At 35.4% G+C, this 70107-nt stretch overlaps 8 protein-coding genes across 14 annotated transcripts in view; 3 read left to right on the top strand and 5 right to left on the bottom strand.

The window, feature by feature from the left end:
• The first annotated feature begins 2258 nt into the window (after positions 1-2258).
• LOC113691769 (oligouridylate-binding protein 1) lies at positions 2259-8749 on the top strand. Of its 2 annotated transcripts, none has more exons than XM_027210065.2 (12): positions 2259-2661; positions 3962-4023; positions 4350-4452; positions 5009-5085; positions 5153-5214; positions 5309-5396; positions 5485-5560; positions 5661-5691; positions 6808-6927; positions 7257-7339; positions 7893-8066; positions 8265-8749. In XM_027210065.2, the coding sequence occupies exons 1-12, from the start codon at positions 2566-2568 to the stop codon at positions 8517-8519; spliced, it is 1227 nt and encodes a 408-aa protein (XP_027065866.1). In that variant the 5' UTR covers positions 2259-2565; the 3' UTR covers positions 8520-8749. The 2 variants fall into 2 exon arrangements, with proteins under 2 accessions (XP_027065866.1, XP_027065864.1); XM_027210063.2 differs by having other exon boundaries at positions 2264-2661; positions 7254-7339.
• Positions 8750-10316: 1567 nt separating this feature from the next.
• Positions 10317-11785, bottom strand: LOC113693636 (FCS-Like Zinc finger 13). The gene is made up of 2 exons (XM_027212202.2): positions 10821-11785; positions 10317-10679 (listed from the first exon to the last, which is right to left on the bottom strand). The coding sequence occupies exons 1-2, from the start codon at positions 11420-11422 to the stop codon at positions 10514-10516; spliced, it is 768 nt and encodes a 255-aa protein (XP_027068003.1). The 5' UTR covers positions 11423-11785; the 3' UTR covers positions 10317-10513.
• A 6836-nt stretch (positions 11786-18621) lies between these two features.
• On the top strand, positions 18622-23069 carry LOC113693637 (beta-galactosidase 15). The gene is made up of 15 exons (XM_027212203.2): positions 18622-18940; positions 19044-19252; positions 19351-19417; positions 19549-19785; positions 19888-19976; positions 20083-20188; positions 20322-20409; positions 20516-20634; positions 20751-20912; positions 20998-21191; positions 21295-21398; positions 21484-21593; positions 21776-21997; positions 22106-22317; positions 22415-23069. Exons 1-15 carry the CDS (start codon positions 18761-18763, stop codon positions 22800-22802), a joined length of 2487 nt encoding a protein of 828 aa, XP_027068004.2. The 5' UTR covers positions 18622-18760; the 3' UTR covers positions 22803-23069.
• Positions 23070-23592: 523 nt separating this feature from the next.
• Positions 23593-24469, bottom strand: LOC140008463 (ethylene-responsive transcription factor ERF017-like). The gene has a single exon (XM_072052876.1). The coding sequence runs from the start codon at positions 24404-24406 to the stop codon at positions 23870-23872; it is 537 nt and encodes a 178-aa protein (XP_071908977.1). The 5' UTR covers positions 24407-24469; the 3' UTR covers positions 23593-23869.
• Positions 24470-30960: 6491 nt separating this feature from the next.
• Positions 30961-32023, bottom strand: LOC113691327 (ethylene-responsive transcription factor ERF017). The gene has a single exon (XM_027209427.2). It carries the CDS (start codon positions 31908-31910, stop codon positions 31254-31256), a length of 657 nt encoding a protein of 218 aa, XP_027065228.1. The 5' UTR covers positions 31911-32023; the 3' UTR covers positions 30961-31253.
• Positions 32024-45584: 13561 nt separating this feature from the next.
• Positions 45585-48310, top strand: LOC113691403 (20 kDa chaperonin, chloroplastic). Of its 2 annotated transcripts, none has more exons than XM_027209528.2 (6): positions 45585-45836; positions 45996-46182; positions 46840-47019; positions 47100-47255; positions 47659-47736; positions 47999-48310. In XM_027209528.2, exons 2-6 carry the CDS (start codon positions 46000-46002, stop codon positions 48170-48172), a joined length of 771 nt encoding a protein of 256 aa, XP_027065329.1. In that variant the 5' UTR covers positions 45585-45836; positions 45996-45999; the 3' UTR covers positions 48173-48310. The 2 variants fall into 2 exon arrangements, with proteins under 2 accessions (XP_027065329.1, XP_027065330.1); XM_027209529.2 differs by having other exon boundaries at positions 45673-45828.
• Positions 48311-49124: 814 nt separating this feature from the next.
• On the bottom strand, positions 49125-57724 carry LOC140004255 (auxin response factor 19-like). Of its 3 annotated transcripts, none has more exons than XR_003448695.2 (13): positions 56886-57669; positions 55313-55425; positions 55135-55230; positions 54877-54933; positions 54585-54740; positions 54402-54486; positions 54063-54153; positions 53826-53990; positions 53533-53728; positions 52623-52761; positions 50458-52184; positions 49880-50355; positions 49125-49799 (listed from the first exon to the last, which is right to left on the bottom strand). XR_003448695.2 is itself a non-coding variant. In XM_072052877.1 (13 exons), the coding sequence occupies exons 1-13, from the start codon at positions 56926-56928 to the stop codon at positions 49619-49621; spliced, it is 3240 nt and encodes a 1079-aa protein (XP_071908978.1). In that variant the 5' UTR covers positions 56929-57724; the 3' UTR covers positions 49125-49618. The 3 variants fall into 3 exon arrangements, 2 of the variants coding, with proteins under 2 accessions (XP_071908978.1, XP_071908979.1); XM_072052877.1 differs by having other exon boundaries at positions 49880-50070; positions 56886-57724; XM_072052878.1 differs by lacking the exon at positions 53826-53990 and having other exon boundaries at positions 49880-50070; positions 56886-57076.
• An 11587-nt stretch (positions 57725-69311) lies between these two features.
• The window catches only part of LOC113693987 (DEAD-box ATP-dependent RNA helicase 17), a 5857-nt gene continuing 5061 nt past the window's right edge, over positions 69312-70107 (bottom strand). For all 3 annotated transcript variants that reach the window (XM_027212806.2, XM_072052879.1, XM_072052880.1), the window contains exon 10: positions 69312-70015. In XM_027212806.2, the coding sequence (XP_027068607.1) occupies positions 69767-70015 (249 nt within the window). In that variant the 3' untranslated portion in view covers positions 69312-69766. The remainder of the gene's footprint in view (positions 70016-70107) is intronic.

Raw genomic sequence — 70107 nt, forward strand, 5'->3', positions numbered from 1 at the left:
TTTGGTGTGATTTTACGTTTATATTTATCTGTTTGAGTTATTTTATTATTTTTCATTTGTAGATATTGGACATAGAGGCAAAGATGACCAAATGAGGTGAAAAAGACGAAATTTGATCATTGAACCCAACCCCTCGATTTGAGTAATTGTTGTTTTCGATTCATTACAGAAGGATAAAATACACGTTTTGATCATTTATCTACCTATGTGCGTACATTGCTTATTTAGACAAGAGAATGATTTAGGATGCATTTTGAGCATTTGGGGTAACATGTGTAATTTTTCGAAATCGAATTTCTGCAAAAATTTGCAGAAGAAAACGCGTTTGGCTAAAAAACGCGCCATATTATCGCATTTTTAACATACCACGTTTTCAATTCTGCACTGGCACTGAAGAAAACGCCCCTTTAAAATGCGGTAGGAAGTCGTGTTTTCAACCGAGTCGCGTTTTCAAGCCTAGATCAGAAACAAAAACGCGCGTTGAATACGTGACTTGAAGTCGCGTTTTCTCACGTAATCGCGTTTTCAATGCTGTAAATTTTGTGAAGAAACGCAACTTCACAAAACGTAGCTTGAAGTCGCGTTTTAAGTCGCATTTTCGGAGCATTTTTTCTTTTGTAAGAAAAATGCAGGTTCCTTGATTCTCTTAACCAAAAGTAGGTGTGAGATTTTGTATAACTGTGAAATATGCTAAAATCTTTTAGTGAGACAATTTTTTTTTGTTTATTTTTAGAACAAAATCACCGTAAATTCTCACAAAATCTATGGTCCAACAAAGTTGCTTTAAGGTGGCAATTAAAAGTTGAAAAGCTAAAATTGATCTAAATACGATCCTAAATTTGCTCTGAGGTGACAATTAAAAGATGAAAATAAAAAATTGATCTAAATACGATCCTAAATCACGTCTAGAAAAGGGGTTATGGATAAACTTAAAAATTCATCGGATAGAACCCTAGAACACTGTAACAATGATTCATTTATTACTACAATCAATTTAGTTCATTCTCCTGATAAGTTCATTGATATAGTTTTCACGGTTGCCAGCATCGCCTTATTCAACGTAGTGATTTCTCTTCTTCTTCAAGCCATCTAAGAGGCACCTTAAGGTTGAATGGTCAGAGAAAATTCTGCTTGTTTACCTTGCCATAGCCTCTCTTGTAAATCAATTCCATAACACTCAACAAGTTGGGATATCCATAAGCAACGTAAGGCTCAACTCGGTGTAGCGTATTCAGCGTTGCCTTGTTAACCTTTAGGAATACACCATTAATCATGTCTCAAGCGCAGAATATCTAAAATCTTCTTAGTCCTTGGATGCATAGCATTCATACCTCGAATGCGAACAATGAAAAGCAACTTGGCTTCCGGATTGACAAAAATGTAATCCTAATTTTGATACAGTAAAATAGAGCACAATTTGTGGATAAAGAGGAAAAAAAATTAGGGAGGGAAGTTTATATTTAACACCTAAAAAAAATTTTGATAAAAAATTTTAAAAAATTGCTACTGTAAAGTTTTTAAAAAACTTATACAGTAAGTTTTTTCTACTATTTCTACAGTGATCTACAGTAAAGTTTTAAACAAATTTTCAAAAAACTCAGATTCCAAACGGGCCCTTATTGATGAACCCGATCTTCTTTCGTCCACATTATGGACTTAGACATGCTAACGTTGTTTGAATTGCACAATTATTTTCGTCCACTTATGAGTTGAGTGTGTTTGGATTACATATTATTTTTACCTTATTTACACACTGACTTACTTGCATAATCAACATATTTTTTAATCACTTTTCTTACATACATCATATTAAAAAAGTACTATAGTTGGTTTGTTTGAATAAAATATTATTTGAAATAATTATTGTAATATTTTTTATAATGTAATGTATGTGAAATAAGAAAGTAATTGAAAATATAAAAAAATAAATTAAAAAATATAATTATAATGTAAATAAAATATTATTTAAAATAATTTACTATTCAAATAAATTTAATATTTTTTAATAAAATTATTTTAAATAATTTACTATCCAAACACAGGGGATGTCAATTTGGAACGAGGAATCCTGTACAAGTGTAAGGGGAAGTGACACCCAGCTAAAGTTAAATTAATTCATCCGAGTAGGTCTTTTCTTTTTGGGAATAAATAATTGAGAAATTGGGTCTGCCACCAGACGTAAAAATCCAAGAGATCGAGCGGTAGACAAAACCCGATTGCCCCGCTAATCAGCTTTGAGAGATGTACCCTATTTTTATTCACCCTCCATTATAAAGATCCAAAACGAGCGTGAACGCGAGGGGGGAGCATCAGTACATCATCTCCTTCTCGCCTTCTTCTCTCTCTGTCCTTCCAGGGTTTCTTTTCTTTTCTTTTCTTTTTTTCTTTTTCTTTTTTCTTTTTTCCCTTTTCCCTTTTTATTTCCGTTTTATTTTTCCGCTTCCCCCCCCCCTTCCCATTTTTTCCCCTTTTTCAAGCCCTAATCTTCAACTCCTTACCTATTAATTTATCCGATATTTAGCTAATCTATTATATTCTCGGAAAAATAAATTAAAAAAAAGGAAGATGCAGCAGCAGAGGCTGAAGCAGCAGCAGCAGCAGCAACAACAAGCATTGATGCAGCAATCTCTCTACCACCCGGGTCTTTTAGCTCATACTCAGGTCTTTCTATTTCTCTCTTTATCTATTTTTCTTTTAATTTGAGTTTTATTTTGAAATTTTTTGCATGATTATTTATCTAGGTTTCAGTAGGGATAAAGTTAGCACCTTCAAAAACATATAGTGGAAGAATTATGTTTTTTACTCTGTTTACGTTGATGTCGAGTCGGATTTTTTTTTGTTTCGATATTATTACGTATATATGCTTAATTAGATATGTTTTCTGTTTTGTTTCGCTGAAGTCAAATTTGTTTGATATTTTGTTTTGAAGTTGTTTTTTTTTGGACGATTAATTTGTCTACAGTTTTTCTAGCTAATTGCTCTATTTTGCTTAAGAAAGATGGGGAAAAAGTTTGGAAATTAATACAGCTCTTGCTCTCTCTCTCTCTCTCTCTCAAGAAACAGTTTTCCAGAATGAATATTCAGCCATGCTCGTAGGTGCACGTGGGTTTTTTCTTCCTTAAAAAAATGGTCAAAATTGAGTTTAAAACTTAAGTTGCATCAGAGTCAATTCTACCTCCTCGTTTTATATTCTTAAACTGCGGGGATATTGAAAGTTCAGTTCTTTCCTGTAAAATTTGTTTCATTTTCAAGAGCTATTATTAGTTTATTTCTATTATTACTGTAGTAGTAGTATGGATGCACGTCTATATGCTGATTTCATGTTTGTGCTTGAAAATTTCCTGTTATAAGTGGGATTCGACGGCTGTGGAGTTTGGAGAATTTCTTGATTGAGATGAGAGGTGGAATTGGAAAAAATTATTTCCTAGCTTTCTGTAATTGTTATGTTTGCATATAGGTACCTTTATTTCAACGATGGACTGTTAGAGCTAATTTGGCATTATAAGTCTTGAGGTCAATTGGCCATCACCTTTTCAGGCATATTCACATACACGTGATTTGTGCTCTGTAGATTAGCTTGTTGAGAATATCTTTTGCTGCCCTAAATGTCTACTTTCTGTTGAAGTAGCGAAGGCTTAATCCAAGTATGAGTTAGATGAGTGGTTTTATCTGTTTTGCAATGTTTCTATGAATCCAGAATAGAGATTAGACTTGGTTCTTTATATCACCCCACTGATTACTATAGATATATTTATGTACACAAATGAGATTTTATGAAGGCAAACCTCTAATTTTTGAGTTGAAATATTGATCCTAATGAGTGGTCACCTCCTTATTATTTTCTTAATCTTTTTGGAATTAACTGTAGGTTTCTTTTATTTTGGAGTTTACCTCTCTCCCTCTCTATTTCTTTCTTTTCTTTTCTTTTTTTTGGATCTTTACATTTATCACTAATCTGCAGATAGAGCCTATATTGAGTGGAAATCTGCCTCCAAGATTTGATTCAAGTACATGCCGCAGTGTGTGAGTGCCTTGCAAAGATTTTACTTTGTTTTCTCTTTTCTTTTTGGGTAGCCTTTTTGACATTTTTTTGTTATTGCATCTCTTGGGGGTTTTCCTGTAGGAGATGAGTGCATAAATTAAAAGTTTACTTATGGTAATGCATTGGTTCATAGACAACACAAGAATGATATAAGATGTACTTAAGTTGTACTTTTGTTTTATGTTCAATAAATTCTATGGATGTAATCTGTGTGCATGTGTCTGTTTTCTGCTGTCCCGTGTCAGTTCTCAAAAAGTAAAATGCCAATATACTCCTCTTAAGTTTGTATTTCAATGAGATATTGCAGATATGTTGGGAATATCCACCCACAAGTGACAGAACCACTTCTTCAAGAGGTTTTCTCTAGTACTGGTCCTCTTGAAGGTTGCAAGCTCATCAGAAAGGAGAAGGTTTGTTTACATTGCTTCAACTTTCTTTCTTCCCCTCTGCCTGATTTTGTAAGACTGTTCCACAAATTTATGTAAGGTGCCATCAGCAGTTTACATTGCTATTAATTTATATTAAATACAACATATCATTGAAACTTTCTCAAGCTGACTATAGAAGTATGGTTGAACATTTCCAATTTAGTAAGCTGCTCTTTTAGCTATAGGAATCTTTCAAGTAATGTAAGATGAGGATGCGATGCATTTGGACCTTTTTCTCATTATAAGAAAGACCTATTGGTTTTTGAAACATACCCCTTCTTTAGAATCTGCTGTCTTCTTGTCTTGACTAAGCTACATCCAGCTCCAGAATTTTGAGCATCAACAAATTTCTTCTTGATGCTTGAGTACCAAGATTTCCTATTTGTGTCTGTAGTCGATCAGTTTATAAGGATTCAGATTTCTTTTCTTTTTTTTTTTTTTTTGGACCAAGTAGGCAAATGACTTTGAAACATCATTCCTAGAATTTCATGTCCTACTTGCTCAATGATGATGACTTTTGCTGCTCCTCTTTATGCAGTCATCCTATGGTTTTGTGGATTACTTTGACCGAAGATCAGCTGCACTTGCTATTGTGACTCTTAATGGGCGACATCTGTAAGTGTTTTACATTTTTGTGGTCTTAAATATTACAACTTTCGATATCTGACGTCGTAGTCTACAGATTTGGACAACCTATAAAAGTTAACTGGGCATATGCCAGCGCTCAGAGGGAGGACACGTCAAGTATATATATATAAACTCTCAACTGATGATGATGTGTAGTTTTTATATCTTTTTTTTTATTAATCCCATTTAATCCTATGGTCATGATTTGTAGATCACTTCAACATTTTTGTTGGCGACCTTAGTCCAGAGGTTACAGATTCCACATTGTTTGCTTGCTTTTCTGTCTATCCTAGCTGCTCGTAAGTTTCATTATTCTCTTGGTCATTCCTACTTTCTATGATTTGGGTAAGAATGAAGGTGGCTAAAATGTTTTGCACTTTTTAACAGAGATGCAAGAGTTATGTGGGATCAAAAGACTGGTCGTTCAAGAGGTTTTGGATTTGTTTCTTTCCGTAGCCAGCAGGTGCTTACATGGTCTTGTTGAATCCATTTATAGGCATTTCACATTTGTACTTTTAATTTTATCCTATCTTTATGATTTTGATATGTTTTTTCCCTCCCAGGAAGCCCAAAGTGCTATAAATGATTTGAATGGTAAGGAGATTTTCCTGCTGTTTCAAAATTGTTTGTCTCACTATGTTCTTTTGAATCTACTACCACGATAATTTAATGGAGGCTATTTGCTTCTATACCTTTCTGGCATCCCTTTATTGTTCTTGTTTGTTTGCCAACCTTCTTTTAAAATTTTCTTTATTTGGAAGGTGGATGTTAATTTGTTAAAAGCAAAGATATTTAGCCATATGAGTGAAGCATAATGTATTGGGATCTGGATTGGTGAGCAAATCGGCTTGCTGATCATTTATTGTTCTAGTTGGTCAATCTTCATGCTGGAGAAACTGATCTGAGCAGGTGTTATTCCAGTTTTCCCCAATTTTGATGGGGTCTTTAACCTCATTTTTTGTATTAACCTGGACTGCACCTGGGCAAATTTATCCGTGGACTAATTCATTCTCTTTGTTAACTGTATATAATGTATTTTGGGGGACATGTTCAATACACTGCTTATCTTTAGTTTTCTTTGTTGAAATTGTCAAGGACATGGGCTGTTGCTTGTTTGGAGTGGAAGTGCTTGTGCACGGTGGGACTAGGGTGGCTTTTGCTTTATGTAGTGCACTGCAAGAGTTGCATGTCTTACACAAACTTGTTTTGGCTTGGAACGAGAGGAGTTTGATGTTCTCTAGGGGGAAAGTTCTAAAATATCTAGTCTAGCTTGAAAATGTTTGGTGATGTTTTAGTAGATGTTTTAGTATTAAAAAAGAAACTACACTGGAAGATTGGATGCCTATTTTGAAGTGGCAGAAATGAGTACATGGAATTGGGACCAAGACTTCAAATAGTGTCAACTACTTGTAAACTTTTTTTGTTCAAAAGACTTCCTTAGGTCCCTTTCTCCTCCTCTGGAAGCGTAGTTTTGTACTTCTTCACAAAAAGTGTCTTTGTAGCCTGTAGGAGATGCTGTCTTGTGTGGGTGGCTACAACATGTTGGAGGTTGTAGGGAGATGCTTATTTACAATAGAAATTTTGTACTTATCAAGGGTTGGGAAAAGGTTAAGAAATTTTTTACTCGTGTATATATATACACACACACATTCTGGAGTTTAATATTGTCATGCTTTTGTTGGAATTGTAATTCATTCTGCAACACTGCAGGGAAGTGGCTTGGGAGCAGACAAATACGCTGCAACTGGGCAGCAAAAGGTGCTGCTAACGGTGATGACAAGCAGAGCTTAGATGCAAAAAGTGTGGTGGAACTTACAAATGGAACATCAGGTGGTTCTTAGTGCAATCTGGAATGTGATAATTTTAGGCACCTTGTTGTCCAGTTGAATTTGATTTTCTTTCACCACGTCCAAAAATCTTGCTGCTTGTTTAATTCTGATATTTGTACGCTTCTAGTTGAAGTGATTGATTCCACCTACATTTCGTAGTACTAAAGGAAAATGGTCCACAGGTGCATCTTAGCCACTGTATTTCGTGAATGCATTGGCTGTCTTCTTTTGTTCATTGCCATGCATCTATGGTTTTTAAGAGATCTTACTGAATGACAGTTCTCAATTTGAATGTATAGCTTACAAATTTATGAATTCATCATGCAGAAGATGGTCAAGAGAAGAGTGGCGAAGATGCTCCAGAAAATAATCCCCAATATACCACTGTTTATGTTGGCAATCTTGCCCCAGAAGTGAGTTTAAGCCAATTTAACAAATGCAACTTATATTTCTCTTTCATCCAATTTGTTGTCGTATATTATGAAGTGCTCCTGCCAAATCTTTGTAGACCATGGCACCAAACCATTGATGCTTCGGAGTTTACTACATACCTATGCTTCCTTTTTACGGCTCAAGACATTTTGTTATACCTTAACCCAAGTTAAGTGCGAGCCACTACTCAAAAAGAATATAGTACAGAAATCTTACAATTCTTGCTGCATGCAACCATAAATCTATCAGTTTTAACTTGCTCTTTGATGCATTGTGCCGGCTTTTATCTTTAATAGTTACTAAAACACTATTCATCAAATGTTTTTACATTTTACCTGCTACTTTTGTTGGTAATGTCGCCTTTACACACTTTTCCTTTAGTTGTTTGTCACTTAGTTTTATCTGGGTTCCATTTGTATATTTTATTGGATATGAAATATTTGGTTGAGGAGGAGTGGGTCCTAAATTCTATGGTCCTTAGGGAGATATGCTCATAGGCTTATCAGTTTTGGATTTAACATTGAGACATTGCAGGTGACATCGGTGGATCTCCATCGTCATTTCCACTCTCTTGGAGCTGGAGTGATTGAAGATGTCCGTGTTCAACGAGACAAGGGTTTTGGTTTTGTGAGATTCAGCAACCATGCCGAAGCTGCTCGTGCTATTCAGTTGGGAAATGCATGTATTCTGTTTGGCAAGCCAATCAAGGTAAGCCACTAAGCTACGAATTTCTTGCAAGTTACCAAGTGAGTGAGTTATTGTTACTTGATTTCTGCGGAGTATAAAGCATGGTCATGATGATCTATTGTCTCCAGACTCAGTCTGACAGAAAATTCTTATGCTCCTTTTTTGTGCATGTAGATTTTTTGGTGTCAAGTTATTACATATTCTTATGCTTTCTTGTAGTGCTCCTGGGGTAGCAAGCCTACTCCTCCTGGGACTAGTTCCACTCCTCTACCCCCGCCAGCTGTAGCACACATGCCAGGATTTTCAGCCACGGATCTTGCAGCCTACGAGCGACAAATTGCTTTGAGTAAAATGGCTGGTGCACAAGCTCTGATGCATCCCCAGGGTCAGAGAATTGGAGCTGCTAGCCAGGCAATCTATGATGGTGGATATCCGGGTATTGCTACGACCCAGCCACCTATATATTATCAGTAACAAACCAAAAGAAATTCCTGCAAATGATTTCTAGGCAGGTATTGAGTGTGTTGATTATACCTGGCTTGCTTTCTCTGCCTTAATCTTTTGCTTCCAGTTTGTTGGATCACCATATCTTACAGCAATGTGTACGAATATGTAGCCTGTATCTTATTTTGGGGATAATAGATTCTGTGAGACTTGTCCGTTGGGGATTTAATGATCTTATTAACTTTGGATTTTTTTCTTTAGTTGCGTATTAAATGACCATTCTTTATTTTGCCTTCGAGGCAACCTTCATGGACAATTTATCGGGCAAAAGTCAGTTTATGGACTTGGGTTCTGCTGCTCCCACCACACCATGACCTAATGGTGTGGCTGTATTTGGTGGTGGGCAGAAATTGTTGGTGATTGTACAAAAATCAAAATATAGACAATGCATATCCATTTAATGGAGTATACGCGTTGGCAGTCCACTTGTACATCCGAACTTCGATAGCGGACAAAATGCTAGTCGGTGGAAATTTTTTTTTTTTTTTTTTTTTTGCACCATTTACGTACCACTGGTTGCAAAGAAAAGAATTCAAGAGTTGAGAGACAAGTGGGCTTAATCGATCTATGCATGGCGAAGGTGATTTATAGAATTTCGTTCTCTTTTGTTACTCAATCCTAGCTAAAGCCAGATACAAGTTGTTGGTTGAGTTCAACTCCGTTAAAATGGTCGTCTTTTGCAGTCAATTCAATTGCGAGCATAACGTTACAAAAGGACATTTGCCTAAACTTCTTACATTAGAATGACAAAATAAAATAATATGAAAAAAAATTGTAGTTGAGAAAATTCAAAAGTGATTAGAAAATATTTTTGTGATGTAAATAAAATAATATCTAACCAAAAAAATGGCGTACGCACAAGACCGACCTAGTTTTGGTGGTTTGAGGTATATAAAGATCGCAACGGATCTTCTGTCTCATATTCTGTGTCACTCTCTGTCTCATTTTTTATTATATTACTATTTCTTCTACATAAATATCATGTTTTAGTTCTTTTTTATTTTCTTAAAATTCAATAATTATAAATTTTGTGTAGAAAATTATAAAATAGGACAGAGAATGTCAGATGCAGAAGATCTATAAAGACCAACAAGTCTCTGATGTCTATGCTTGGGCATTTGCAACGAACTTATAGTGAGATACTGCTAGAGCAGAAGTACTGGCAAAGTCAGCGGACCTTTCCAGTTTCCAACGGACTACGTTACTGAGAATTTCTTCAGCAGTTCTGTGGGAAGGAAGGACATAGCCACTATACTTGGTTGGTCAGTACATGACTTCATTAGACCTCACCTTTCACATACCTTTTCCCCTTGCGTTAGCAATAGGGCTCTTCGCTTATACGTGCATCTTGTACGTTTGTCCAGATAAATTCTATTTAAAAAGAAAAACTAAAGGATAATATTATTAGACTGCATCAATCACTTCTAAATTTTTGTGTCTGGATTGAATGGAAGATCAGACCAATAAGGGTTCGAAGTTCTTCTTTTTGGGAAGGGGTGAGAGTTCGAGATGTGCTAAAGATAGAGCTCATGATGGCTCCTGATGCGGAGTGGTACACATGTTCCCTAGAGGTTCAAAACCTGGGCCTCACTCAGTTTTATCATCTTGACAATAAAACAGGTTTTCGATTTGGACAAGCCTTTGCAGCTTCTTGCTTCTCCAATCTCCATATTTAAAAAAAAAAAAAAAAAAAAAAAAAAAAAAAAAAAACCCTCCAAGAAACTTGTTCTTTCACTCGAGTGACAAATTAAAGTTGAGCTGAAGATCTTTTACCATGAAACTCAAAATTCTCATAAATTGGAGGTTGAAGCTTAATATTACATGCAACCAAAATTGGAGAAAGGAAAAAGAGACCTTTCTCTAATCGGTGGTTTCTCATATGTATAAGACTCTTCCCGTATATACATGGACTAATCGTTTATGGCATGACTCTTCATGCTTGATTGAAGTGTCGTTTTGTTAGTTTAGATTGCAAAAATTCCTGGTGAAAGTATCTGGCCGTGGCCATTTTTGTAAGGTGAGCTTGAAACTTCTACTGATCTTGAAGCTTCAGAGCTACACTTTTCTTTGTGTTCATCCATCATCATGTGACTGTATCTGCACTCTGTACTACAAAATGCTTTCTCTCCCCTGCAAATCATGTAAACCGAGATATGAATAATTGATCAATAAGCAGTCAAGGATGGGGTAGGACAGCATGACCACAAGGAAGAAGCTACATAAATAAGACAGAGAACCATGATAACTGCTAAAGCGTAGCTGATGCTGTACCTGTACATGTAAATGTCTCTGCCTTGAAGCTTCTTGTGGCATAAGTTGCAAGAATCGAGAAAATCACAAGTCGGGATAGCTGGAGAATTATCAAATCTAGCAGGAGATAAGGTGAACAAGCTGGGACGGTTACTTCTCGAACCTTCCCTACCAAAATCACTTATTTGATATCCTTTGCTCCCTCCATCATAGTACACTCTGGTAAACGACTTGTTGCCTGGTCCATGACAAGTCACAAAAGTATAATCTTCCATACTATCCATCTCCGCTTCCTCAATACCTCCCTTGCGGTTAGCTCGATTGTTAAAGTTCCGAGCTGGATTAACAGGAATTGGATTGGACCGATTAATATTCCGATTGGACAAGGCCTTGGTAGCAAGATTTTCATTTGCATGATCATGAACTGACTTTTCAAGGGCAGCAACGATTCCTAATCCAACCCCACCAAGATCATAATGCTTCATGCCTCTGGGGGATTGAATCCTGAACTCCAATGGACTTCTGGGGCTAGTGGCAACATCCATTAGCCCGGCCGCCCGTTTGCCTAAAAAGAACGAATTGGTCAGGTTCCCAATCACTGGAGTAGGTCTCTTGCCTAGCATGACTAAATCTTTCTTATAATATTATAGTTTGAGAATTGGAGCTCTGGCTTCAACTCTTACGAGTTCAACAAATGCTTGTGGCTGCAAAGCTCTTTTATGGGAGCCTAGGAGCCTAGGGAGAGGGATGGCTGGCCGGGGGGGGGGGGAGATATGGGCTCCACTGCTCTTTTTTGTTCTTTTGTGGGTGGGGTGGGAAGGGTGTTAAAATAATGCTGCAAATTGTGATGTTTGATGGAGTTGTTAGACGACTAAGCCCATTGGTTTGGTTAGAAATTATAGAGAAGTGGTGATTGGAATTACATGGCAGAGAGGAAGAGGAATAATAATGATGGAGTCGCTTTTGTACAACTATTAAAAATTGATTGCTTAGCAACTTTAATGCAAATGTCACTTGTCAGTGGGCTATTTTTTAAAGGCACGTCCATCTCCAGTGATTGGGACCCAACCCCCAGGATGGACCCACACGGACCGTTGCTTGGCGCAACCAAAGATTCCGGTGAATTTCGTTGCCGGAGATCGGGACACGTTTCCGAGATCGAAAGATGGATTCAAGGCCTAATTACCCAGACCCACTAAGGAGGTTTAGTTTAGGGATTAGGAGCCCACTGATTTTATTTTAGTGCGTGTCCTTTTTATTTATTCTGTGGTTTGATGCTGGGCCCACGAGAAATTTGGGCCCCACGTGCTGTACCTGAAAGCGATTTTTGGTGGCCCCGTAATTCCTTCTTAGCAGTCAGTGATCAGTAGAATTTGAGGGCTTAGGGTTGAAAAAAGTTAAAATGATTGATTAGAAAACGTATTTGCGAGGGTAAATAAATAATATATTCTATTAAATATCACCAATCAGAAAACGTATTCGGGAGGGCACATAAATAGTATTTTATTAAAAATCGCCAGTATTATAGTAGTGTACCATCACAATGATGGTTTCCTTGATCTATCCTACCGTAATATCTTTAGTAGCTTACTTTTGGGGGAAAAATGAAAGATATTTTTCATAGTTTACCACTCAGTCCGCTATTTTGTTTTGTGATACCTTTTATTTTATACTCTTTGGTTCAGGGTTATATTATTTGCCCTCATACTATCTCATCTTTATCTTGATGACATCATATTGCCTTGTTTTAATTTCTTCTTCTATCCCATCTCATGTTCACATGTAAGGAAGTTTGGCACAATTGTGTTCTCTTTTTTCTAATCTACACAATTTTTGCTTCTCTTTTCTAAATTTACATAACTATTATTTTATTTTACTTTCATATTCTTATTTCAATTTTAATTTTGCATATTTTGGTCATTTTGAAGCTTGGGATTTTTTTTTTTGGGTTTGAAGTTTGAAATCTATTCATATTACATTGAGAGATTGATCTTTTGCATGATATAAATTCGTGAAGTTTTGTAGAAAAAAATAATACATATCAGTGACAATTTTAAATTGGTCATTTTAATGTGTAATGGAATAACTAATTGGCTTTAGAATGTAAGAGGAAATCTAGTAAAGTTAATTCATAGGCTAGGAGAAGAAATCAAGAAGAGGGTACTGTGGTCTCATCAAAAAAAAAAATGGAATAGTTTGAGTGTAAATAACATATGAAGAGTGCGAATAACATTACCCTTCGTTTATTGATGAAAAGGGGGTTAATTCCACTTTGTCCCCCCCAAACTTTGGACGATTACCCACTTCAATCCCTAAACTTCAAAATGGGACACTTAAGTCCCTAAACTGATAAATATCTCTCAATTAAGGAAAATTGTTAACAGAATCCTGAATGCCGTTGGTGGTCGAAGTGTCTCAGTTTATAAATTTAGAAATTTAAGTGTCTCATTTTATAAGTTTATGGACTTAAGTGTCCCAATTTATAAGTTTTAGGGACTTAAGTGTCCCATTTTAAAGTTTAGGGACTGAAGCGGGTAATCGTCCAAAGTTTGGGAGGCACAAAGTGGAAGTAAACCATGAAAAGGAGAAATATCTTTGTTTTTTTGGTTTCTTTTTGTTTAAATGATCAATATTTAATTTATTTTCCTTATTTGGTATAATAAAACTTCTCGTAAACTACGAACATGTACTCAACTGAGGGTTTGGGCAATAATTTCAACTTTGACCAACGAATGACATTTCCTTTTTAAGGTCACTATCGATTCCACTGCGCTATTTGATACCTTAATTGACCTATGAATCGTTATTATTATTATTTTTATAAAAAAAAAAAAAAAAACAGTAGCGTGAGCAACTTGACAAAGTCTTATTATGCTAATTAATGATCCGTGGGAGTGAAAGAAGCACAAACATAGAATTTGTGAAAACGTGTCTAATCTAAAAGCACTACACACAATTTCAGCAAGCGGCAGGCAATTGACAAGGCCATTTCAGATGTTGAGACCTTGATGTCATAAATATATTATTCGTTGCAAATTTCCAATATTCTGTTTTCCATACCACGTTACGTTAGAAACCACGGTTTTGGTTTCATTATAGCAAAAGAGTGTTTTAAACGTAGTCATGCGTGGTAAATTTTTAGAAACCGGACGAAAAAAGTGAATATATTGAATATTCGTTAGAAAAATCCTTTACATAATGAAAAGAAAAGGTATGGATCTTTGAGGGGCTTTTGCCACGTCTAATCTACTCTACTGTCGTTTTGAAACATTCATCAATGTTGTGAGTAAATGAAATCTGGTCCAGATCTTACCAGTCATCAACTGGTAAAGTTTAATCATGTCTTAATTCTATTGGATAAAAGCTGTTCATTTCATTATTTTATGAAAAAATGAGATAAGTTTTTTTGTAAGGACTATGTGCTATCTCCAAAAAAAAATTTTAATTTGTTACATTTGGCTTGAATAAGTGTTATTAATTTTAATTACTTAAAATGTCGCATCAAAATCATTTTTTTTTTTTACCTATTGTCACAATCTACGTCTATTTTTACTCTAACTTATATTAAAGAGATGATCCAACGCGATTGCTAGAAACCGGCGTACAAGTGCCTCTTACGAATTTAAAAAAAAAGTCCCATTAAATTTTAATTTTTTTTATAAAAAATAAGATTTGAACCTTGCCTTTACCTCACAAAGACAGAGACAGAGACAGAGACAAAAACGGGGTGACCAAATACTATTGAGGTGGTTGGTTCATCAAAGCCACACTCGTTGATGTCTGATTGGCAAGTCTCTTGTCCAGCCACGTGAAATTGTGCCCCCCGAGTGAATACGCCATCCATCTAAGAGGGTGACGTTCGACAATGCCTCAATTATTTGTTTTTTTGCAAGAAATTTGGGGCACTTCGACGTTGACGGATTAACAATAAATCATGCTCTAATTTCTATAGCTAAAATTTTAAGGGGTAATTTTCAAAACCTCCCTTGAAGCTTTTAATAATTGTAGTTGCCTCTCCTAAGGTTTAAAAAATTAAACTTACTTACCTTGTTGTTGCTACAAAAAAACTATGATAGCCTTCATAAACTTTACAAATTTTAAATGAAAACGAGTTTAAAAGAGAAAAAATAAAAATTCTTTTTTGGTAATACTTTTTTATTCTAAAACACAAATGTCGTCTAATTTCATACGTTATACTTCATTCCTGACTTTTCTTGCTATATTTATTAATCAATTTATACAACATGAATTGTTATCCAGACATACTTTCTATGAGAGATTTTCTTAATTTTTCAAATCTTAGAGGAAGTGATTGTAATTGTCAAAAACCTCAAGGGGAGTTTATAAAACTATCAAAAATTTTAATGTCATCACAAAACTATCCTTATCAAATCAATTTGTGATGCTATTTAAATTTTACTTGAAAAAATATTTTTTGACATGTTATCAGGAAAAAGTTATTATGACATTACTACTTGAATTTTGCTGATAAAAGCAAAACTTTAAAAAAAAAATGCTAGAAATAATGTTGTCGTACAATGTAGACTAGAAATGACGTTCCCAACCAATGTATTTGGACTTGAAATAATAAAGAAATGCATCTTGATATTTCAAGAGGAAATGTTTAGGTGGCATGATGTTGACGCACCTTAATTTTTCTTCAATGCTTGAAAATGATATACTTAAAACTACTTCGTCTCATATAAATCAGAAAGTTCCATCAACCTCTGTCGAGTTGGTTATTTTATTTATCATCTTTCGAGGCCAAAAAAAAAAAAAAATGATGATGGAGAAGTTTTGGAGAGCTTCTGTTCCTTTCAGTCGTATAGGCAATCAAATTAACTGGTTAATATATAATTAGCTACGCTAAGCCTTCTTCCCTATCTAGCCTATTTGCTGGGACGAAAATAAAGATCAATTGCCATTTCAAAATGTGATCAAGAATAAAAAAAAACTTCCGGGACATTAAGCTCCTAATTGTAGTTGCTGTGGACTTTCAACAATACCATTTTATGTTACAATTTTAGTTAGAAGCACTCAAAAAACTAGCTTATCTTTAATCACTCCTGCTACTGTCATGAAGTTAATCCTAATCAACTAGCTGTGATTTTTTAACTCTTGGATTGTTTGCATATGATGAGCAAGATAATGACTTTTAAATATAGTTTTTGTTTCAACATCCCAATAAATTTCAATGTAGAGAGTTTTTAAGGATTTTGATTTGGTTAGAAGATTTTAATAATTTTTTAGCTGTCAAAGAGTGGAAGAAGCTCACCCCCAATCCAATTATATCCAAGTATGGGCCAACAAAATAATTGACCCAAAGCTGCTACGATGCCTACGATACTAGTGTTGGGACTTTAAGATGGGCTTATGAGATAGTGTTTGCTTCAAAAAATGTAATGGCAGCTTTGTTTGCACGTAACAGTAAACCAAGTAAGAATTGAACTATGTCTTGTCACTTCAAGTTGCACGGTACAGCCTCTACCTCCGAAACTGGACTTCCATTTGATGTCCAGTAATTGATCCAATTAAAAGCATTATTGGACCCTATTGCCCAACAAATTTTAGAAGTCACACAGGCGTGATATTTATGGGTGGGAGTTTTGGATAAAAAAGAAAAGAAGAGAAGAGAGGTGAGAGATTTTGATATTGTTTGGAAGATTAGAAAAGAAATTAAATGATTTTGAATATATAGGTAAATAAACAGGTAGATATGTAAGGACAAAATTAGCGTTTAAAAAGTTTGTGATCTAACTATACAAAGGCTCAAATTTACTTGGACAATAATTCAATCCATCTGTTCTCACTTAATTAAAAATAGTTGATACCTTTATTTAACTTAGTCAAATACCAAGTAATGATCTTACTTAACATAGTCAAATACCAGAATGTTGCATAATATTAAGTGGAATGTTGGGGGAAGGTTGGGGTTAGTGATAAGGTATGGAATGGTAAGTTCACAAAAATGTTGCCTTTTTCATTTTATCAATGTAACGAATTATGCTCGTTACATAGATAAATGCACCAACCTCAATACATCAAGAGGGGAAGATCTTGTCCCTGACCAAGAAACAAAAATGCAACTAGTATTTGCCAATCAATATTATAAATGCATGAAATCTTACTCGCTATTTGTAATTGTAACATGTCTTATGCAAGCTATCATTTACACAAAAAAGTTTTTGCTTCATTCACTATGACAATATATCAATTTGTTTGTATTTCTATATATAATTTTTTGCTTAAATTTTTGCTTGACATGTTCATGAATGTGATGACTATACATTAATACATAGTTATCTTATTCTGATTATTATGGATTAGAAGAAACCAAATTTATTGCTTTAGAATATATAGAATTGAAGGAAAGTAAACAGTGCAAGCATGATCGTGTACTATTATCCAAAACTATTTTTACCACAGATCAGCATAAAAATCTGAACAACCAAATTATGATACATTAAGATAGATATTATTAAGGAAATATATGTTGAGATAATGTAAAACAAGCGTATCCTCATTCTCATCAAATTTTGCCACTTACTCAACCACCTAATACTTAAATCATTATAACAGAATTTTACCAGCAACAACTCAGCTAATCCCTTTCAATCTCTTTTCAATAATACCCTTTCATTGCCTTAATTTTTTTAATTGTAAGTGTAATAATCATATGTTAAAAATAAGGACAAAAAGTATGAAGATGTTGTTTTTTTAAAGGAACAACATATAATGATTGCAACCATAAACAATATACTTTACAATACAAACAAATAATAAAATTTTATTTAACATGTTTTCAAATTACAAAGTAATTGTTCTCCTTTAAGGTTTGTCTATTTGGTACTCTAAGGCCACATAGTAAGAAATAAATCTGATAATATTGTTATTATTTTTTGACAAAAATGTACATTTCTTCTACAAAAGTGTTGCAATTTAGGAGGCTAGTTATAATTAAAACTTTAGTATCTGTCCAACCCTTATTTATCCATATGTTTCTTAGATTATCAAATGAGAAAAATCTTTTTTTTTTATGTAAAACATTTTGATTGAATTTAACAAATTTTATGAACCTTTTAGAATATTTAATTTTTATTTATTTGAATCAATGGCTTGAAAATTTAGAAAAGGGAAAATTTTTTAATTATATTTATAATTTATTTGAGTTGTTTAGAAGATGAAAAAAGTTATTTTCCACATCTTTACAATATTTCAAATAGTTTTTACATACTATGTTAATTATTTATAATTTATCAATTTAAAATTTTGTCTCGAAATTATAGATGAAATTTGTTAAAGGATTTCTCAAGTCTAAACGTATAATCTTTTTACTAAGAAACACATCCATCAAATTTTCAAATATGAAAGGATTTTAAATTGATTTGTCATTACAACTAAGGATCACAATAAAAGGGCAATTTTGGGATGAAATAACTTTTCCTTTTCTAAACATAATATTTTAATGATATAATTTGAATTGGATTGAGAATGTTACAAAATTTGAAAATAAGGGGGATAAGTAATATTTCTAAACTTTAAAGGTGCTAAGTGAAACTATTAAAACCTTAGGGGATATTTTTGAAATTATCCCTAAAATTAAATAAGGATGGTAAACCGTGCATGCATGATGGTTTACTATTATCCAAAACTATTTTTTACCAAAGATTAGGATAAAAATCTCAACAACCAAATCAGCAGGATAGATATTAATCAGGAAATATATCTTGAGATACGCAAAACAATCTTATCCTTATTCTCATCAAATTTTGCTACTTAACCGCCTAACACTTAAATCTTTATAACAGAATTTCATCAGAAACAACTGCTTACCGGATCCCTTTCAATTTGGATGAGCGTTGGAGCAAAACGGCTAGTAAAACTCACACTATAAATACAACGAATAGAACTAGAAAACAAGAAGAAGAAGGAAGTACCCTATCCTACTGCCCATCGTTCCCATGGCATACTCCAACATTAATTGTTGGTTCCATGCATGTATTCTCTCCTTTCTGGTCTTAAATTCTTTGTCATGTGCTTTTGCTTATGATGTTTCTTACGATGGAAGGGCCATCAAAATTAATGGCGAACGTAGAATTCTCATTTCTGGCTCAATCCATTATCCAAGAAGCACTCCCTCAGTAAGTAGTTATATGTTTTTATTTTTTTTTTAATTGGACGATTATTATTATTATTTTCAAGACTGACAAATGTGTCTTTATTTTTATCCTAACCCTTTTGTAGATGTGGCCTGATTTGATAAACAAAGCCAAGGAAGGAGGGGTGGACGCTATTGAAACCTATGTTTTCTGGAATGCCCATGAACCACTTCGTCGTCAATACGATTTTAGTGGGAATTTAGATCTCATAAGGTTTCTCAAAACCGTTCAAGATGCTGGATTTTTCTCTATTCTTCGCATTGGACCTTATGTCTGCGCTGAATGGAACTTTGGGTAAACTAATTTTTTTTAAAAACTATTTTGCTAATTTCTAAGCTCAATAAATCTTGCTATATTATTTACTCACTTTGTTTATCGTCAATAATGAATAGAGGGTATCCTGTGTGGTTGCGCAATCTGCCTGGCGTTGAGTTACGAACGGCCAATGATGTCTACATGGTAAAAAATATTGTTAACTCTTATTGCTTCATTTCTTTTTCTTTTCCTCAGGCATATTAATAAGCTTTCATTTTTTTTTAAATTAAAAAAAAGGGGTAAAATATTTATTGGTTGATTTTGTATTTGTTCAGAATGAGATGCAAAACTTTACAACCTTGATAGTGGACATGGTGAAACAAGAGAAGCTTTTTGCATCACAAGGAGGTCCAATTATACTTGCACAGATAGAGAATGAATATGGAAATGTAATGGGACCTTATGGAGCTGCTGGCAAAGTGTATATCGATTGGTGCGCTACTATGGCTGAATCGCTCGATATTGGAGTTCCATGGATTATGTGTCAACAGCCTGATGCTCCACAGCCGATAGTATGTTTGATCTAGCACAAAATACAATGTGTTTTTTTTTTTCATAAAATATTTCATGGTACTTTTCTTTTGTGTTGAACTATGCTAATATATTTTTGACAGATAAACACCTGCAATGGCTGGTACTGTCACGACTTTGAACCAAACAATGCGAATAGCCCTAAGATATGGACTGAAAACTGGACCGGATGGTCAGTTCCATCTATCTAATTTTTTTGGTTTTCCGATTGGACGATAACAAGTATGGAAATTTTGATCATCGGGTTTGGTTGTTTGTTTCTTTTTAATTATATGAAGGTTCAAGGCTTGGGGTGGAGGAGATCCATATAGAACCGCAGAGGATGTGGCTTATGCTGTTGCAAGATTCTTCCAAACCGGAGGCTCCTTGCAAAATTACTATATGGTTGGTTTTATTCATTGTTTCCATCATCATTTTGCAAGATCAAACAACAGTTCTTTTACGAATCAAAACCAATTCTTCTTACCTGAATTGACCTATTTAAAAAACCAGTTCTTCGCTGTTTGACATCTTTCAGTATCACGGTGGGACTAATTATGGTAGGGAAGCTGGCGGTCCGTATATTAGCACAACATATGACTACAATGCACCATTGGATGAATATGGTAATAATGACGCGAACGGAACTTGTGATCTGATCTAACTATACATACATTTGTTTACCAATTCTTGATGAAACGACTCTTCTTGATTTGTTGATTTCTTTTCTAGGAAATCTAAACCAACCAAAGTATGGACATTTGAAGCAACTCCATGACACGCTGCATTCACTGGAGAAAATTCTCACCTATGGCAATGTTACCAATACAGATTTTGGAAATTCTGTTAAGGTATGGCCAAAGACTTGAATTGTTATAACTAGCAGTGCATACAAAATGTTTTTTTTGGGAAAAAAAAAGTTTGAAACCATTTACCCTTTTTGTTGTTGTGATTTGATGTGTTTCAGTCTACCGTTTTCACTCTCAATGGTACGTCAGCTTGCTTCTTTGAGAACTCAAATACTACAACAGATGCCACCATCACTTACCAAGGATCCCAATACAATGTTCCGGCTTGGTCCGTTAGTATACTCCCCGACTGCAAAAAAGAAGTCTATAACACAGCAAAGGTAGGAGGAACCTATGAGTGCTAATTATTTCTTAACGTTATTATTATTATTATTATTATTTTACGTTACTTTGCTGTCTGTTTAGGTGAACACCCAAACTTGGGTGAAGGTGAGGAGGTCAAATGAGGCAGAGAACGAACCAGTTTCTTTAAGCTGGACATGGAGGCCTGAGGCAATAGATGACGCTGTTGTTCATGGCAAAGGTCATGTATCTGCAAATAGACTCCTTGACCAGAAAGTTATTAATGATGCTTCGGACTATCTTTGGTACATGACGAGGTAATATGCCCCCATCAGCTAACTTACAGAAGAAGAGGTCATCACATCACATCCTAATCGGCTTCTTCTACACATGTGATTGACCTTTCCCCTTCATGAACAGAGTGAATCTTGAGAAGAACGATCCTATCTGGAGCGGCAATTTGAGCCTTCGAGTGAATGCCACTGGCCACATTTTGCATGCATATGTCAATGGTCAATACGTTGGTACGTCAATTCAATTTTTTCCTTTTCTTTTTTGGCCCCATAAACTCTTAGTTGTCACTGAATCTGATTGATTAAATTTTTGCAGGCTCTGAATGGGCTCCTTATGGTGTATTCAACTATGTATTCAAGAAGGACATTCAATTGAATCGTGGATCTAACCAAATTGCATTGCTCAGCGCAACAGTTGGACTTACTGTATGTTTGCAGTTCTATCTGTGACTATATCTCTCTTTCCTTTTTCCTTTTTTTTTTTTTGGGAAGGGGGGAAAGGAGGGAGGAGGGGGGGTTCACTCATTTTTTACTGTATATATAGGCTTGGATTTGGCAGTGTGGTTCACTCTCACCATTTCCTTTGCTTCATCTTTTATTGCATTTAGAACTACGGTGCAAGATTTGACGAGATTCCAGCTGGAATTTCCGGGCCAGTCGAGATAGTCGGAAGAAACGGTGATGAGACGATCATAAAGGATTTGTCACACCACAAATGGTCGTACAAGGTTGGTCTGCACGGCCTCAGCAAGAAAATTTTCAAGTCCTCTGATCCATCACTTTGGCAGTCTCAAGATCTACCCGTCAATAGAAGGATGACTTGGTACAAGGTAATATTTGTCCCAGTTAGAACCAGAACGAGCTAAAATGCTTCGTTCCCTCTAATTTTATTCACGATTCACAACAATCTTTAAGTTCGCCCTTGATTTCTCACCCAGACAACTTTCAAAGCTCCACTGGGAGAAGATCCAGTTGCGGTAAATCTCCAAGGATTAGGCAAAGGTTGGGCCTGGGTAAATGGCAACAATTTGGGGCGGTATTGGGCTAGTCTCTTGGCGGATGACCAATGCTCAACCGACCCCTGCGACTATCGTGGACCTTATACCAATAGCAAATGTGTCACGGGCTGTGGCGAACCAACCCAAACATGGTTAGAATGCTTCTGCATAGAGTACATAAAATCTCTTGACTTCAAACATCTCCTAAATATAACAATAAATGTGTATGTTTTGATGTGCTGTTTTTAGGTACCATGTTCCTCGGTCGTTCTTGAATGACGGTGATAATGACTTGGTTTTGTTCGAGGAATTTGGAGGCAACCCTTCGCAGGTGACTTTCCAAACGGTTACTGTTGGGACAACATGCGGCAATGCGTACGAGAATACTGTTCTGGAAATTTCATGCCAAGGTCGACCCATTTCTGACATTAAATTTGCCAGTTTTGGTAACCCAGAGGGAACTTGTGGTTCGTTCCAGAAGGGTACTTGTGACGCCAACAATGATCCACTTTTGGTTGTTCGCGAGGCATGTGTTGGAAAAGAATCTTGTTCGTTCGCTGCTTCTGAAACCTTACTGGGGCCAACCAATTGCGATGCAAGCGTTACCAAAAGACTCGTGGTAGAAGCTGTTTGCTAGCTGTTCCCCCTCCCCCTTTTTCCTTTTTGGTCCAGTTTCGATGGAAAATGATATTTTGCTTTTTTTTTTTTTTTTTTTTTTATAAATTAAGTAGTCAAGGAGATGTCACTCCGACTCCGTTCATAGGTGTTATTGGCTAGCGTAATGTTTGTTATTTGCGTTTCTTAGATTTTCTTCTTTTTTTTATGGATGTTTCTTCTTACAGGAAATATTCATATTTCTTAGTATTGAATCAATAATATATTAGAATCTCTTTATATTTGTCTCTATTGGATCAGTTGAGTTCTATTTCTAATTTCTTTTAAACACAAATCTTGAATGAGGCAACGCTTTAATGTCGATTGGTTTAGCAAGCAAGATCCTGAGGAAAATTTTGGCACTATGTTAAAGATGACGGAGTGGAGGTGGTGCCTTTTATTTTGGAGCTTAGTGGAACCACAGTGTATGGGATAATTTGTAGACCAGCTAAGTCGTTGCGGCTAATTATGCACCGAAAATATGCTGCAGATCCTGGCTTCTTAGAGTGGGGCTAACTAGTTGCCGACTTGCCGTACCTTTCACAATTCTGCGTCCGATTATATGGCATCTTCTCCTTCCCCTCATTATTATTATGATCATCATCATCATCATCCAATTAAGCCTAATTTAGAGCTTCATTGTTGATTTATTATCATCATCATCCAATTAAGCCTAATTAGAGTCTCATTGTTGATTTATTATAGTGACAGTGCCCAGAATTTCTTGTTCTTAAGCGTCATTGGCAACTAATTGACCATATTATGGCTTTCAGTTCCGAGTAAGTGACCATATTATTGACCATATTAGGCCAAGAACTCAATTTGCACTAACATTCAATATCTATACTAGTTGAAATTGTTGGACAAGGCAAAAGTCCACTCCATCCAAATAAAAATTTGGGATCTAAATGTAAAACTCATCCAGAAAACAAGCAAACAAAAACAATAAGGAGAGAGAGAGGGTCCCCGGGGGGGGAGGGGGTGACGGTCTTGTGCACTTTCTATTTGTCCTGTGTTGGTGAAGAATTCCAAACACTTCAATTTGACGAATCAAAAACTCCACAAAGCCGGTGTCCCGAAAATGGTTGCACTAGACATCCCTGCACTGCCACCGCCACTGCCGCCGCTATCATCTCTCTCACCGCCTCTTTCACAAAAACCATTCTTCAAGAATCCACCAAAGTCAGAGCATCCCTGCAAAAATCCCCCCTCCACCCCCACTTCCTCATTCCCATCACCCAATGCATCCTCCTCAACCCTCCGACTCCGGGCATGCCTGGACGCTGCAACTTGAATTTGGGTGGCCGATAGCTCACCGGCAGCTGGAATTCGAGGTGGGTCATCAGGAAAATTGAGCATCACGGACGGACCCCGTAAACAAAATGCAGCAGCATCATAAGCTCTAGCAGCCTCCTCTGCAGTCTGGTACGAGCCTAACCATATTCTGTCACGACTCTTTGGCTGCCTGACTTCTGCCACCCATTTCCCCCATTTTCTCATCCTAACTCCCTTGTAACGCCGGGAATTATTAATACCATCGCTACGACTAGTACCGCCATTTTCTCTTCTCGATTGAGGTCTAACCATTTTTGTACAAACCAATTCCAGATATCTTTGTCGGGAGGGCTTGCTATTTAATATTTATAGATGATTGTGATGATACGTGGGCTTTATATTGGGTGCCGCGTGTGAATTTGACCGATTTTAGAAAGTGCTACTTGGTGGGAGGAAACGGAAACATAAAGAAGGCATTTTTCGATTAGATACAGGCGGTACAGGTAGGGGTTTGGGTCTTGGGTGCCTTTAGATCATATTACGTCGTGTTTTATTTAGGTATTGCACGTGTCCACTTGTTGGCTCGGGTAGGATGAAGTGGACACGTGGAACGTAAGCAAGTCCATTTTTATGGTCCACCTCCCAACTATTTTTGTTTTCATTTCCTTTTTTTTTTTTTTTTTTTGCTCTGTTTCGGCTGTGACGTGACCATGTTGGATGCTACTTTGTGAGATTTTTCTTCCTTTTCTTTTTCAAAATTTAATTATCAGCCTGCCAAGGATAAATACAATCTGTATCTAATGCGTTCCTATCTACATCTATATGTGTGTAGAGCTTTCAAAATTGTTGATCTGCGTTCGGTTCTTTTCTCGATACAAGATCGATTAAATATAATATTAAACTCGTTTAATAATTGAGTCCAATGTGAACTTATTTGCAAATTATTCAAATAGTTCGTGAATGCATATATAATTAAAAAATAAATAAATACAAATATAAATATCTTTGATATTATTTAATATATATTATATTTAATTAAAAAATAATTATAGATAGATTAGTATTATCTATTTTTTAAAACCAAGAAATATAATTAAACTTATTCTAAATGATGTATTATTCGTTAAAAATATAATTAAATCATCTCCAAACTCAAATTCGACTTGTTTAGTTTAACGAGGCGAAGTTCAACTCAAACTCGAATATTTATAATAAAAAAAATGAATTGAATTTGAGTAATACTTATAATTCATCTAATATATGAGCCAAACTCGAATCCTGTTCATATATTGAATCCAAACACCAATTCGCTTCGATTCAGCTCCTTACAAACTCTATATGGGTGTATATTGCAGTATTTCTATCGAGCTTACTCTAATAGTTCAATCTAATCTATCTTATCTTATTTTTCCTTGAATACATATTCGAAGTGGAATTTTCCGCTGTACATTTGTGGTATTTTGGTCAAATTATACACTTCTGTTTGAATCAAACAGAACTATTAAAATAATAATTTTTTTTTTCAAGAGAGCCAATAATATTTTTCCACATTTTAGTTACAAGTAACAATATAATATCTTTGTAATATGATCTATATGATAATACAAAATAAGAAAAAGATTTTGCAACCGTGTTTTTGAAGTAACATTTCTTCTTCTTTTTTTTCCTAAATTTTTTCACCGATTAAGCAAAGGTCGAAGTCAAATTAGACAGCTAGATATCCACCCGAAACAATGTGTTTTGATAGGATATTATTTAAAATAATCACATTTTTTGTGATGTGAGATATATAAGATAAAATGTTGATTGAAAATTATGTTTGTGATACAAGTAAAATATATTGGATAAATTTACTATCCAAATTCTATTATGTACCCTTTATTTAGACCTTTTAAAATTATGCTTAAGGGTCCATTGTGATATTTCATAATTTGCTTATTAGGCTATTTAAATTTTCATTCCATTTGATCCCACTTATGGGAGAAAAAGAAAAAGCTAAAACTTAGGTACTGTTTGATAAATCAATTCAATACTTAAACTTATATGTTCAAATATTAATATGTTCAGGAGCATTTGATAACAAAAAATAAAACATCCGAATTAATTAAGCGACATCAAAATTTTCAAAAATAAGTGATAAGTTATTTACTTATTATTTAATATAATATATACTTAAGTGATAAGTCATATTTTAGTACTTAACAATTCAATAATTTAATAAATTTAAATTTCAGATTTTATTTTTATTTTTATTAGACGTATCTTTAGACTGTGTTTGTGAGGTTTTAAACTCTCCCGTTACCATTCGTTTCTCGTTTAATAAAAGCACAAAAAAAGTATTTTTACCCATTTCTTGAAAATTTTCTTTCCAGCCTTTTTTATCGCAATCCTGATAGTGTTCAACAAATAGTACTCCCACCAGACAATTTGCAAAGTTGTACGGTCCAAGCATGAATGCTCACACACACACCCTCGAAACGACAGGTACACACACATCCTGTTATATTAGACACGCTCAGGAAGTTAACGGCTAAACGACCTAGAGGATAGTCTAAGGAGGGCTCGCAAAAAATCCACGTCCAGTCAATTGGTGACAGAAGAGGGCTCCTGAGGACCTTAAACATGTGTTTTAAAACTCGGGACCGGACCGACCGGTTCGAGTCATGCTTAAAACCAGGTAAGTAAAAATCCGATCAAATCCGGTCAAAAACCAAGTTTGACTGGGAAAAATCGGATTTTCTAGTTCAAACAGTTTTTTTTTTAATAACTCAAGCTTTTTCAATATTATGTTTTGACCCTTAAATTGTTAAAAATTATTAATATATCTCAAATGTTTCATACTTTATCAATATTTTCTTAAAGTTTGGTATTATTTTTCAATTAAATCCATAATTTTAATTATAAACTTGTTAATGCTCATTAAATAATATAAATTGTTACTTGATTGTTCTAATTTCTTTGTATTTTCTTGTTAAATATATTTAAAACATCAAATATATATGAATATACCTTTATTAATAGTAACATATTATTAGGTATTTTACATATAATATTTTAATTTTTAAATAATTTTTATTTATGACGTCATCCGATTGAACCCCTATCGAACCCGATTGAATCCATTGACTTCTGATCCCTGAACTTGATCGAGTCGATAACTTGTCCGATTCTGAAAACATAGCCTTAGGTTAAGGAACCCACGTCTAACTGTCCAAGCATGAATGCTCATGCCTCTAGGAGTTCACTTTTTAGGTACTAGGATGTTAAAGCCTCAGACATTGATCATTCAGAGCTAGCACACAGGTGTTCTATTTTCTGCTGACAACGGATTATTATTTTTTTTTTATCCTAATCTGTTGGCAACAGATTAGACATGCCACAAATAGGAACCTGTCAGATTCTAGCCCACAATATCCGATGGGTGATGGGCTTCTTCCGCCACAGCGAAAGTGGTGTGCTGGTCCAATTCCCCAAACATCTAGGTCCACATAGTGGAAAATTTAGTGAAATTACCTGAGGTGACCGGGTTCAAGTGCCAGTGTGACAATGCCCCGCGGACAAGGACAGGGACGGTAATCAGAATGGTTGTTTCTGAACAGTCAACGGTTAGATTTTGATAAAAAAAAAATATGCGATTTAGATCATAAGCTATACATCAATTTTCATAATATGTGTGAGATCTACAAATTTTTATATTAAAATTATACGTTATGCAAATAAAATTACGTCGTATGCAACTAAAGTTACACGCTGTGTAAAATAATCAAAATCGCCATAAACGGTTACCGTTCTTGCCCTCTGTCCGTGGCCCGCTAGCCCGACAAAAAAATCTTGGTCCACACGGTCGAACATGAGACTCTTTCAAAGATTTTATCAAAATTTCCCCCGTCTAACTATCATGGTCCTCATGGTCCTTGAGGTAAAAAAAGTGTAAGTGTGTGTGTGTGGGTTTCTATCCTTGAGGTAAAAAAACTATCATGGTCCTCATCTAACTTTCCCACCTATTAATCAGTTAATTTGGTTCGAATTGCAAATGATTTATCAAATTTGACTTAGGGGCTCCAATCATTACAAGGAGAAAGAGGAAGGAAGGAGTTTCATATACCAAGACGAGAATCTCGCAGGAGATGATTTTTAAAATTTTAAACTTTCTAAACTTCTGATTCGATAACTTCATTCTTAGTGGTATATATACGGTGTTAGATTGCGTCCTTCATTAATGGCCGACAAAATTTTCAACAAATTATTCAAGTGAATAAACTCTCGTTTGGCTCTTTGAGCACACCTTTTTTGGATTAATTTTTCCTCTAATGACAGTGTATATACTGTCAGCGTTGGATGGATGACAATCATGTAAAATTTGAATTTAAAATTTAACTTTTACACATATGTCATAAATTAAACGGTGATAGTGTATACACAGTTAGTGTATATAAGATTTACTCTTTTTTCCTAACAAACAACAATATATATATATTAACATTTGATAATACAAGAGTTAATTACAAAAAGGGGTCATAGCCCTCTCATTCTTCCTAGCTGTTTCAATTAACCATATTGGGAAATCATTTGTTCAACAAACGGCCCTTTGAGCACCTTGAGTGTTCTAACTTTACTCAATTTGTTTTCTACTTATGAAAGTATTCACAAGTCACGAATAGTCAAAACAATGCGGCAATCACACGTGATTGGCAATACTGACTCATTCCTTTTGTTGTTGGCACCTAATCACCATTTAATTTTTGTAATAACGTAGCAATATCCTTCATTTTGTAAAAAGAGTAATGATTCTTGATTCTAATCTCATGCATTAGTCTTGCTTTGATTGAGATTGGTTTTCTAACTTGTGCTTTATAGCGTGTAACCTTTTTATCCTTTAGGTACAACACTATTTCCAGCAAGTTACTCACTTAAATCTTGTCTATTGCCTTGAAGCGTCGACTGGGGTGAATTGCAAAAGAATGGTATCTCAAAACTCACAGACAAAAAGGATGGTATCAAAATAAAACATCCTGGACTAGAGAGAGAGAGAGATAGAGAGAGGCGATTGAATTTTTCCTTATTAATCGGTTATCTTAATCCATAAATACATGGGTTGCTTGGTTAAGCTATAATTAGAATTGTTATTGTAATAGTTGAGAGAGTGTGCTTACCATCAAGGGATAATTTCAGAAACCTCTCATGAGATTTCTAACAATTTTATTGAATTCTCTTGAAATTTTAGAAATTACACTTATCTCTCTCCCTCATCTAAAATGACAATGTAAGCTTTACCATTTTAATAAAAACTCCCTTGTTGGATATACATATAGAAAGAATGGGATTTATAATTATTTTTTCTTTTCTATTTCTCTTCTTATCCGTCTCATATTTTTTTTAAAAAATATCATTACCAAATGTTGAATTAGTGGCTTTTTTGGTTGACAACTTTGAATTCCATCCAATTTTTTTATTGATTTTTTTTTTCTTTGTATCAAAAGCAACAATAACTTTAAAAAAAAAACTATGCAAAACTGCAACTAAACTATAATAGTTCCAACAATTCAAAAATCTATGAACTCTAAAGAATTATGATAATACTTTCTGCTCCAACTTTGAAGGAATATGCATCTGCAGTAAAACACCATCTACATCATCCTATCGCGACGATAAAACTATTATAATAATTGCTTATTCAATAATATATATATTTAAAAATTGATGCTTTTTCTTTATATTTGTGCTATATATTTTACAATTGTTCTGGAAAGTAATATAAACTTTATAAATCGAGGGCATTTTAGGTTGTTCATATAGATTTTTGATCAAGTTTAAATTTTGATTACCAAACATGTCAAATCAAGGAAGGGAAGTGTAATTTTTAAAATCTCAAAGAAACTCAATAAAATCATCAAAAAAATCTCAAAAGAGGTCTACGAAATAATCCCTATCATCAAAATAAGGCGTGTAACATGGATTCTACAGATTGGGCACTGGTAACTGGGTTCATCTGTCAAAGAGGTAAGTTGGTTTTATGGATAAAGTACTTGAGAAGTGGAGAACCCAAGATGTGATCGATATGAGAGTACTTTTAAATTTGATGCGTTAATAAAATGAGGTGTAACAGTTGCACGTAATGAGTTCTTTTTTTTTCTTTTTCCTTGCCGTGACAGCATTTATGTAATCTAATCTATTTAATTCTAAAAAAAAAAATTTAAAAAAACTGTATAAAGAACTACCATATATACAATTTTGACTAGATTAAAAGATATTCTGACACCTACAATTTTGCTGCTGCAGCTATTTAGTCCCGTTTTGTACAGACTTACATAGTGGTTACTTGATGTGTTCTCCACTTTTAAATTCATCATGCATGTGATTCTGCAGAGCATCTTGTATGACTTGACAGATTACCTGCCATTTAGGTGACCAAACTGACACGTGCCGAATGATTAACACTGAATGCTCAAAACTCAATAGTAATTTATTTCAGCTTGTGGCTGGTCCGGTTATGGTTCGATGCGTTGCGGGAACCACCAGTCTATTACCAATAACATATGGGCAGCATATCGGCCTCGTTATCCATGAGGACTTTTCCTTTAACTAATGTACGGGGAGTATTAGGGGTAGTTCTCAATAACACATATGCATGATAGCATCCCTTCATCATGTTGAGGAGGCCTTTTATGTCCTTTACGATCCGTTTCGGATATATGTTTCATGTTACCGTAATTGCCCTCGTGTAATTTTTTTTTTTGGGGTAATTGACCTCGAATCATACTCTCTACCTGTGAATTTTTTAGGAAATTACAAGAGAGGATAGATAACTTGATGAAGTGAAGAAACGTTGAGTAAAACAGCTCGATGAATAGAACAGCTGAAAACAGTTTTAAAAAGAATAGCACATTTCATATATGTGAAAAATGAAAAGAATGATTCTACAACTCCATTCACAATTTGCCTTACAGGCCGCAATTCACCTGTAAGTGAGTGATGAAACCTCCGAAAGAATGAAAGAATCAGCCAAGGGGAGGAGAAAAAGAGTCGATGGCCGTACTAAAATTGGTCCATCAACGACCCAAAATTTGATAAAGAATCAGGAAAAAAGAATAGAAGAAGTCAGCAATTCCTGCAGCACGAAAAAAATTGCAGAATTGTGACGACTGATTTTGGAAGCTGCTTAAAAGTTCCAAAGAGTTGAATCCTGTGAAAAATATCCTTCATAATTCTCTTCTCCATCCAGATCAACGGTTGGCATGGGTGGCACAAAAAAATCATCGAACCCAGGGAATATTCCAAACATGTCCAGGAATGCGCTGTCCAGAGGTATTTCGGGCAATTCACTCTCCAACTGGACCACCCCATCCGAAACCGAAGGACAGGGCGATTCCGCCTGGAGCTCAAGGGAGGAAATGGAAGAGGAAGAATTATCCGAAACCAAGTTGTCAATCCGGGCCGGTTCCCCGATCAAACGGTGCTCGGAGTTGGCAAACTGGGCGGCGGCCACCTGAATCTCCGCCGGAGTCATTGACCTTCCGTTGACAATCTCCGGCGGGTTATCAGGGAAATTAAACTTGGCCGACTTGCCACGCAAGCAAAAGAGCGCGGCGTCGAAAGCCCGGGCCGCTTTCTCGGCCGTATCGTAGGAACCCAACCAGATTCTCTCCCGACTGTTGGGGAGTCTAATTTCGGAAACATATTTCCCCCACTTGCGCTTTCGGACACCCGTGTACTTAATGCTACTACTCGAGTGATCACCGGCGACCTTAAATCTCTCTAACGTTGCTGCTGTTGAGGGTGGAGATGAAGATCGTTTCTGGGGTTCGGGCTTCACCATCTGCGACGGGGGTTAACCAGATATTTAGAATCCTTAATTATTCGTTATTGTCGTCGACGTTTTCTTTGGATGAGACTTGAGAGTTGAGATTGTTGTTACTGCTGGTGACTTTGGATGTGGGACTTAGGATTGGCGGCTTGGGGTGTGTATATATATATATAATTTGCGGAAGTGTAGTAGGAGAGTGACTGTGACGTGGGGATGGATTTGGGTCAACAGGGCGCGTTGATCGTAATGTTCCGGAGAGGAAAAGCTCGGGGGTGACAGTGACACGTGGAAGAAAGAGTGTAATAGGACATTTGGGCTTACGCGGTAGTATCTGAGTAAGAATAAAGAATTCTAGAAATGACTGCACGTGGTGTTCGTGTAGTTACTCGTGGGATAATTTGAGCGTCGTCGCGGAAACCACCGGATGGGAAGTGTTTTTTAAATTCTTTTCCTTTTTTTTTTTTTTTTTTATCATTGTCACTCTATCTATAGCATTCTATTAGGCAAAAAATCTCTGCAGCCATTAAATTATTGGTCGGATTAAGTTTTGACCATCAAACTATTTTTTATTAGTAATTGACTACTAAACCACTTGATTAGTAAACTCGTGACCATTTAGTCGATAATTGCTCTTAATCTGTAAAAGTAGCAGTACATGTGACAAAACGCAGGGGCAATTTTATCCAGCAACTACGCGATCTTATTTCATAGATTAACTGCTAATTTCACAGATTAAAAGCAATTATCGACTAAATGGTCACGGGTTTACTGATCATGTTATTTAGTGGTCAATTACTAACAGAAAAAATAATTTGATGGTCAAAAGATGATCCGACCAATAGTTTAGTGACCGTTGAGGTATTTTATCTTATTATATTCTATCGTAATTCAAGAGAGAGATCCAACTGAATTTACAGGAGATCAATGGAGATTGAATTTCCATCGCTATTTACTCGTCTGGATTTTTTAGAAATGCCATATATTATAGTAATTGTTATGAGGTAAGCTTTAAATAATTGATCTTCTATCCCATTAAAACTTAAGGACTTGGTGATGTTTTTTAAATTCTTTCAATTGACGTGATTTTGGCCATCCGAAATTACATTACATCTATTGTACTCGAGTTTGTTGTAAAAGTAAAATCATTTTCAATAATGTTTCTTTCAATTCTGAAACTAATTTCGCATCTATTTCTCCATTGGTACTCAGGGTGCATATAAATCAAGCTGACTGAGTTTGAAGTTGAGTCTTTGATCGAGTTGTTCACGAGCAGTTTGTCCGTTGACAACTTTAGTTTTACGATAATTTGATTTATTTTGACATTTAAAAATATTAAAATTTAAAGCAAGGGCTAAATTAAACTGAATTTTCTATTGCAGCGCAAGTCTGAAAGCTTATTGATTTTGGAGGCACGATTAAAATTTTGGGACATTTTGAAGGGACAAACTGAAATTATCAGAATTCTGTGGACGTTGCTACCGTAGCAGTTTACATCATGCTCTGGGTCCACCGTCTCTGTCATATATCACATTTTCCTTCTTGTGTCTCGCCAAAAAGGAAGAGTATTTTTCCCTTTTGTAAGTAATTTGTCGGCAGCGCTCGGGTTAAAAAGACTACAATGGGAGGACATTTCGTTGGGCTAGCTATCTTACGCAATCAAGGGAGACCATTCGGATCAAATAGCCTTTAAAAAAAAAAAAGGGTATATGTGAGAGGGCATAAATAATTATCAGTAATTAACTATGGGCCCCTAATTCTTTTGGTGTTATGCATTTTATTTTCTTTGCTTTTCTAAATACGCAATTTTAATATATGTGTGGCTTACTATCTATTAATTACTCGTAAAAAACTCAATTCATGCCCATGTTTTGATAGACTCCTTAAATCCTCTGTTTGTCTTATCAACCAATAGTGCTCTCTACTCCAGCATTGCCTGGTGATTTTATATTAAAATTCAATTAGGTAGATCGCCATACAAGACTCCATAATTTTTTCCAAATTGGTCAGATCTGGTCCAGTAACAGTAAATCTGAAAAAGTAGATTTCATTTGTAATTAAACAAATAATTCGATCCATATTCATTTGTTTCTAAAAAAGTAAATATGACCCAATTCACATTTATTCTTGCCACTAAAAAAGTGGAATTTGGTTTTTTTTTTTAAACACATAAAAATGATTGCATATTCAGGCCAAAAAATGATTGAAAATTTAAGTTGAAACCAAATTTTATTAATTTGAATTTGTAATAGATGTAAAATTAATAATTTAAGAGTAAAAAATTAAAAAAATTCATTTGATAAAATATAAGGAACATTTTAAACTACCATTAAAAACGTGCCAAACTCAAAGCAGCACTTGATCCAGTTCCACTGAGGGCAGCTCCAATGGGGGTATAATACACCCCCGTTACACCACTCCATGACACGGCTCCCCATTGGAGCCGTGTCATGGAGATTACACGCATCACATGTATGATGCGTGTAATTCTCAAAATGTGGGCCTATGGCAACGGTAAATTTCCAGCATTTTCAACGATTCGAAGGCAATGACAATGAAAACTAGTATTCATTTTGTTATTATTTGTATTTTATTTGATTTAACTTATGTAATATTATGTTATGGAGTTCAACTAATTACATTCCGAATTATTAATTAAGTATGGATTATTATGATATCTTCGCATTTGAAGTATCAAATATTTGTTTAATTTCCTACATAATTATTTTTTAAAAAATAACAATATATTATTTTTGAAACATAGAAAAAGATATATTATTCAAACTTAAAAAATAATAATATCATTTTTAGAAAATAAAAAAATTCAAAATGTACAAAATTTAACGAAAGTTAGTACTTTATTTTTTAAAAATAACAAAATTAGTTTTAAAAATTACTTTATTTATTTATGGGATATGAGTTATGCATTATTAAAATAAATATTTGATTAATTGTGGACCCATGCTATTACACCTTGTGGAGTGTAATTCATTGTGAGTGAAAGTGTAATAAAAGAGGAGAAAGTGGAATGTTAACGTAGCATGTGAATTACACTCCATAAAGTGTAATAGCATTGTGGATGCTATGACGACGATTACACCTGAAAACAATACTGAGAGGTCGTTTTCGTGACGTAACACGCATGTCCCAGTTACTTCCCTCCAAATTACAAGGCGGATTTAAAGAACTTTTGTCAGACCAAAGTCAACAATTACGACTCTCAATTTCCTTTAACGCGTTGATACAAGTCTTATGCGTAGCGGCGGTTGCCTGTAAAGGCATGAAAAGGCCAAAGGAGTTGAATGTCTGAGGCTGCGCCATGGCCTTCCATCTGTTTTTTCTGTCCTCCGGCCACGTCAGTACTTGCGTCATTCTCCATGGAACTGCATGCGTCAGCCCAGTTACTAAAATTAAAATGTGTTACATTCCCTTAAATTTCTAATGTTCAGTCTCAGTTAATCAATAATAATAAGTAGTACTTGTCCTTAGCGGTGGGTTAGGCGTGGAGTAACTTTATATTCGCGTGCAAGTTTCAAATATCTACTCTTCACGCATGCATGGATTGAAATTGTAATTGAACTCGTTCCTTAATTAATTGGTCAAGTAAGGCATGCTCTAATTCTTAATTATATGTACAATACCCATATATGTTATCTAGTTTTAATAAGATTATGATTTAAATTGATTTTGGATAATCAATTTTTGTGACATTCTCAATTACTTTTATATTCTGATTATGGATTTTTTAATGATAGAAAAAGTTAAAATCTATAATCACCTAAGGAGTAGTTTTTATTGATTCTGATTATTCTCTGTAATTAATTAGTTTTTATAATCAGATTTTGTAAAATTTAAAATAATCGAGAATAAGGTATGTACATATAATACGGTTTCAGAGACTGTTCATTCTAATTATATTGTACCATTTCGGATGCTTTCTTATTTGACCATGAATGGAGGATATTCGAAATCAGGAAAAGTGGGTAAAGAAGAAGATAATCAATCTTCACATAATTAAGTGTAATGCTACCATGTTCAAGGGGCAAATTCATAGGGATATAGCCCGGAGTTATTTTAAGCTTGATTTTTCAAACCTCTAATTGAGGTTTGGTTTGGTGGTTACTTACACTTTTTTTTTTTTTTTGGTGTAAGCAGTTTTTTTTAATATAAATAAAAATGGCATCATTTCATTAAAACAAGACCCATATATATATATATATATATATATATATATATATATAAATTATAAGTGTATATTATTATAAATGTATAAATTATAAATGAATATTATAAATGTATAAATTATTACATTATAAATATATATTAATATTCTGTAGAAATGTATTTATATAATTAATATAAATGTATATATGTATTGATATTATGTATAAATGTAAAATTAATATTATGTATATTAATATAAATGTATAAATGTATTATATTATATATAATACATAATATAAATGTATACTTAAATGTATAAGTGTATATTATTAAAATGTATAAATTATAAATGAATATTATATAAATGTATAAATTAATAAATTATAAATATATATTAATATTATGTCGAAATGTATTAATATAATTAATATAAATGTGTACATGTATTAATATTATGTATAATTGTAAAATTAATATTGTGTATATTAATATAAATGTATAAATGTATTATATTATATATTATACATAATATAAATGTATATTATAAATATACATAAATATTTATATATTATGTATAAATGTAAATTTATATAAATGTATAATATATTATATATTATATTATATATAATTTATATAACATATAATATTTATGTAAATATATTATAAATATATAAAAATATATTATAAATAAAATAAAATATTTATAATATGTATGTATAAATATATAATATTAGAAATGTATAATATATATAATATACATTATTATTAATATAATTTATGTATAATATACATAATTGAAATATGCATATTAATATATATTATAAAACAAAATTGAATAAATATATTTATAAATTTATATATAAATAAATGTATTTATATAAATATATAATATTTATTTCAATTGATATAATATATATAATATTATACATAATTGAAATAAATTTATTTATATTAATATAATATATATAATTGAAATATACATATTAAAATACATTATTGAAATATACATATTAAAATATATTAAAATATAATTGAAATATACATATTAAAATACATAATTAAAATCAGAGAAATTGAAATATACTTATTAAAATATACAAATTAAATATACATAATTGAAATATATTTGGAGTTGTTTTTGATATATTGTTTGGATATGGTGTTTTTGAAGTTGTTTTTGAGATACATATTTACTGTAGCATTTGGAATGTGAAAAACAGTTTTTCAAAAACAGGTGCAAAAACACTCAATCCAAACGCAGCCCCCATATTAGAGAACAACTCACCCAAAGCCACATTTCTACTGAACCGTTGCCCAAATCAACCACGGTTATGGCAAACACAATACTCCCTCCGTTCCTTATTAGATGACCTAAATAACTAATTCTCTTAGATTAAGAAAGTTGGTTATTTTCTAAAAGTCAACAAAAGTTTAACTTTACTTCTCAAAATTACCCTTTATCTCTCTTCATCTCTTCAACTACTTTTATTGTTAATGCTACAAATACTGTATTTAATTATTTAGAGTTCCAATTCAAGAAAGTTGAAAGGGTAAGCAAGGGTAAATTTGGAAAAAAGTTCATAAATGCTTTCTTGATATCATAATGACAAATAAAAAGAAACAATGGATTAGGACATCTAATAAGGAACGGAGGGAGTATTAGATTGGCCGTCAAATCAACCTTGCTCGATCATCATTATTAAGTGATTGCTTGCACGAGGCTTTCTAGGTTATTGCGTCGATCGCTTGGTTTTGCAAACAATATCGTCTCTAGAACATCAGCATCTATTTCCAACGCACCTTTTTATCTTCCCAATTATCTTTTTATCTCACAGACATCACATCACAAAAAGTGCTACAGTAAAAATATCTCAAATAATTTACAATCCAAACAGAGCTATGTTATCATATACGTTATCAGTGCCAACGCAACGGATATTATTGCAGGTGAAAGCGACCTGCATTTCTTAATCATGAGATTTTAAGTTTAAAACCCATAAGAATGAGAAGAACATCGTTCTCGCAAGGGGTCGGATCTAACTTGAACAATGATTAGTCGCAAGTAAATCGTAAAATTGATATAAATAATTGTGATATATACATACATATATATATATATAGGCGCACACGTTATCACTGGAGACTTGAGAGCTTCTTTATCTGACTTCCTAAGATGTAGCAACTCGATCCGGACTCCCGAGTCCCTTTAGTAGTTTGTTGATGTCTTCATTCTTTTTTCATATTTATGAAATGATTTTTGTACTAATCCAGGAAAAGTTAGGTAAAAGTGTACTAAAATTGATTTTTTCACTCGTGCTCTTCAAATATTCACTTCATTGCTATTGGCTAATAGAATTTCGTTTGACTCGACCTCTAAAATTGTTCACACTCTCTATTGGGGGCTCACTGTCCGAATTCAGTCAAAATTTTACGTTGTGGTTCTACCCAAGATGATTTCTACTATGACCTTCCAAAATTTTCATTCGAGAATTGTTCCAATGTTGTCGTGCTTTCAGTTTCAATGTCGCGTTGGTATAGAAAATTCTATCCGACTTTTCGGCCCCCCCCCCCTCTTTTTTTTTGCACTTTCCTAGGTATAGAAAATACCCAGATTCTCCATCATTATCAGGTGCATGTAATACAATAACTAAATGAGCATATTTGTTTGATTCTTCCTCGGCTTCTTTCACACTTACTGGTGAAAAATAACTCAAAGCGAACTAAAATATTTTAGATTTCAAATCCCTCTACATTCGTTTTAGACTTGGACGAAAATTGATTTCTGGTATCATTAAAATCAAAGCTATGAAAATAAAATAAGCAACTATAAAAACACAATACATGTATTGGGTCAACATCAATAAATTTACAATAAGTAATTCAGGTACTTGAGCAAGATCGATCGAGTCTCATTCCATTTTGGTCCTGCTCAAATAATTTCTAATGTGAATATGAGTAAGTTTCGGCATTAGCCCATCTCAAGCCAATCCTGCCCTTTTGCCATGCCTAGCACAGTAGTACTCCTCATTTAGTATGTAGCCGAGAATGTCCAAGATGAAAAAGTTTTGTCATCCAGAATGGTATGCCAAAAAAAATTATCATTTCAATGTTTGGTACACAAATCAGGATGAAATCTTTATTTATTTTTTAATATTTGGTATAATCAATATTTAAATATCATAATGGAATGCAATCAATATAAATTCGAGTTAATTACCCTAGATTAGTTTATAAACATATCATGTTTTATTACTTTTGTTTTTATTTGTTCTACTATATTATTTGTCTATTTATGTAGAATTTTTGACTTTTTTTGGCATTAAGAATAATTGAGGATTGATATAAAAAACTTCAATAGTAATACTTCATTTGTTCTAGCATATAAAATTTTATGTTATAATTTTGCATCCCTTAACAATATAATTAGCATTTAGCAATATAAATTATATATTACATGAAGCCAAACAAATATAATATATGTTTATTCTATTTTCGTTTTTTGATATGAAACTCAAAAAATTCTTGCACAATTGTCTAAAAGTGGAAGAATAAAGTAACTTAAAACATGTTTTTGCTAGTATAAAAAATTATTGTAAACATAAGAAAATTTATTTATTATTAGAAAATTATATTCAATTATTAATTAGGGACACTAGTATCTTAAAATATGGTGATATAGTAAAAAAAAAATTATAAGGATAAAATTAACACCCTGCTATTTTAAGCATTCCAGAATGAAGTTGCAAAGAACTTCCCCCAAGTTTTTTGGAGACACGGGGATTCTATGGGAAAAAAAAGTTTCTTAAATCCTCCCCTTTATGACTTCCAGCTTGAAAGGATTTAACTCTCCTCTTGAATTATTATTTAAATAATAATAATAATGTTAACTATTAATTCCCATAAAAAAAGAAAAAGAAAACTAGGGGAGCAATAAAATTGACATGGAACCTGTCATGCTCAAAAGAGCATGATCCACTTCCATTGATGACGATTAAGCCTGAAAACAATTCTAAGACGTCGTTTTCCCGAGGTAAGGCCAGGGTCCCAGTTGCGTCCCCTCAAAATCACGGGTCCGGTTTAAAAAACCTGTCTGCGATTAGTTGCAAGCGTTTTAAGTCTGCGTCAAACTAACTTCAACATTCAAGCCTTTTAACGCGTCGATACAATACAATCCCAAGTACGGCGCTCCGTAGTGCACTTTAGTTGCCTTTTCTTCTTTTTTAAACTGTAGAAGGCCAAAAGAGTTGAATGTCGTCCAAGGCTGCCGTGCCATTCTTCTCTGTCCTCCACCTCAGTGCTTATGTCATGCAACGTGCCTTCGCTTTCATTTCATGCACCCGCGTGGGGGTGCAATTCAATCAATCGAGTAGATTAACTTGATTGAGCTCGCAAGTAGCTTGATCAACTGCTTAACTAGAGTTCAGTTCATGTCCACTTCAAGTTGAGTTTGAGCTATTCGATTATATATTATATATTCGAGAACTCGTTGAGTTTTATTGAATATTCGGTGTAATATTTAATTAATATATTATAAATAATTAAATTACCATTTTAGATTGATTATTTGTAATATTTATGATCCTAACCATTTGTCGAGTTCGAGTACTTGAGCTCAATATCGAGCTAGCCAATTTCTCAAGGTCGATCCAGTCAAGTTCGAGCTTTTCCAATATTACGTCGAATCGAGCTCGAGCTTTGTTCAAACAACTCGCTGGAGGTTGAGTATTGTTACTAGGCATCGAGTTTGAATTCGACTATGATGACATTCGAACTCGACTCGATTCGATATCACCCCTAGATCCGCATCAGCCCCCTGCTACAAAAAAATGTGTTACAAATGCAATTTCTTAATTCCTCGGGTGTAAAGAAATTTCCATTGTCTATCAGTCTATTTAATCAACGTAAACACTCACTAGAATTTTTTTTATCAATGGTGGGGTACGCGGCTACCAGGTAGGCGAGCGCTCAAATTTCCAATTTTTTTATCAATTGATTTGAATGGCGACTGTAATTCATTACTTAAACTTAATTGGTCAGCTAATTAAGGGATTATACAATGGAGCATTTGTTATCTGATTTCCAAGATATGCACAACACCCATATTATTAGGTGTAGTTTTGACAAGCAGCGATATCGGTTCACAAGTCTGTGTGGTCAGCTCCTTTTCTGAGATTGTTCGTTCTAGCTACGTAATATACCAGCTCGAATAATGCTTCTTGAGGTTTTGTAACTTACAATTCAAATTTGGATTGAATGGGTATTGACCAAAGAATCATTATATGAAATTATGAATTTTTAATTACAATAAATTTTTTGTAACCTACAATATAAATTTGAATGTGTTTTGAATGATCAATAATTTCAGCATTTACTTAGTGTCTTATTAGTAATATATGTTATGTTTGTCTGACTTTTCTTGACTATATCTCTATATATATGCATAGTTGAGATATAAAAGTTCTATTACAACAACTTATGTCTTTTGAGTCTAAGTTCACTATTCTCTATCTCATGGTTAGACAAAAAAAAAAGAAAGGTGTTTGTAGAGCTATACTCTCCTAATTGTACAGTCTAGAGAAAGTGTTAGCAAGTATGGTTGGGTTGTTGTATCTTGGGGGTAACAAGCTAGAGAACTTGTTGCACCGGAATTGATTCTTCCGTAGAGGCTTGAATCACTTTAAAAAGAATGAGATAGCCGTGCCTCAACCCTCCATGCTTAAGTATTAATATATTATTATTGCCTAATTTTTCTTTTGCATATTTGTTTTTATTTTTGTTCTAGGTAAACAACAAAGATATATAGTTGAATTTTTCAAGAAAAGTAAATTACTAAGACGATCGATGAATGTTAAAGTGTGTAATGCTACCAAGTACAAGGGGCAATTTTGTAGGGTAACTTCGAGTCGTTAATTTTAAGCTTGATTTTTCAAACTTTTAATTGAGGTTTGGTGGTCAATTACAGCGTCAATTTGGTCGGATAAACTTGACTTAACTAGTTGGCTGGTTTTAGCTTCTAGGCAATGTCTGTGGCTCACAGAAAGATTTTTTTTTTTTTTTGCCGTGATAATCATTTATTCGTTGTGCTTTGGGAGAAGTTGATTAACTAGCTAGGGGATTGTTTGTAACGCAGAACATTTTCATCCATTCCCCAAACACACAAAATACACAAAAGCTTCTACAAAAATTTTATAGTAAACAAACTCCTAAAAAAACACACCATCCAAATCCATTCAAATGGATCCACAAGTCCATGGTTGGCCAAATCGAACGAACGCGGTTATGGGAATATAATAATTAGGTCGTTGGTCAATTCAAGTTGGCTCCACCATCATTAATTATCAAGTGATTTGTTTGCGCGAGGCTTCGTACATGGATCGAATGTCAACTCCATAACGTCAGCAATCACTGGAGACTTTTTGACAGAATCAAACTCACTTCCTAATCCCAACACGTAGCTGACATGCCTTACGCACCTAAATAAGCGTAAGCCATTGCATCAGCCATAGACGTCGCAACTCTTTTTTTTTTTTTTTTTTTGTGTCTCCTCCGTAGTTTGTTAGGTGATAATTGCAACGACTAAGCTGTACTTAATTTACTTTCTTGGCTCGTAATGGTGTTCGAAGAATTTCGTCTGACTCAACCTCTGAATTCTATTGCGAGTCATTGTCCAAATTGATTCAAATTTGACGTCCTGCTCCTGACCAGTTGCGACAACTACAACGACCTTCCAAGTTTCACTCGAAGATTTGTTTCAGTTTTGCAGTCTTGCTCTCTGTTTCAATGTCATGACTCATGTTGCTATAGAATTATCTGACTGACTGTTAATTTTTCTTTTTCTTTCCTGCAACGTATTATATTCTTTCTTTCCCTATGAATTATAGGGCCAAAATTGGACGCTAGTTTCAAATGTTATTTGGTTTTAGTTTTTTATTTATTTATCGAGTCATCTCGTTCCATTTAGTGTTATTCCACAAGGAAGTGAAGTTGCTCGATTAGCAGCTCCTGTACGAAGTTTAGAACTCACCGAGCTTTATTTTGCATGTAATCAAGAAATAGATTTTCAAAAAGTCTTGCGTCCCTTTTAGTTTTATGTAGAGTACATAATTGTCTCTTAATAGCAATTCTTTTCAGAACAAATGAAAAACAATTAATCACCATCATTTTCAGCTGCACATTTATGTTGTGTTTGGATAGCATTTTTCATGAATTTTTCGTTAGAAAATTACTGTAGCGATTTAATATATATGAGATAAAAAGGTGACAAGAAAATGTGTTCACAAAAAATAAGGCATTTTTTCGGTGAAAAATGGCTATCCAAACAAGCCAATGCATACATAGGCTTCTTCTAGTTCTAGGTAGTTGCCAGGGGTGTTGGAGTGCGTTATCAATTACGGGACGAGGGGCCTGGACGGTTGTCAGAGACAACAGTCCCAAGCAGTTCACGGCCTGGATGAAGCCTCAAAAATTTATGCGGCTCAGATCACGTCTTGTAACTCGATTTTCACGCCGTTTGGGACCCACAAAAATGTTGTTTTATTTTACTCGCTGTTGTTCAATTGTTACACATTGTACAGATGATATTACACCATATACAAATAGTGTTACACCTTCCGGAGCGGTTGTTCTGACAACCGCTCTAGCCCCGCGTCCTCAATTACGTTATCAGTAGTGTCTGTAAACTGACTACTCTTTGAATTCTGTCAGACACTCATTGGTCACCACCACATTCGTGTTCGTTGAATCATCTTCTTGAGTCGCATTCTACATCTCCCGCCGAGTTTCCATCCAACACTACTACTAGTACTGTTTCTTGAGGCGCTCTATTCACATAAAAGCTGTCTAAATCACGCGTATTTTGTTCAATCAAAACCCTGAATTACATGCAGCAGATGCTGGCTGACCTTTCTCCTAATTAAAACGGAAAAATAACAAGAACAAAAAGCTTTGGGCATTTGGATATCAATAATTATTTTAGACCTACAAATTTGAGAAACTCCAATTTGTTGTTGTTCTCAATCGTGGTAATACAATGACAAGCACCCCCCAAAAAAATTTTTTTTAAACTAAAAACATTTTTCTACCCTACGAGACTCGGTATTTTTTTTCCCAAAAAATGCGGAGTTTTTTAGGTTAGAAAAAGTTATTTAATATGTGTTTTTCACTTTATTGCTATTGGGTAGTAGAATCTGGTTGGCTCAACCTCTGAAAATCTCGTTCTCGCCCTTGTTACGAGTCTCTCCAAATTAGGTAAAGTTTTAATTTCTGGTTCTACCCGAGCATGTTTGGATAGTTATTATTTGGGATAGGTTTTTGAAAAAAAAAAAAATATTGTAACACTTTTTTTAATATTTTTCATTGACTCGTCTTCCACCGTTACAATCGAGTTCGCTTTCTCTCCTTCCACCTATTGGTTTCGCTAATTGTCATAGAAGGGCAAAAAATTGACGTTACAGGCCCTGAACTTTTTGTGCTTTTTCTCTTCCATGGGCTTTGATGCTGACATGTTCTTTTGTTTATCGCGGTATGTATGTGATGCATTGCAGTGAAAAGTTGAGGGGGCCTCTTCAATAAGCCCAAAGTTCAGGAGTTGTGCTTGCGCCGACAATAATGACTGCGTCTTCTTGCAAACCCACCCCTCGTAAGGCCCAACGACCTTCAGTCAGTTGTCAGTCGCTTGATACGGGTAACATCATTGACACCTTGACGGCAATTGTTTCTCATGCCCGTTAAAAATAAATTCCAGAGAGTGCATAATTTCATCACTTTTGGTCAGTGGAGGGAAAAGGAAAAAGAAAACAAAAAGTAGTAAAAAAAAAAAGGGGGGGATTTTGTTGGTCAAGGAACATGTTACTACAATTTGCCATAGCTGCCTGCATAAGGATGTTCAAATTTCAACAAAGATTAAAATAAAAATCAATCAATCCAATTTATATCGGATATCAAACTTAAAAGTTTAGTAGAGGAGTATTGAGAATAGTTATTGAATTTTAATTCTCGCATTTCTATTTATTGACTGAATTATTGAATTTGTATGTTAATAATAACTACTTATCATATGTATTATGACTTACTAAAATAATAATATATTGTACCAATCTGTTAATGAATAACTTATTCTTATGCTGCTATGGGATTAAATTTATTAAAGATGGCTTTTACGTATACTAACATTTGAATTCGGATTGCAATTTTTTTCTTTTAATTTTATAATTTTCAATCACTTTTTTTATTTATTTTATGTACATTAAATTGTTACACTACAATTTTTAACTAAAAATTTTAAAAAATAGCAATCCAAACGGGTATTAAAATCTTCATTTTTGGGATGCTGCTGATGAAGTGATGTACCTAATCGATATTGGGGTGTCTTTTAACAGCATATGTTTGCAATCTCTCTTAGGTAAGGAGCATATATCTTATTGATTACACATTAAAATGTCCTTCACTGGGGATATCCTTCAAAAAAAAAAAAAAAAAAAGGACAAATACTTTTACACAATCCCGCCTATGGACAAGAAAACAAGTAAACAACGCTCCATCCAATGCTTCAAAAAGAAAAAAAAAAAAAAAAGAAAGAGAAAAAAAAGAGGGCTCCATCCAACAAGTTCTAGAACACTCTTTTATCCTCCATCCAAAACCCCCAAAAAAACACTGCGCTACTTAAGAAGGTTCTAGGGTTTTGTTATCCATTTCCTTGCTCTACTGCTTATATCGTTTTCCTTTTCAAACGCCTACGTTTCTTCGGTTGCATCAAACCCCCCTCCAACGTGTAAGCAGGTTCAATCTCCTCTGTACTATCTGATCGAAATTTAACCAATCTTCGAGTTTTCACCAATTTTACCAATCTTCAATTTCAATTATGATGTAAAGTTCTATATTTTTCCCTCTCAGTTAAGGGTTTGAAGTCTATGGGTTTGCTTTGATATTTGAATGCAGAGAAATGGCAACAGCTCAGTTGACGGCATCAACAATCTCAGCAAAGGGGTTTGTATCCTTTGAGGGCTTAAGGGCTTCTTCTACCACAGTCAAAGCCTCTACTTTTGCACCTCTGAGGCAAAATGGCCTTTCTACGAGGTCTTTCCGTGGCCTTGTTGTTAAAGCTGCCGCTGTTGTTGCCCCTAAGGTATCTTATTTTAGCTGAAATTTATGTAGCAGTCATTTTTCTGATTTTTTTTTTCTTTTGGATTAATTGAGTCGTGCTTAGTGTTGTGTTTTCTTGCTTTTATTTTTAGGTGTTAGGCCTTTTGAAATCTAGTTGACTTATGCACTGTAGAAGATCGAAAGAAGAAATTCTTTATTAGATGCTTTAGTGAAGGTCAAACTGACTGCTACACACAAGGGTATGTGGTTGAAGTAGTGTTAAAAGTATTGGGCTCTTTGCTAGTTCACAATTGTCGAAGGGAACACCCAAATGTTCCAGTGCTACGCATTGTCATAATCTGCTATGTGCTTAACAATGTGTAAATGCGGTATAATGGTGGAGAGAGGCCTTTGTCTCTTGCTTGTGTCTTTGAGTTTTATATGCTGTTCAGGTATTTATTTAAATTCAAATTGTAAATGCCTGAATGCATCTGCTTGAAATTGGAAGGAATTAAAGAATTTGTCAATAGGATAACAGTACACAATATCCCGTACATAGGTAAAGAAGTTTCATGACATATTACAGGGTTTTGGTGGTAAGCTACATCTGCCGCTAAGTTTGATAATTTGGGTGATTTGCTTTTGCGAGTATTCTGTAGTGTTACTTGATACCTGTTCCGGATCTTTTGCTGTGTTGTAGTACACCTCACTGAAGCCCTTGGGTGATAGAGTCTTGGTGAAGATTAAGGTTCCAGAAGAGAAGTCTGTAGGTGGTATCCTATTGCCAACAAGTGCACAGACGAAACCTCAAGGAGGTGAGGTTGTAGCTGTTGGAGAGGGTCGCACAATTGGCAAGAGCAAGGTGGACATCAGTGTCAAGGTAAATTGCTAAACACTTTTGAATTAATTTTTGTGTGTGTTTCTTGGGGCTTGAAAGCTGATTCTTCTTTTAACATGTAGACTGGGACCCAAATTGTCTACTCCAAGTATGCTGGGACAGAGGTTGAGTTTAATGGATCAAATCATCTTATATTGAAGGAGGATGACATTGTTGGTATTCTTGATACAGATGACGTCAAGGACATGAAGCCTCTGAATGACAGAGTGCTGATAAAGGTACATGTCGACTTTCATACAGTTGTTTTCACCTTTAATTAGTTTTTCTTTGCTGCTTTGCTGGGCTATGTAATCCATGAGAAAATATGCAATTGTAAGAACTGGACCTCTGTTTTAACTTGTTATCAAAATAATCAATGCCTGATAACTTAAAAGAAATTTGCGTAATAGAGACGTACCTAAGAAAGCTTAAGACGAGCAACTGTAGCATCTTTTCGGGTTTAGTGTTGGAATGAGCATATTCATCCATTTTGTGAAGTATCATTTACCACTTTTACTCCAGGGTGTTTTAATGAGTTGTAAAATCAACTGCTGCCATGATCTGCAATTTTTTTTAGGCATTAGGTTCACCTCTTGATGGACTGGCATGGCTCATGCTTTGTTCTGTCTTATTGTAAATCAGGTAGCTGAGGCTGAAGAGAAAACAGCCGGAGGCTTGTTGCTGACAGAGGCAACCAAGGAGAGGCCTTCCATTGGCACGGTAAGAACTACCTAACCAGCTAATTAGTTTGCTAGTCCCTGTGAAATTTTTTCTCCTCATTTAGCAGAGAACAAATTTCCTCCTTTCTTCCCAGTCTGTGCCCTCTTTTCCTGTTTCTGTATAGGGTCCTCCCATGTTCCTCGTTCCTTTTTTTTTCTTTTTTCTTTTAAGTTTTATCTGTTTTTCTTGCTTCTCCATTTTCTATTCTCTCTCTGGGAGTGAGTTAATATTTTTGTTATTTCCGGCATCCTTTTGATGACAGGTAATAGCTGTCGGGCCTGGTCCTCTTGATGAAGAAGGGAACAGGAAGGCATTGTCAGTATCCCCCGGAAATACAGTGTTGTACTCCAAATATGCTGGTAATGATTTCAAGGGCAGTGATGATTCAGACTATATTGCATTGAGGGCATCGGATGTGATGGCTGTCCTCTCCTAGATTGCCTAATTGAATATGTATGCATTTTTGGTTTCATCCGGAAAATTTGAGCAATTTTAAATGTGAGGACATGGATGTAATCACATCAACAAAAAATATGTTTTTTTAGCAAGCTAGTGATTGTGTTATCTGTGTCTATTCTCTCCTTGTAGTTGGTTGAGTTGCTCTTTTGTCATCATTGGGGTTCTGCAATCACTTTTTGGCAAATTGAGATTTCTGATATGTTGAGTTAGAGAAGTCTCAACTTAAATGATTATACTTGATTGATTTGCTACAGTTAATAGAATGTTGTTCGATAAGTGAAAATTGCTTTTTCTAGAATCCGCATGGGGAACTGCGTTTTCGGTTGGTATGTGCATCTTCTCTGTGACGGTAAGATAGTGCTGCTCAGTTCTAAGGAAAGCGAGATCAGGCGGGGTGAGGCATTTACCTCCCGAATTGTATCTACATTGCCCGAATAGGTGATAATCAAATGAAGTTTGAGCTTTCAATTTTAATTTTTGTTTAATGCATGTAGGCTTTAAGCACTTCATATTAAGTGCTTTTCCGCTCGAATTAACAATTTGCACTATCAATCATCACATTTCCTTCTTGAACTAGTACGAGTAACGTTTGCGCTATAGTCAAATGATTGGTTCCATGGCCGCCCAGTTCTGACAACAGCGTGCTTGCATGCTTACCGTAGAGTGCAGCATCAAACGCTTGACTTTTTCGAGTATGTAGCATGTTTTTGAGAGGCATGTACGTCGGTGACTAGGTTAAATCGATGGTTAATTAAAGCAGACAAATTTGAGAAATGGTCACGCAAACAATTGGAAGAATTTCATACCTCGTAACAACTCATGCAATAGTGGAATAGTGCAGGTATAAGAGACTGTTCCGCCGGAGTAGAAGTCTTGAAGACAAAACAGGTCTGCACTGAAGGATGTTCTCAAAGAAAGGATGTACTTGGTGTTCGAAAGTCCGTGAATTAAGCTATGCAGCCTTATCTTGGAAAGTCCTCATAACATCCAAGAATGTAATATGGGGCGGCTATATCAAGCTAAATATTATCAAAAGCTTGACGCCTTAGCAACCTACTTAAAATGATTACAGAAAATGAGATTTACATCATCTGATCTTTTCTAGAGTAAGCCTTTACAATTCGCAGTATAAATTGCAGGAGGGTACAGACTTGAACCAACTGGCACGGGAGAGTAATTTCAACTCTTAGAAGCTGCAGGCAGCAAGCACACCAACATGAGTTTACTCTCAGCCGTGTCTAAGGCAAATTCAAGTTACGAAGCGCCAGGGGCTAACACACAGATATAGTTGTCACTTGCTACTCTATTTGTAAGCCTTCTTCGACATTAGTGGTTAAAATGAGTTAGGCTTGATCCAAGTTGCTAAAGGCCGAGGAGCCTTGAGAGCTGAAGGTCTACATTCATTTGGGATTACAGAATGCTCTCATCGATTAAATGAGGCGGCTGAGTTGTCATCATAGTGTCCTCTCCATGCATTACCGCTATCAGTCCCACTGCAAGCTTGGTTCGGCACAGGTAGATTGCCTAGATCTCCATCCAAACTCATTTGCTGTACTTCTGCAGAGGAAAGAATCTTTATGCTCTGGACACAGCTCACAAATTCCCTGTGAAGAATGTTAGCACCATTTGTTAGCACATTATACTAATTTAACTTTGACTTAATTGGCAAGCTGCCAGAACTTACTCCCATGGGTCATCACCAACGAGCAGTATATCATTTTCATGATCTACATAGACAAGCTTCCACTCAATCCTTTGTGTATCTTCTAGCTGTCCCTCAATTCCAAACATCCGTGCTAGGTCATGCCTAAGCTCATCATAGCCCTTGTAGCGCGTGACATCAATAGTTCTTCCCACAGAGCCACGTTTTTGAACCTTTTCCATTTTTCAACCAGTATTAGATGGTACTGTTATTTCTGAAATAATAAGTTAAACAATAGGGGCAGAAGTTGCATATCCTAAACTGAACCACTTTGTTGCATCTCTGCGAGCAAGTCTAACAGAAGAAACAGAGCTAATCACTACAATAGTGGATCTAGTTTATTGTGATGCACCATGATAGCAGGTTTCTGCAAAATGTTTGCAGAGGAGGCCTTGGTTAGTGGCTGAGGTTGAAACCTCAGGAGTTAAAGGTTTTGGGTTCAAGTTCCCACCCCTCCCCTGCTTCAAAAAAAAAAATATAATAATAATAATAATAATAATAAATTCTTCTGCAGAATATAGGAGCAGAAAATTTTGATATGCCTGCAAGAACTCAGTTACCTTTGTGTACGTTCGCATGCGCTGAGTTTGGTTGGGCCACAGGCCACTATTCAGGACACCAGCTTCAGTAATGGGTACATCATTTGAACAGCCTGGTTTAAAAGACATGTTTGGAACTCCAAAACCAGCAGCAGATAACTCTGTCTCAATATCCCTCGAGCTGCCACCATAATTAGAAAGCACATTCTGGATGTCCTTTCCTGAGTCATAACCCCTTGATAACAAAGCGTCAGGCGCCAATGAGTCAACAGTGGAAGTGAAAGGCAGAGTGCTCCTAGAATGCGATTGGACATCACTGTCCAAACATAAGCCAGGCAGTGGAAAATTCTGTTGGATGCCACCAGTATCCAAGCAATATGATGTAGCAGATGAGGCTGCATCCAAGTGTTCTGTATTGCTTCTGAATTTAGGTTGCTCTGCTCCCTTTGAGCCGGATAATTCATGCTTTACTCGGACATCAGACCTGCTCTGAAGCTCATGAACCAGGATAGGGGAAGGATCAATGACCGATTCTCCTGCCTGAGTGATTGGCCCTTGTTGGTTCCTATTCGGGAACTTTGATGAGGACACATGGCAATTATTTGTTGAAGGTGATGTTGAACATGATGGAGCATCTCCATCTGTTGGTCCAGAATAGGCTTTGACAAAAATACGTGATTTGTTCTGACCTTGGAGTTGGTTAACAGGATGTTGTGGTGACTGCAGAAGCGTAGATGTTGAAAAGCTGTTGCCACTGGGTTGCTGTTGAGCAACTGGTGCTTGCTGGAACGGTCGGTTTTGTTGAAGAGGCTGCTGTTGTTGGGGCAACTGAGGCTCCAAATGATTGCTTAACGGGGACAACAACTGTTGCTGTTGCTGTTGCTGCTGCAATTTTTGGAGTAGCTGGAGTTGCAGGTTCTGCTCTGAAAGATTCTGTTGTGATGTCTGTTGTACTTGCTGTCTTTGGATTAAATTTTGCTGCAGTGTCTGTAGTGGAGCTTGAAGCATAGGTGTCTGCTGTTGCTGGGTCTTCTGCAATAGGTTATTCTGGTGTTCCAGTTGCTGATACTGCACATCTTGGGGTAAGGATGTTAAAGAACTTTTGTTAGATGAGGCAGGTTGCTGTGGTTGTGTATTTCCTGTCAGTAAGTGTTGCTGTTGAAGCTGGGAGTATAATGCAGGCTGCTGCAAATTCTGATTTGGAATCTGGCTGGTTGCTACAGAGGGACCATTATTAACAGAAGCCAACGGCATCATATTTTGTTGTTGCTGCAGCTGCTGCGGCTGCTGCAAATGTGGAGGACACTGTTGCTGATGCTGTGGTAGTTGGGGTTGCTGCCGAAGCTGGATTGAATGCTGTTGTGGATGTTGTTGCTGCTGGGAATTCACAGAAGAATGCAACAACTGCTGCAGCTGTTGTGGTTGGGTCCCCACCAAAGATGTCTGCTGGAGTTGATTAGTTTGCTGATTGAATTGATTTGTCTTCCCAAATTGGAGATTTGTTGCAGCAAGTGCAGGGGATTGAAAATTCAACAGCTTCGAGTGATCTTCTGTGCTCAAATTACCATTTAAGGCGCTTGGAAAAATTCCTGACTGAGCAGCAGATAATTGGTTATTCTGTTGCATGTTCATCCACTGGACCAAACTCAAGCCAGGTAATACAGAGCTGGTGGCATCTTTGAGGCCAAGATCATCTCCAAGCCAGGGCATGCCTCTCTTAAACACACTTTCCATGTCAGATTCATCATCTGCAAAAGCGGCACATTATGGAAGTAGTGAGTGATAAGATCTACCAAATGCAAGTACAATGCTCCTCCTTGACAATCAATTCTCCAGCATCGATCACTGCACTTTGCAGACGTTTAAACAGACTCAGAGCAGAGAATCTGCTGGTTTGAAGAGGTGACAAGCTTTTCAACAAGATACAGAGTATGGATAGATGTAACTTGCAGCAGGGAGTATTACATTATCCAAAAAATGTGCTTTGAATAACAGAATGTCGGATCTGATTTCAATTTCTGGTCATCCAATGATTGTGAATTTTCTACTTTCTATAACAAGTATCCTCTTTCAAGTTGATGAATATGTTAACTTAGGGACAGACGGTTATGGGGAAAGTATATAAAGTCTAAATATTGGAAACTCAACAGGATAAGGGAAATGTGCTACAAATGAACTTTTCTTACCTGGAAAGCCTGGATGTTTAGGAAACTTGGGTCTGAAAAATGGGGGTGGACATATATAGAAAGGAGTCACAACAGGTTCAATTTCCCAAATTGAAACTCGACTGGGACGTTCCCCAGCTGTAGACTCATCCCATCCAACCTACCAAATACAAGGTCATTAATTCATTATCCATAAATCTTAGTGCCGATAAGGATAATAAGTCCATATATATCATTTATTAACCTTATCTAGAAACATGTGTCTGTACATCTGTGCTTTCATCCTAGAATGTTCAATTTGGTAATTGGAAATTCAGTAGACTGAGCATACAGGCAAGAAAGTGAAAATCAACAGCCTTATTTCTTCACAACCGAGTAGTGTTGGGTTATTACATCTAGCTTCTGATATGAAAGTATCAGAAACATAAGTAGACCAAGTTAGAGAAGTCGGAACTTGACAGTTACATTATTTATTCATCTAGGCATTGTTGTTCAGGTTGAACTTTAAAAATTATATTCAGTGAAGAGACAACAGTAAGACACAAGAACAATAAATCATGATCTTCATCAAAGCCAGCTCTTGAGAAAAGTCCCACAAGATCAGATTAGAATTGCAAGCAACATGATACATCAAGAGGCTTGAATCAGCATGCAAACATATTTTTCACTTTCTGACAAAAATTCAATTGGAGACATGCAATTCAACAATTACACGGAGATTCAGAGATAGTAAAAACATCAATACTGGTAGTGTGAATAACCACTTCATGTACGAAAGTTCTAGATGCATGGATCTGGGTTTAATTGCACATTCAGTACTTTTAATGCATTTACTGACTTCCTTTCTTGGGAGCTATGATGCATCACCATGGTATGTACTGCTACTCATCTAACCCATGTTTCATGGACTCAGCAACCAAAGCCAACATACCTGAAGATTTCTCCACTGTGAACTTTTCCAGCGGACTGGATCCAAGTCAGCAATACCAGTAATTGTACCCATGTACCTACGCACTCCAGACTGTTCAGTCTCAAACATCATTCTAAATCTCATTCCCAAGGAAACTTGTGCATACATGGCTTTGTTATATTTGGCAAAAGGTATTACAAATTCAGAAGGACTAGCCCTGTTAAAATCAAAAAAATCACATCAGCGGTAATCTCCACAAGTTTGATATAAGCCAATGGCATTCAAATTGGAGCAACAAGGCATCACTTTACTACCTTGGATTGTAAAAAATAGTAAAGGGGCTGCTATTGGCAGCAGCATGAGCTGCAGCAGCCAAAATTCCAATGTGCATGCTATCGCTAGATATAACTGATGATGAGAGTGCAGGCAGCTGTCTATTAGCACGCTTTATACCCAATAAAAGCTGCGACTTTTCATCTCTACATGAAATTTTCTCACTTTAGCGATGAGAATACTGTTGAAACCAGAAAGTTTTAGCAATCTCTTCATACCTTATGAATAGGACTGAATCACCAGCCACCAGTCTTTTAGAGCTGACAAAGACACTCCACCCTGTTGTCAATAGGTGTCTTTTTGGTTGACCTAGGGTTATCAAATAGCAGTTTTAGTAAGTTTTTCGCTATCGACCAATATTAGCAGTCAAGAAACAGCTAAAGATTATCAGCTTCATTAAAGCTAAAATATGAACCAAACTATATAGCATGAATAAATCTAACGTCTACAGGACCACACCATTCTACAAGTACTGCTTCACAGAAACTTATGAAGCATCAAAACCATACGAAAGTGAAATAGTTTGGTTGGACAAAAAGCTATGGAAAAATAAGAACCTCGATATATGTGTCTGAATGTCCATGTTTGGTCATGCAAATCCCTAGCCACTAGCTCCTGAGCAGGTGGTTGCATTGAAAAGTCCTAAAAAAGAAAATCAGTATTAGCCGAATAACAAGACCACAACCAATACATGTACTAAGTTTAACACAATATAGGAGATTTGCAGTAACTGCACATACTAAAGGTGGAAAAATCTTTTCAGCAGCTCGACGTGGTACAGAGAATCCACCATGTGTGCTTGTATCACTGGCTGTAAGAGTTTTGCAGAAAAATTCAGCAGGTTGTCTGCTTTGCTTGAGGCCCATATCTGATAGGAGTAACGCTTCCTGGTCATACTGTCAGCCAAACAAGGAAAAGTTTCCAATGCTTCTTTAGAGTGTTTATTCTGCTTAAGTTATGCTCCAAAGCAAGAAAAGCCAGATTTTAGACTACAATATCTTTATTGAATCTGACATAACATAGCTGACCTACTTTATTTACAGGTTGAAGAGTCATCTGTGCATAGACCTCGTCAGTTTCAGGATCAGCCTAGAAATAAAGCAACACGTTAAGGCATAAGACAATCATGAACAACCTGGAAGAAATGGTAATCTAACATCAATATGCACTTTCCATTTACAAGTCTTAAAATTTAGGTATGGGCCTATCACCAAACAGGTGAATATGTCAATCAATACACTTTGTGACAATTTCATGTCCTATTCACTGAATGGCAAGGAGTTCTCATACATGTAGAGTTACATTATGCAGCAAGCAAATTAACTTCGATGGCAGGTTAGGATAACTGGGGATGCTGTCAGTCTCCTTTTGCATAGATGCTGCAACCTGGAGAACATACATATAAAGAAATCTCTGATTAGAGACAGATGTCTTGCAACATTTCAGAATAAACATAAAGATAACATACTTGTTCACTGTGACCCTGAGGAAAGTAGACCACCAGACTTCCAACAGGAGGCAAGGAAACCAGTGGACCAGCACAAGCGTGCCATAACTCAGAATTTATTGCCTTTCGTTCTCCTGTTGAAGACCAAACAGCAATATCAGAAGACTAACTACAAGATCCAGTGAGTTTTAATTTGTCTAATGTCCTAAAAATTTATAACATGGAGAACATGATAACTACATTAATGTAATGAGATTTCCAGAAAATTCTAACAATTCATGTTGCTGAACTTGCTATGCCAACTTCATATATGCAGAACAGTATAAAAATGCATTTCATGCCTAAAAACTAAAGTCATCAAGATCAACTTCTTTTCCATAATGAATCTAGATCACCAATAAAAAGTGGTTCTTCTAGCCGACATTGAGAAAGAGCTAAGGAGGAAATAATCACACATCCACACAAGATAATGAATGTCACAAAATGACAAGAAGATCATTATAAGATGCATTTTTCAATAAGAAAGACTGTTGCACCACAACTTTACTACTGAGAACAGTATATGCTGACATTTGATACAGCAGAAGCTACTAAGTTTGAGTTTGAAGGTCAAAAGGCTTATAGGTTATAGCTTGAATGGTATTTCATGCAAGATGAACCTGTAAATTTAACTGAAAATTCTTAAATAAAATATTTGCTATCCTAGAGCATTACTCCCTCTCTCTCTCTCTCTCTCTCTCTGTTCTAGACAAAAACATTTGAGCTTCTAGAACCTCTCTATCAGCTCCTCCTAATTTTCTCTCTCAAAAGAGTATGTCATTGAGATTAGATGCACTACTGCTAGATTTCAGTTTTAAGTGTCAAAAACCCTATAACGTAGATATCAAGCTGACAATTAGCTATCCGCCCAACTGGTAGAAACTATTACAGCTACTCTAGGAAAATCAACGTTAAGAATCATAGCCATTCCACAGTACAGATATAAGAGGGACTAAAATAACATACATACATACATACATACATACATACATACATACATATATATATATATATATAAGTTTCTTCAAATCAATTATTCCTCCAGAGCAAGAAATTATAATACTACAAGAAGCTAAAAAGAAACAGGCTTATTTAGCATGCGTTTGGCTGAAAAAAAAATCCTTAAAATTGTTCAAAAGAATTTGGTTTACATGTTCAAAATTTCAATTGAAGAAACATATCAGTTATAAAGTGAGTCCAGATGTAGCCAAGATACATTAGGAAGCTAAAATTTGGTCCAGGGCATAAAGGAAACAATCTCCAGAATTGCAAGAATCAGAAAGTGGTGAAAAAGGGATGACACACACTACGGAAAGGCACGGGAGCTGCTTTTAGGTTTGTAAGAGAACTGAAATAGTAAAAATTAAATCTTTCAAAAATTTTAGAATTCATGAATTAACAGAGGAACAAGAACTTTCCATAAGCCTCTTTCATGAACATCAAAAGAAGGTCAAAAATAAAAATTCAGACAAAACTGAGAAAGAAGAAAAATGATTAAAAGGAACGACTAGCAAAACTGAAGAACTATAGATGCAATTGAGCAAATGAGGCTTACCTTCTCCTGAATTAGCAAGATAACCATTTGTTGGAGCCTTCATTTTTCAGCAAAATGGATTCACAAACACCAATCTACACAATCTAACTAATTAAAATCTTCTAGGAATCAGATACTATAAACTGGAATCAGTCTGCAATGGAAGAAAACGTATTCTCTTAGAATTGACAAAAAAAGACTCTGAAATCCCACAAAAGAAACTGCTTTGCTCTGCAAAAACAGTAATCTGAAACTCTTCAAAGACATTATACAAACTCCCACTTTGCCAAGAATCCAAAAAACTTTTCTTCAAATTCTCAATCTACAAAAACCACTATTCAATCTCTCTTTTTCTTCTTAGTCCTTAAAGTTTCACAAAACTTCCCTTCTCTTTCAAAAAAGAAATAAACTTTCCGCAGCTGAAAGATTTTGTCCCATCATCCAAACACAACTGAAAATGCCAATACAAAGCCGAATTCCGCTAGAACTCGAAAAATCCATCACAGTTCAGCTGCTGAAAGTCCCAACAGCCGGCAAGTTCCGCCGGAGAATGAAAGCAGACCCAAAGTTTCCGAAAGTAGAAAGCTGCCCTGAACCAAACTAAGGATGTCCCATAAACGTAACCAAACAGAATTTGAGCAAGTAAGAGTGGTCCGTGGTGGCGCGGGAATCCAGGATCAGGCAGAGCAGCTTAGATCACGTTGGTAGGAGAGGGAATCTTGAAACTCGCCGGAAATTTTGACGCCAATCAAACCGGACCTGCTTTATAGTTTATACTAGTGCTCCGACAAGCCAGTTTTGTAATAAGAGTAGTAGGAGTGCTTGATAACGGCAGTTATGATGCAAGTACTTTTTTACATGGAAATGCTTAATGCTTTTAATGTATAAATAAATAATAAACTGTAATGAGCAGTAATTAATAATGGTAAAAATAATAACAATAATTTTGTAGTGCCCAAAAATAAAAGATAAAATGATAATAATAATTGTGTTGGATGCTGTTTTATGTCGGAGTTATGGTGAGGTTGTGGTAGTTTTGAAAAAAAAAAAAAATTAAATTGTAAGGCTGTGATGTAACGTGGGCATAGTAATTTGTAAAGAATAGGCCGACATCATTATTTAGAATATTATTGGTGAGGTCATTTGTCAAAGTCTGGTTTAATGAGTAGTGGAATTTTAAGCCGTGTTTTGTTGTGAGATGACATTTTGTTGATCGCTATTGTTTTTTATGGAAAAATGATGATTTGGGTGATAAGGGAAAGAACTCGAAATCTCTCACGTACATTTTTTTTTTTAAAATAAAAATAAAAAGCACTAATATGGATGATGAGGAAAGGATTTGGAATCTCTCATTGTTGATCACTATTGTTCTTTACCCGAAGCGGAGGGGAGGGGGGAGGGGGGAGGAAGGAGGAATTGGGTGATAAGACAAGGATTCGGAATCTCTTACTTATATATATATATATATATATATATATATATATATGTATATTTTAAAAAAATAGCACTAATATGTAAGGCTCAGTTCTACATAACATTACTAACAACTACTCAAAATTAAAAGAAATTAAACAATCTAAGCCTCCCAAAATTTTTCATATGACCTCTCACTTACATATGCTAATACTAATTTGTTAACATTTCTTAATTTAAACACGTAAGAGTAGCTTGAAAGACATGTATAGACGAATTACATTATAGTAGCAATACAGTGCCAACCAAAATCAATTTGAATTATAATGAAACAACCAGCTGATATTTAATGAAGTTAGAACTTGAACTTTGTGAGAATATTTTCACAATCACATCATGAGGGGTTTCTGTTTTGATACTCAATTAAGATGTTGGTTTTGAGACACTCACTTGTCTATGAGTTTTCTGTTTTAGCTCTGGAAGGAAGTTTACTAGCTGAAATCCATGAAATATTAAAGTTTCAACTAATTAATCAAGATTGGACGTGAATTAACAACTTATTATTTTCAACTAGTCCCTATTTTTCTTTCAAATCATTGGAAAAGAATTATTGCTAATAAAGGGTCAGATTTGTTGGATTAAAAAGCGGCAGAATAATTCTCTCAACATATTTTTAGTTACCTCATATATATACATCACATTTTTCTATAAAAATTCTAAAAACTTAGCATCCAAACGAGGTAAGTTTTGGTGTTGTCTTTTCTATTGGTAGGGGATGAGTTTCTGGGAATTTGTTTCCTGTCCATCAAATATTGTAATCAAGGCAAAACCAGCTATGCATGGAGTAAAAATCAAGGGAAATACGAAAGGGTAATTAGCTTTTAAAAAAGAAGAAACAAAGTGGAAGGAAAAACAAAGAAGAAACCGTGCTTGTACAACTTATTATCCCTTATTAATTAGCTTTTACCATTCAATGAAAGCCTACAAAATGTTCTTTTAATGCTACTAACATGAATCATCCTCATCTTATGGTTACATTTATATATGTTTTTTTGTTCTTCTAATCCCTTTTCCAAGAATAATTATATATGTACCTAGAAGAACAGAAGGCTTGAACAATTTATTTATTTTTTTTAAATTTAACTTTTGATAAATTGATCATTCAACTTTTGCTGGTATTTAATGGCTTTTTGGACAAACAATAATCCCTACCGATATACGCAAAGGATTCCTTTGACGACACTTTGAAAAATACTTGAGCATCACAATTAATTGGGAACCGCAGGACTAAATTTAATACAAGCATTATGCTGTCTCCTCTAGTCTTCTTGAAAAAACTTTTTCACTTGGAGAAAGCTTCACGCTTCTACCTCATTGCATCTTTCTTTAGTACTACAACTTTTTACTTTTGCATCAATCAATATATAATTCCCTCTGCAAAAGATTTTTCCAAGAGCCATGGCTATTATATATGATTCTTCAATTGTGAATGCAGTGCTTTGATAACGTATCATAAATTAATTAATGTTTAACTTAATTGAAAAATGTAAAGAAAACGAACTTTATTAGCCACAAAGCCGCAAAAACTGGAGATTTTCACATGCCTTAAATCATGGAGTTTGGACATTATGATAATAATAATCATAATAATATTTCAACGCAAAGTACACAAAAAGAAGTTGTTCGAGCATCAGCTTAGAAAAGTTAGCAGTACTTTGTATAAAAATAGATAAAAACTTTAATTGTTTTTAATGCAATGTGTTTGACAATTGATAGGTTTTGTGCTGTATTCGATTGTTAAATAAACAAGAAAAAGTAGTTTCTCTTAAGCAATGAGAAGGGAAAAAAATTCCTCAAAAAAAAAAAAGAAAAAAGAAAAAGAATTTGTGGACCATGTTGCTAAGCAACGTTAGTATATATGTCAAATTTCGTCATTGTTTGATGGATATAATATAGTTTACCCTGAAATCAGATGATTAAATAAGCTTAATACACCAGATGATGATGATCAGAAATGAATTTCTGTAATGGCCCATGTCTGCATCACAAGGAAGCCGTCAATCCTTGAAAGTAAGGGAAAAATCCATGCATCGTCTAAGATGAAAGAGATCGATGCAGATTACTCCATGATGCACGATTCTTCCTCATCTTTGTTATCTCTATCAAGATTACTCCATGATGCATGTGGTCGAAATGGTACGAGGAGGTGCGTGTAAATAGAGATTTCATCGTGGAAGGTATTGTGCATTATTACGTGATACTATGGCATGATGTGATTTCACATATTTATTAGTCGCAATTTATTACGAAATGATTAAAATTAATCCTCTTCATTTGGTGACTAATAAAATCGAAAACCCGTCTTGTAATTATTTTGTTCCAAAATGTGATTCATAAATTACTTACTACAGTGGAGTACAGTGGCAATAGATCCTGTATCTTCACCACCGCCTTGGAATTTTTCAAACTGCAATTGTGCTCATGCAAACTGCACGGTGCAGTCGGCTGCAGTTTCAAGTTTGAAGCCGCAGGACGAAGAAGGAGCTCCCCCACCCCACCACCACCACCACCAGCAGCAGCAGCAGCAGCAACAGCAGCATGCAGAAGTCCCAAGAATCGATGATCGAAGAAGGGGAGCATGTGAGGGTTTGCAGCTTTTGTCGGGCCAACCACCGCCTTACCTCCGACCAGGATGTCAGGTTCAATTTCTACTCCTTTTTGTCAAATATCCTGTGGCTCTCTGTATCACCTTTTCTTTTATTTATTATTGTTTTTTAATCACTGGTTCGTCCATTTGCTCAATCTCACCACAGTTTCTTTCTTTCTGACCCAAAAACCCAGTACTTTTATTGAAAAGAGAAAAATGGAAATTAAAACAAAAAAAAAAATTCAACCTGACGGACATCGTAAACTGGGCTAGCTCTGGCTGCTTTGGCTGTACGGAATACGGAATTTCTTTAATCACTGCTGACAATGATGACATGGGTGCAGTGTGTGCTCTAGTTGCAGTAGTACTAGTTTGTAGTTTTGGTATTTGCCAATGCATCGGCGTAATATTATATTTATTGTCGTTCTTTCTTTCTTTGATTGGCGTAAGTTGCAATGCAGCATGTACTGAGGTTCTTCTGGATGGTGCTGTTTTTCATATGCTTAAAACTGATCAGTAAAAAACCATGCATGCATGCATGTTGAGAGATTTTCACAGGTTTTTTAGGATCGAATCCAGAGAGAATTGGAGATTCCTTTACCACTTTCCCCTTCCAGGTTCAGTCCATGCATGTCGCCTACTTCGGCTGCAGTGGTGTCTATCTCCTCTGTTGCAAAATCTTCTAGGGTTTAATTTGCTGTATGAAAAGAGCAACTCCGGATTCAGGAATCTTGATTTTGAAAGTCCCCCCCCCCCCCTCTCTCTGTCTCTCTTTTTAAAGAAAGATAAGATATAAGGAAGAATTTTGTATTGACGGTACGTTATCATTAAAATTGCACTATTATTTTTCTGATAGGGTTTTAATGGAAAAAAAAATCCTAAAAAAAAGGAAGAAGAAATTAAAGCTAGTAGCTAGTAAATCATGAATGTTGTTCAACTACGTAAACTGATGTGATTCATGAAAATTTTGCACTAGCTACTGGCTAATTGTTTAACTACATTCATAATGAAAAACAAATAAATTAATGACTGCGTACGAACGTAGAGAAAAATCACTAGGAGAACAGCTGTTTTATTACGCCCAAATTAAACCAGACTCATTTCACTCTGCAGCTCTAACTTCTTTTCCTGTTTCTCAACGAGTGAAGAAGCTCAATCATCCATCGGCAATTTTATTTTATTTGGGCTTTTGTTCGTTCTATGCAATTTCTGATGGGATTGGCATCGCAGAGATGATGAACAGAAAGGCATTGGAAGTTTGAGAAACGCGACAGTTGATTGATTATAATTGTATTTAGTCATAAAGCAAAACTTACAGCACTTGTTAAATTGGATAAAGGAGACAAGACATCACTAATGCATGCATGGTCAGACATACATGGGATTATGTCTTCTTCTAGTCCAGTCCTAAAAGGGGAATATGCAGTTGTTTACACACAATCCACCTACCATAACAAGATCACAAATTAAGTTGCAATTTTGATTTCTCACTTCAAAAAAACACACGATTATATCTTGTTGGTCACCATATCTTGTTTGCCGTGAGGGCAGAAAATCCTTGTCATATACTAACTTATGGACAGTCTCTGTCTTTTTTTTTTTGCCCCCAACTTTTTCAGGTACCCTTTGATGATCTCATTAAAAAAAAAAAAAAAAATCATGTACGTTCACTCATTAGGATATTTAAAGGGGTCAACGAAATTGCAATGGATTTGTAATTCGGGAATTTTCAAGGCAGTTTATCTCAAGTAGGAAAAGTATTCCAAAAAGTTATCTTTTTTTCATAGCATCTCAAAAGAAAAAGCAAAAGCTGCGTCAGTGCTTCGATCCAAATCATATAAAAGACGCAGGAATCCCGAATATTGTCCAAATCTTCCAAACAAACAATAATAATATCACTAGCCTGTTCTGTGAATCCATCAAGAACAAACCCTTGAGTGATGATCTCCATATGTCAGTCAAAATAATCGATTCAAGGGCCTACTACTTTTCATTGTTATCATCTCAAAAGATATACATATATATATATAGTAGAGAAGGATGTGGTTACAGATTGATTGAACATGAATGGTTGTAGAACAGAGGAATGACTCCGTCGGCACATAACATGCTTATTGAATGATACTTAGCAGCTGGTTAGGTTAGCACTAGCACATGGTCATCGGGTCATCGATCGCCATTAAATTTTAACAACGTTTCATTTAAAGTTTGTTTTGGAGAGAAAGAGAGAGAGAAGGAAGTAAAGCAAAAAGATGCACGAAATCATTGGGGCATCTTTTGGAATGAAGTGCCTTTATAATTAACAAGCTAATCATAAGATTATTCCTTTGTTCAACTACCTTAAATTTGGACAGCTTTGCTTAAGTTCAATGCACTATAGCAATTTATGTTCGTATATTTGAAGACAACGACGGGACATATACATCCCTCCCGAGTAATCCGCTTGCTGTTAAAACATCAGAGGCCCTACATATACATACATATATCCGAATTAATTAAACGCGTTCAAGAAAGTTGCTCTGGAGATGATCCAGTTACAGATCACTGTTACTGTATATGTCTGTAATAATATGATACATTCATACTGCTAAGGCTTTAAAGGAGGAGTTGTATCAATTTACTCACCTTATTGTTGGACTTTATTCCACTCTCTTGTACAGGAGTTCCTCAATTATATACCAAGCAACCAAACCCCCCTACCCCTTCCCCCCCCCCTCCCCCCCACAAAAAAAAAAAAAAGGATAGCCCATGGAGTAGAGTAGAACATTCAAAGAACATTCTTGTACAGGACTTTATTAAGGTCCCAAGTTCGAATCTCCATTTCGCTGGATTCCTCCGTGCACTTATCGCATTCAGGTCGGGTTGGAGCGTCGGGCTCGGGTCACAGGGGATTAGTCGGCCCTGTAAGAATTGACTCAGACATTCCTGTGTCGATAAAAAAATATATATATATACCAAGCAACCAAACCCCCCTACCCCTCCCCCCACCAAAAAAAAAAAAAAAAGGATAGCCCATGGAGTAGAGTAGAACATTCAAAGAACATCTGCGAAACAGACAGTGCATATAATACTCAGCTACCTCTTATAAACACTTAGGAATATAATTGAGGGTAGTGATTCATTACTAGTTTTTCACCTAATTAAGATGAGCAGAAAAGGGCGAGTAGGGTCTACATATAAGATATAGTGCAGAGACTACTAATTAAACACGAGCTGAGATACTAGTATGAGTGTGTCCATGATTTTACAGGGAGAGATGAGAAGATTTTGATAATAAAGAGAATGGAGCCATGCCATGCACTTAGCTCAACATCCAACAGGTGATACAACAATATCTCATATCTTAGGAGCTAGCTGTGGGATCGATGCTGGAGAAGTTTGGAAATCTTCTTCCCCCCCCCCCCCCCCCCCTTTTTTTGGTTATCTACTGAGGAAAGGAAAGGAAAGAAAAGCCACATTCCATATGTTTCATATGTGGGACATTGCATTTAATTGCACCATTATAAGGTGGGGTTCAATCAATCACCTTCCACTCTGGCCTTCAACTTGAGCCCATAATTATATATATACGGATATATTTAACAGATTGGCCTATGCCTGTGTAGGAAGGTGATTGAAAGTTGTGCGAGTGCGAGTGACTCTTTGACCCCAAGGTCATGTGATTTTCTACAATTTTCATTTTATTGTTACTACACCACTGATAATTACGTGTGCATGCATGGTTCCACATGATGTGTTGTTATCTTCATCAATTGGAATAAGATACAACATCAACATCTTAACAAATGATCAGTGGCAGAGCTAGGATGAAATTTCAGTAGGGCACAAGTAAAAGAAGATTATTTTAGTTCGGAAATAGATAATTTTTCGTAACTAATTATTGGAAAATTTTTAAAATACATTTTTTAAATCATTATTTTGTTCATATTACAAGAGTATTATAGCGAAGAATACAAAATTTTTTTTTTTATTAACATTTATTCTATACGCACGTCAATAATATTCAAACATGCACACATTAAATGTACTACTATATATAAGAAGAGGTTAGTAATCCACTAATACCTACAATCTGTTAATTGCGATATTAGTGGAGTAAGCTCCTTATAGAATTAGACTTGTGACCGATATTAAAATAATGACTTATATATATATATATATCTATTATTTGTTTCTTTAGTTAAGATTCCCATGAAATTTATTATGTATAAGCACATATGTAAATTGACTTTTCACACGTTATTATGGGTAAAAATACAATTTCCTAAATTCCAACACATATAACCAAAAATTCTCATTTGACAAGCGGGGGCACAGTTGAAAATTAATTGGATAGAGTCAAGATTTACAAAATGTCCCACTGGCCCGTATGTCTGTAAATGGTGGTAATTAAGAATAATTTTTAACTGTGGTATTCTGATGATGTTGAAGTTTCGGGACATTTATCTTTGACTTTCTATATGCACCACTAGAATTTTGGTGTACACAAAATTTCAAATGGATCAATGAACTTAATTAATCATCAAAGATTAATTAATATGAACATTAATTCTAAGTTGAACAGCTGAAGTTGCCTGGACAGTAGTGATCCAGCTTTCAGACGGGGAAAGCGGAGAGACGAGTAGATGATGATTACTCTTGAAGAAGCGTGGTCGATAAATATCTCTTACTTTAGTTTAACCTGATTGAGCAGCACGTTTGCCGACCCCTTACAAGTTACGTCTATCATTAATTAGCAGATGTGGGGTGACTAACAATCATGCTTAACGTCCATCTGATTAAACTCTGTCCGTTATATGCGAAGTTAATTGGACTTGATCAAAAAGATTTGTTATTTGTGCTGGATTTGAGTTCCTCCTTGATGGAAATAAATCAATCCATCGCCACTTTAGCCAGCAGGCACGACAATCAGAGAGAAGGAATTGACAAATCTTGACTTTTCAATGGACAATTTGGGGCATAATTAGCTTGGGAAAAAGAAATTATTCAATTGTTTCGAACTTTGTGTCCATCTTAATTGGACGACTTGATGACAAGACAAGCAAGCATAAAACACTGATAGCTAGCAGATGAAATTGTAGAGCTTAGGAACTCCATCAGGGAGAAACTGCGGGATGTACATCACTTGCTGATTAGGTAGCCAGACTGTACTCCATTTGTAATGTACAACAAAAACAGCAGAAGTAATAGCAGTGATGGAGATGCATGGAACTGACGATCGAGAGATGTCGATGGTCATTCTAAGGATTAACAGTTTCTTGAAGTTTTGATTTGTTGCTTGCATGCACAAACAGAGAGGTAGGTTGCGTAAACTACCCACCTTAACTAATAGTAAAGTAGTAGTGTTTAATACTACTGCTAGTATGCGGTATCTTTTTCAAACAGAAGCATCTTCGGCTTCAATGCATGGATGGTTGTCTGCGTTTTACGTCGTTATAAAATTGATGATGATGATTTGAGCAGACAACGAAGGTACAAAGAGGCAGAAAAACATTATACAAACAGTGAAAGGTAAACAGGAAACAAGATTCACGGCATGAATAATTGAGGACTAGTGCCCATGTACAATATGCTAAAGGATGAAGGGACGCCCTTCCTTCCTTGACCTGCTTTTCTTAACTCTTTACTATTTCGGATTTCCTTTTTCTTTTTTCTCTTCTTTTTTTTTTTTTGGGTCGTTATTATTTCCATCATCAGCCACCCTCGTACAATCCATCTAACCCTATTTTCATGCAGAAGTCTGCTGCTGCATCTATATATATATATATATATATACATATACATGTCTGTCAATTAGAATCAACCAAGAAATGCATTTAACACCGACACACCGCCAAATTATACCATTCTTAATTCACTACTACTGCTGCTGCTGCTATTAGATTCCTCTTCTTAATTAGCAGTTTCCTTTTTATTTTTCAGCAATTAATGTTCCATTATTGTCATCCCACGTGGGAGTCGTCATTGCAGAGGATTATTACTCTGTACTTATAAAGATGGAACCAGTTGTACTTGAAAGTAGTAGGCTCTAACCCTTTTGTGAATAAAATTCCAGCGGCCACTGCCCAGCCGCCCCCCTAAAAACAGTTATGGTGCATGCAAGCACCGCCCCCTCTCAACTTGGTCAGAGAAAAACTTGATTTAGTTATGTTACCTTATTTATCGTTCGTCTGCATTTTTCCAGCACTTTAATTATGCCGAATGACCTTTTAATACCATACAACATTTCTTCTACGCAGGCACGGATTTAAGGGGGGGGCTGGTGGGGGCTTAAGCCCCCCCCCAAGCCTCCGGAAAACCCCCTATATATAGGGGATTCCAAATGTTTGCTTCTAAAATGCAGTAGGTAACTAGGTAGGTAGGTAGGTACTACCTTTCTCTTCCTATGTGTCTCTTAGGATACTGGTATTATTGTCTGAAATTTTCAATAGTTATTTATGTTTTCACCTGCTGGTGATGTAATAACTTGGATTTTCCTAAAATGTTTTGAGCAGGTCTGAACTCTGTAGTTATTCATCATATATTCTGGACTTTGTTAAAGCCTGTGAGACTCGGAAACATAGAGCCTGGGAAACATAGCCTTTTTTTTTATTTCAGATGTTTGGTTGTTGGCAAAGTATTTTTTGTGCATCGCTGTCATGAACTATATGGTGGAGTGGGCTTTCTTTTGTTGATCAAGAAGCTTGCCAACAATAGTTGTTGGTGCTGTTATAAATGTATGTTCTGGAACAAAGAATGCTGTAAATGTATTTCCTGGAATTTAGAAAAGTTCTTGATTTAACGCTTATGACATCCCTTGCACTTCAAGAAGAATTAAATTTGCAATTACTATCAAAGTTTTCCTGCTATTTCGCTTTTTGACCGCCTTAGTTTTTTATTTTATTTCGAATTCTGATCATGAAATCAATAAGCAGGGTGAGTGATAGATTATTGATAGTTTAGAGTATTTTTTTGGAGCATTTTGAGATTTCCAAGAACTTATCAAATTCATATGAAAGGGGCAATTTTTAAACTATTTTAGTATGCGATGGGCAATTCTTAATCTATTTTTTTGAGCGGTTTATGCCTCCGAGTACTATACATATCTTGATAGGCCTTCTGTTTTCGTTGTTTCTTTTGTAGATTTGTAGATTTGGGTAAGTTACATACCCAAAAATTCAGAACAAATTTTTGGGTATGTATAATTATATGTTTTTATTATTTTTATAATTATTGATTCTAAATTTTACTTATTAAATATATTTATTTCGTCAAAAAAAAATTTTTTAATACACTTTAGCCCCCCCAAAAATAAATTTCTGGCTCCGTCCCTGCTTCTACGCATCAAATTACCACAAGTATAACAGTAATATTATTAGCTTTTCTTCAACTTTCCTTCTTTTTTTAGCAGATCAGATGACGAATTGATTGAAACCATGATAGTCATCTTTATCATGTTGGAACTTGGAAAGCCAATATATTTTGAGTGGGGGGGGGGAGAGGAATAAAAAGTGTGCAAGAAAGAGGCACAGCCGGACATTGAGGACCTGAAGTGGGCCTAGTCACGAGTGCATGGCCTGCAAATTAATGCACGCTGGCCCACCATCGATACTCAACAAGTCTTCGTTGCGGGCCCAGAAGAGATCCAACCAGGAGATGCTGGACCTACCTGACGTGGGAGATTGCATACCTCATCTTTGTGCTTGTGGATGCAGCTAATCTAACTCATTCTCTTTGGGTCCTGTGAGGGCCCACGTATGTTTTTGGTTGGAAACTGACTGTTGGAGGGTGACTGGTTGAGGCTAGAGGGTTCGTCAAAGCCCATGGGTCCGTACACGATGGTGGTGCTGATGGAAGCCTAAATCAAGGCCCACAGATTTTGTGAATGTGATCTTATTTGGGATTGCGAATCTTAGATTTTTAATCTAATCTTGGCAGCAAACACCAGAAGCTCCTCCTATTACAGCGACGGTATATACCAGCCTGCCCACCATGTCAAAAAGCGCAATCCTTGTGGAATGCAGCAGAATAGGACCATCAGAATTTGAATTCTGAGGGGCTTTGCACCTAAAAAGTTACAGTGGGACGTCAATGGTTCAATTATGCCAAGAGACCAATTTTACCTTGGATTTCTCTAGCCATCTGGTACTCGCTTAACCTATTATCCGTATGCAATGCAGATACTAATAATTATTCTCGTCTCTTGCATTTATATACCTTTCATATTTAATCTTACCTACAATCTCTTGTATTTATTTACTTTTCTTAATTAATCTTATATTTTAAAAAATATAACACCTGAAATATATCTTAACAAGTGCCCTATTAGACAAACCATTTGACCTTTAACATTTGTCCACGTGAAGATCCAGTACAATCAGAAAACAAACTTTGCTCAGTCCCAGCCCTGCAGCACTAAGTGAAAGAACATGACTAGCTGAGAGAGTAAAAACCTGAGTGTCCCAGTTTGACAGTATTCATTTGAATACAAAGAATATAATGCAATAAAAAGCTCCTAACACGCGCAGAAAGCACTAGATTTTGGGAATTACAGTGCCGACAATGTAAATGGCTAGAAACCTGCACTGTAGGTAATTTTCTACAAAATATCATGGCACTCAAGGCATAATGGTAAACACGCCTTCACCTGACGAGAGAATCATATCCGCACCAGCATTTTCAACTCTCGCTGGACAGGCAGGAAAGAAATGCCCATGAGCTTCTTAAGGCTTCCACACCATACCTTGACAAGGTCAAATCCCTCGCAACATGAGCTTGTATGAATGAGCATGCTGTGCAATTGTAACTTTGTCTACATAGCACATTCAAGGAGAGAGCACACGGCTTCCCAGTAACATGAGCATCATGATTTTTTAGCAAATTTTCTCTTCTTTGAGATTCCTTTCTGTTTCTCATCCCTCTTCCTTTTCTTAAATTCCTTTTGATTTGATTTACTAACCAGAGAGGGTTGTTCTTTCAATGCAAAACTTTTTGTCACATGCCCTAAATGAAGTTTTTGCACCACAAAAATCCTTTTCAGCTCACCACGATGGGTTGAATATGCTTTAACCCAAGACCAAAACGCATTCTGGGCCAGTTTCTTTATCCTTGGCTAGCAACAATGAGAGAGAAAAAGGATCAGATTTAAAACAAACAAAGGGGGAAAAGACCAACAAGAGTAAATTTGGCAAGATTCAAACAACA

This window comes from Coffea arabica, chromosome 6c (assembly GCF_036785885.1).
Source record: "Coffea arabica cultivar ET-39 chromosome 6c, Coffea Arabica ET-39 HiFi, whole genome shotgun sequence".
NCBI classification, from domain to species: Eukaryota; Viridiplantae; Streptophyta; class Magnoliopsida; order Gentianales; family Rubiaceae; genus Coffea; species Coffea arabica.

Bases quoted from the DNA above. Each gene is read 5' to 3' on its own strand.
- LOC140004255 (XM_072052877.1), bottom strand. From the start codon at position 56,928: ATGAAGGCTCCAACAAATGGTTATCTTGCTAATTCAGGAGAAG. The intron at 52,185-52,622 runs GTAAGAAAAGTT...CCGCTTTTGCAG, and splicing joins TAAACATCCAGGCTTTCCAG to ATGATGAATCTGACATGGAA. The intron at 50,071-50,457 runs GTAACTGAGTTC...AAAATGGAAAAG, and splicing joins GCATGCGAACGTACACAAAG to GTTCAAAAACGTGGCTCTGT.
- LOC113691769 (XM_027210063.2), top strand. From the start codon at position 2,566: ATGCAGCAGCAGAGGCTGAAGCAGCAGCAGCAGCAGCAACAACAAGCA. The intron at 4,024-4,349 runs GTGAGTGCCTTG...GAGATATTGCAG, and splicing joins TCAAGTACATGCCGCAGTGT to ATATGTTGGGAATATCCACC. The intron at 5,692-6,807 runs GTAAGGAGATTT...GCAACACTGCAG, and splicing joins TGCTATAAATGATTTGAATG to GGAAGTGGCTTGGGAGCAGA.
- LOC113693637 (XM_027212203.2), top strand. From the start codon at position 18,761: ATGGCATACTCCAACATTAATTGTTGGTTCCATGCATGTATTCTCTCC. The intron at 19,253-19,350 runs GTAAACTAATTT...AATAATGAATAG, and splicing joins TGCGCTGAATGGAACTTTGG to AGGGTATCCTGTGTGGTTGC. The intron at 21,998-22,105 runs GTAATATTTGTC...TTTCTCACCCAG, and splicing joins GAAGGATGACTTGGTACAAG to ACAACTTTCAAAGCTCCACT.
- LOC113693636 (XM_027212202.2), bottom strand. From the start codon at position 11,422: ATGCTAGGCAAGAGACCTACTCCAGTGATTGGGAACCTGACCAATTCG. The intron at 10,680-10,820 runs GTACAGCATCAG...CATGATTTGCAG, and splicing joins AGAGACATTTACATGTACAG to GGGAGAGAAAGCATTTTGTA.
- LOC140008463 (XM_072052876.1), bottom strand. From the start codon at position 24,406: ATGGTTAGACCTCAATCGAGAAGAGAAAATGGCGGTACTAGTCGTAGC.
- LOC113691327 (XM_027209427.2), bottom strand. From the start codon at position 31,910: ATGGTGAAGCCCGAACCCCAGAAACGATCTTCATCTCCACCCTCAACA.
- LOC113691403 (XM_027209528.2), top strand. From the start codon at position 46,000: ATGGCAACAGCTCAGTTGACGGCATCAACAATCTCAGCAAAGGGGTTT. The intron at 46,183-46,839 runs GTATCTTATTTT...GCTGTGTTGTAG, and splicing joins CCGCTGTTGTTGCCCCTAAG to TACACCTCACTGAAGCCCTT. The intron at 47,737-47,998 runs GTAAGAACTACC...TTTTGATGACAG, and splicing joins AGAGGCCTTCCATTGGCACG to GTAATAGCTGTCGGGCCTGG.